We start from the raw sequence: 72089 nt of genomic DNA, 5'->3' as shown, positions 1-72089 counted from the left end.
AGGAGGGAGGGAGTTCCATAGTTTGGAAGCTTTGTAGGAGAAACACCGACCTCCTGATCGCGATCTCTTGATCTTGGGTGGCAGAGTTAGATGGGCGTTAGAAGATCGAAGAGGTCTGGAGGTGTTGTAAGGAGTCACCACGTCTCTGAAGATGGGAGGGGCTTTCCCGTTGAGGATTTTATGCGTTAGACAGAGCGCCTTAAATTGCACTCTTTCCACAACGGGCAGCCTGTGAAGCGCTTTAATGGCTGGCTTGGCCGAGCACCGGCTCTTGGTGTTAGTGAGGATCCGTGCGGCCGCGTTCTGCACCACCTGAAGTTTAGTAGTAACTTTCCGTGGGGCACCCAGAAACCGTGCGTTGCCATAATCCAGACGTGACCGGATGAGGCCTTGGATGAGGAGTTTCCTTGATGGAAAAGGGAGCAATGGTAGAATTTTCTGGGCAGATCGCAGAAGCCCATAGCAGACCCCGGCCGTTTTCCTAGCTTGGGTGTGCATGGTGAGATTTTGGTCCAGCCATAGTCCGAGGCCTTTGATCTCGGATTTAGGGGTTGGGGGCTTGGCCATGCATGGGGGCCATAGAGATTCTGGAAGAAAATGAGACTGATTCCCCATTACCAGTATCTTCGTCTTGTCGCTATTGAGCTTCAAGTGAGAACTGTCCATCCAGCTGACTATGTCTCTCAGATAGGAGTAGAGATTGGTGGTAGGGTTTTCCTGCTGAGAGAGGGAGACAACCAGCTGGGTGTCGTCAGCATATGTTAGGAGTTTGATCCCATGAGGGGTGACTATTTTTTCCAGCAGGGACATATATACGTTGAAGAGCGTGGGGCTCAAGGAGGAGCCCTGTGGCACTCCGCAACGTATAGGGGTCTCTTTGGATGTATAGCTACCCTTGATCACCTGGAATGAACGGTCATGGAGAAAGAACACAAACCGGTAGTGGGATCCAAGATGGATCACTAATGTGTTTATGAAGGAGAGGGAGTTCTCCTTGTTGGAACTAGGGCTCTCACACACCCAGCGCGCTAGGTGTCATGCTTCATAATTTAGCCTGCCCCTCTTCAGGTCGGCGCTGCAATACCTGACGGGCACCCGAAACCGGGGCTCTTTATCGGGGATCTTTTGTTGCTGCCGGTGGGTGCAGTGGGGGTGAGAGGGGGTGAGTGTAGTAAGAGGGTATTGGAAATTAAAATAGGTCAGGTAGTCCTAACCAAACTTTATTATGAAGGTAAACTGCCTAATTAAAATAATGTCGAGAGGACCCAAACCTAGTCCCATGGTGTCTAGTGGTAGGGGTTCCACTCTCCAATGATTAACATGTTTCGTGTCTCAATAGTCAATGGTGATGAGGACACTTCTTCAGGATCAATGATATTCTATCTACACTAGTGGGTAAGTGTAAAACTACCTACCCTGTCTTGTTGTGGTAGACCTGTAGGTAGGGATAAAAAGAGAGATACAAAATGTGTAAATTAGGGCACGCATTAATGAAACCAACTTCAGTAGTCAGAGGGCAATTACTATCCGGCTTATCGTGAAGATACCATGTCTAGTGCTCAGTTATATAGCCTTATAGTGGAGATGAGATATAACATGTGGGATATTTTAAAGCAACCTACTTTAATGGCAATAACTCATTACAAAGTTAAATCTCTATGTTGTAAAGTGATTCACTGAAAGAGAAATAAAATTAAAACAAAGAAAAGAAAATACAAGAGGCCCAAAATTATGGGTATGATAGGACTCACCTAAACTAACTGCACAACACGTGTGCTACATCAGTCGGCGGTTCAAGGACACCGATTGGGTCCTATTCTAGGGAGAGGGGAGAATGCAGGGACTAATTACCAATTGATAATATCACCAAGGAATAATATCTGGTGTTGATTAAAAAAGGGGGGGAGATATAGAATCCGGTGGTTAGTTAATTGCAATTGTGGCCATCCGAATAGTAATGGTCCTCCCCGGGGCACTGGGTTAGCGTTGAGGTACCAGGGTGTAAGGCCAAGTCAAGACCCACCGCCCTCAGTGCACACTCCCGGGACACCTCCAAAAGGTCAGTGTCTCGCGGAATGTAGCAACTTCGAGCAGCTTGGTCCGACAAAGTCACGACCCAGCTAACCAGTGCCGTCTTAGGTAGCGGAGCCACGTTTAGGGGGATCAGCAATCCGCACTCACCTTCACCGGGACAAAAAACTGCAGGGACTCACCACCGTGCATTGCACGTCCGTCTGCTACACCTACCCCGCCGCCGACCCCGGGATGGTAACGGGAAGAGCAGCAGCGGTGGTGGTAGTAGTAGACCAGGATTCGCTGGTTGCACTGTCACGTGTGCGTGCAGTAAGGGGAGGCGTCTAAGCCTTCTACTAATGTGGCAGACATTTTGTAGTATGTAGGTTAGTTGGTGGTGGGTGCCTAATCGCTATTTATTCCATGGATAGTGCCCACCATGGTTAAAGTTTGTCGCAATTGATGAAACAACCATGGAGATGGAATTGTAAATAGTATCGGAGTTAGGCATGTATATCTAGAGCGCATATACAGTGTATTTCTACTAAGAGTGATATTATATATAAGAGCCCAGACATATACGGATGTTGGAGGTGGCATGGGAAGTTGTATGTACAGTTTAATCCAGAATGCCACTGCGGCTCTTAGTTGGTATACATAGTGTTAATACACTTATGGGTGGATAACCAAATGTTATATGGAGGCAGATTGGCCACAGTTAATGTAATGATCCCCACGGGATGTCATCATTCAAGCCAGTGAAATGAGTAGACAATCTGTGTATTCATCTTTGTTCAATCCTGAACAATGCAGTCTGGGTGATTGTTTGCAAAGCTTCCAATATCGTCCAACAAAGATCATTAGAGCTATGTGCATTATCTTTGTAGTGAGTGTACATCCTAGTAGTTACCTTTTGGCAGGTATGTTACTTCTATGCTCACCGATTCTTGTCTTTATTGGTCGCATAGTCATGCCTATGTATTTCATTGCACAGGGACATGTGAGCATGTAGATACATTGTTTCGTATTGCAGTTAGTGTGCCTCTTCTGTGCCCACCTGAAATTAGGTTGCAGTGTTATCTCCTTAGTTGCAATCAGGAGTGTGCATATGACACATGAACCACAGGGGTAGTGTCTGGTTACCAGTGGAAGTCTCCATAGGGTCCACTGGGTGTCAGTGCTAGCTCTTTTGGGTCTAGTGTGTACAAGGGCATCTTTTAAGTTTCGAGTTCGCTTGTTTGCAAACCTGGGTCTCGGTAGTTGTAAGTCCCCTATGTTCAGAATCGGCCAATGTTTAAGAATTATCTTTTTTATCCGTGCGGAGTCAGGGGTGAAAGATGTTACCCACATGAGATTGTCAGTCAGTGGTTTGGGATGGGTTACGAGTAAAGCTTCCCTTGCGTTGTTCCTGGCCCTTTTCAAGGAGTCCCAAATTTGTTTGTCTGGGTAGCCTCTAGCTCTGAGATTGACCGCCAGAGTGTCTGCTTCAGTTTTGTAGTCCATTCTTGTGCAATTACGTCTTATCGTAAGAATTGACCCACTGGTAGATTATCTCTCAATGTTTTTGGGTGATGGCTGGTGTATAAGAGTAAACTATTTCGGTCAGTGGGCTTTTTGTACAGGGAGGTATGTCGGTGCCCTGTTATTAATGTTATGTTAATGTCCAAGAATGGAATTGGCGTATCAGAAATTGTGTGGGAAAATCTGAGGTAGTCATTGAGTCCATTAATCCAACTTACGAACGCATCACAGTCAGTTTGTGTCCCACACCAGAAAATCAAAATATCATCAATAAAGCGTTTCCATAGCAATAATTTACTGTGGTATGGGTGGTTGGTGTCAAAGATGTAGTGTTGTTCAAAATGTGCCTTGTTACACACAGGCTAGACTGGGAGCAAATTGCTACAAACTTTAACCATTGTGGGCACTATCCATGGAATAAATAGCGATTAGGCGCCCACCACCAACTAACCTACATACTACAAAATGTCCACCACATTACTATAAGGCTTAGACGCCTCGGATGAGCCGGCTTTTATTTCCCCTTTCTGCACGCACACGTGACAGTGCAACCCGCAAATCCTGGTCTACTACTACCCCCACCGCCGCTCTTCCCGTTACCATCCCCGGGTCGGCGGCGGAGTAGGTGTAGCAGAAGGACGTGCAATGCACGGTGGTGAGTCCCTGCAGTTTTTTGTCCCGATGAAGGTGAGTGCGGATTGTTGATCTCCCTAAATGTGGCTCCGCTACCTAAGACGGCACTGGTTAGCTGGGTCGTGACTTTGTCGAACCAAGCTGCTCGAAGTTGCTACATTCCGCGAGACCCTCTGACCTGTTGGAGATGTACTGGGAGTGTGCACTGAGGGCGGTGGGTCTTGACTTAGCCTTACACCCTGGTACCTCGACGCTAACCCGGTGCCCCGGGGAGGACCATTACTATTCGGATGGCCACAATTGCAATTAACTAACCACCAGATTCTATATCCCCCACCCTTTTGAATCAACACTAGATATTATTCCTTGGTGATATTATCAATTGGTAATTATTCCCTGCATTCTCCCCTCTCCCTCGAATAGGACCCAATCGGTGTCCTTGAACCGCCGACCGCTGTAGCACACCTGTTGTGCGGGTAGTTTAGGTGAGTCCTATCATACCCATAATTTTGAGCCTCTTGTATTTTCTTTTCTTTGTTTTAATTTTATTTCTCTTTCAGTGAATCACTTTACAATATAGCGATTTCACTTTTCAATGAGTTATTGCCATTACAGTAGGTGGCTTTAACCTATACCACATGGTATATCTCATCTCCACTATAAGGCTATATAACTGAGCACTAGACATGGTATCTTCACAATAAGCTGGATAGTAATTGCCCTCTGACTACTGAAGTTGGTTTCATTAATGATTGTCCTAATTTACACATTTTGCATCTCTTTTTATCCCTACTTACAGGTCTACCATGGCAAGACAGGGTTGGTAGTTTTGCACTTACTCAATAGAGTAGATAGCATATCATTAATCCTGAAGAAGTGTCCTGATCACCATTGACTATTTAAACATGAAACATATTGATCATTGGAGAGTGGAACCCCTACCACACTACCTCACGACTAGGTTTGGGTCCTCTCGACATTATTTTAATTAGGCAGTTTACCTTCATAATAAAGTTTGGTTAGGACTAACTGACCTATTTTAATTTCCAATACCCCCCTACTACACTCACTTGGCCTCTCACCCCCACTGCACCCATCGTCATGAACAAAAGATCCCAGATAAAGAGCCCCGGTTTCGGGTGCCCGTCCGGTATTGCAGCGCCGACCTGACAAGGGGCAGGCTCAAATGATGAAGCATGACACCTAGCTCTTGGGTGTGTGGGAGCCCCAGTTCCAACAAGGAGAACTCCCTCTCCTTCATACACTCATTAGTGATCCATCTTGGATCCCACTACCGGTTCGTGTTCAGTACCCCCTTGATCGCACTCAACCAGAGGAACTTTGTACTCTTGTTTTGCTAATAAGGTAAATATCATTGGCATTAATGCTGGCTGAACAGATAGAGCATCCCATATTTAAACCATGGGAACAAAGTTTCTCCCCTTGATAGAAACACGTTTCAAATAATACAGTAAGCATTTGTCATGTTTCCCCAATATTATTGGGGTCACACCTGGTAAATTCCTTTAGCCCAAAACATGAAAGTGCCCTTTGCAGAGTAGAAAAGGAGAGCTGTCAGGTGTGTGTCACCTTCCGCTAGTGAATCCTGTTATACTAGATAGGAAGCTTTGGGAGTCAAACATACCTGTCAGAGAATCTCTTACAGATGATGATGGAATCGAGCCGAGCGCCGCCCCAGAATTCCAACTCAGTAAGCACAAACAGAGATCAGTATTTCATAATTATGTGGTTATTAATTATGCAATACTTGATACCCAACAAGTGATCAGAATAATTATTATAAACAACTCATCAAATAGAATGCAGAATAGGGCAAAGGTTTTGAAGGCCCCAATCATATTTCATCACACATTCCTAACTTATTAGTCCATTTCCTAGTTCAGCCACCCAACCTAAATGGCTGAACTAGTTCCCTAAACCTAAATTATACCAAGCTGTGAGTAGTTTCCCAGTGCTGTCATCAGGTCAGCAGTCCGAACTCCATTAGCAACTGGTCTGTGTGTCTAACCCCACCCATGCACTGAAACCTTATACACCTTTATTGCTAATGCTGCCTTGTTAAATCAGGAGAGTTCATTCCTGCTTGTGCCCTGCTTTGGTACAAAAATGTTGAAACATTGTCCCATTTGCAAAACCAAATGGAAGCTAATGCTACTATTTCTTCTTCCTTCCCAGACAGATCTAAGCAAGGTTGTTTCCTTCTGTAGCTGTAATTGCAACATGTGCACCAGAGAAGTAGAATGTGTTTCTTCCGGGGCTTGTTAGTTTGAACGGTTTAGAAAAACATAGACTTTCTAAACCGAAAACATGGCGACCAAGCCCATATTTGTTAGCCTTCCTATTCAAACAGCCAGTCTTTTATGCCCTATACTATACACACGTTTTCTAAGATTATATGTAGACCTGTTTCCATGTAACATGAATTATTAGCATACAAGACCCCTGCACCGTAGAACACAATATAGCCAAAACACTAGGTGCCTCATTTGGAGGTCGGTCAGAAAGCTTCCTGCATGTTGTCGGAGGCTTTCCGACCGACATCTATGGTTTAAAATCCAACCGCCTTATTACAAAGAAGGCGGTCGTAGTTTAAACCGGCCAGTTAATCCAACTGTCTTCCAATGGGCTCAAGGAGCCCGTCGGCCAGTCTGAAACCAATCATAATCCCTAACGGAGGGCGTTTCCGCCGTTTGAACTATGATGTCGGTTTTCCTCTGGCTTTTTCCTGTCTGGCTTTTCTACATGGAAACGTGACTTTGGAGGCCTCTAGCAGGGCCAGCTTCTCTTTGCGGCCTATGGTTCTGGGCCGGGGAGGTATCTATGATGCCCCCCTGTAAATCCCTGCACTGTGAGGTGCCTGCCACACTGCAGGGATTTACAGTAGCTCCCATTTTTCTATGGGAGCTTGTGCTGTAGCCAGTTTCTGACCGCCACACAAGCTCTCATAGGGAAATTGGAGTTTGCGACCACACTATGTGCCGCCGCATCGTAATTGCAGTTTTGGACCGCCTACCCGAGGTTGGCCGGTTCCGAAACTGCAGAGATGTGGGTCGGAGGCAACAAGTAAACAAGTAATCTACTATCCACACCAAGTATTTTTAAGGGCAGGCGTGAGCCCCATAACTCCCATCTTTATCTCCCCTTTGTGATAGTATATCAGTCGGAAAATAAACATTTGAGAAGATGATAGATTGTCCATGGTGAATTATTTATACGCTTATTTGTGAAAGCAATCCATCTGAATTTGGAACATCCAGAAGTACTTTTCTCTGGTTTCAATGATTTCTATGGCATCCAAAGCTTGTGAGTAGATGGTGACTAGCAATGTGTGGTGACTTTAAGTATTGGCACACCCAGCAGCTCTTATTCTTCTTGGTACTGGCCACTTCTGAGATATAGTGTTATTTGTGTCGCATCTCCACCCTGCCAACAGGCCCTGGTGACCAGCATTGGTGTAACTAATGTATCTGGCTTGCAACTCAGAGCACAATATTCTCTTTTCCACTGCTTGTTTCTCAAATTGGGGTGTTGGACATACAAGGTTTTTTCAAGATTGTACATTGAAAGCAAACGCGTCAGCCATTGATGACATATCAGGGGATGTGAGTCCAACCAGATCTGTTAAATACAGATACGAACCAATGCCATGGCTACAAATACAAAGAGCTGGCCAAACCTAGAAACCACCTTTGTAGTGGAAACCCAAAAACATTTCATGAGGGAGGGGGGTGTCAAGGTAACATTAAGTTTTAGCATAGTTTCCATGAACTAAGTAATCTCACGCTTAAGTACTTCTAAAGCAGGGCACGTACTAAACATATGAACTGACTTTGACAGAAAGGGCACCAGACACCCACCGACAACCCCCCTCTCTCCCCTGGCAATTTTTGCTGGCATATAATCTAGATTGAAGATTGTTTTGTAATGTAGCACCTGCAGACGGGCCGAGCACTGCAGGGTACGGCCTAGCTCAAAGGATTCGTAAAAATAACAGTGTGAAGAACCCAGCTTCTTCTGCCTGTAGCACTATACTTATTAAGATCATCCTTTATTTAAGAGCTCAGACCCCCATGAATTTGACTAATTGTGCACCCTTCACTGCTCCCTAGTAACTCCATTAGCATAACTGTGGCGAAACCTCTTGGGCCCCCAGTTATCTTGAGAAGATATCTGTAGGTATTGAAAAAATTCCTTCTGGTTGATCCCAAAATCCGTTCATAGCTGCCTGCTTCCCCTGACCCTGTGCTGCACGCTCCCCCTGACCCTGCACTGCACTGCCTGCTCCTCCTGACCCTGCCATTCTCGCCACCCACTGATCTTGCCTGCTCTTCCAGCACCGGCGCATCCTGCTCCCCCAGTACTGCCCTCTTCGCTTTCCCCCACTGTCCCTGAGCTACCCGCACCCCTGACCCTGCGCTGCCCGCTTCCACTGACCCTGCCTGCTTCCACTGACCGTGCGCTGCTCGCTTCCCCTGACCCTGTGCTGCCCACTCCCCTGCGCTGCCCGCTCCCCCTGCCTCGCCTGCTACCCAATCCCCTGTGCTGCCTGCTCCGTCTGCCCCTGTGCTGCCTGCTTCCCCTGACCCTGCCCGCTTCCCCTGACCCTGCGCTGCCCGCTTCCCCTGACCCTGCGCTGCCCGCTTCCCCTGACCCTGCGCTGCCCACTTCCCCTTACCCTGCGCTGCCCACTTCCCCTTACCCTGCGCTGCCCCTGTGCTGCCCGCTTCCCCTGACCCCATGCTGCCCGCTTCCCCTGACCCCATGCTGCCCGCTTCCCCTGACCCCATGCTGCCCGCTTCCCCTGACCCCATGCTGCCCGCTTCCCCTGACCCCATGCTGCCCGCTTCCCCTGACCCTGCGCTGCCTGCTTCCCCTGACCCTGCACTGCCCGCTTCCTCTGACCCAGTGCTGCCCGTTTCCCCTGACCCTGTGCTGTCCGCTTCCCCTGACCCTGCACTGCCTGCTCCTCCTGACCCTGCCATGTCTGCTCTTACAGCACCGGCGCATCCTGCTCCCCCATTACTGCCCTCTTCACTTCTCCCCTCTATCCCTGCGCTGCCCGCACCGCCAGCCCCTGCGCTGCCCGCTTCCCCTGACCCTGCGCTGCCCGCTTCCCCTGACCCTGTGCTGCCCACTTCCCCTGACCCTGCCCGCTTCCCCTGACCCTGCCCTGCCCACTTCCCCTGACCCTGCGCTACCCGCTTCCCGACCCTGTGCTGCCCACTCCCCTGCCCACTCCCCCTGCCTCGCCTGCTACCCCATCCCCTGCGCTGCCTGCTTCCCTTGCCCCTATACCTGCTTCACTTGCCCCTATGCTGCCTGCTTCCCCTGACCCTGCGCTGCCTGCTTCCCCTGACCCTGCGCTGCCTGCTTCCCCTGACCCTGCGCTGCCTGCTTCCCCTGACCCTGCGCTGCCTGCTTCCCCTGACCCTGCGCTGCCTGCTTCCCCTGACCCTGCGCTGCCTGCTTGCCCTGACCCTGCGCTGCCTGCTTGCCCTGACCCTGCGCTGCCTGCTTGCCCTGACCCTGCGCTGCCTGCTTGCCCTGACCCTGCGCTGCCTGCTTCCACTGACCCTGCGCTGCCTTCTTCCCTTGACCCTGCGCTGCCTTCTTCCCTTGACCCTGCGCTGCCTGCTTCCCCATACCCTGCGCTGCCTACTTCCCCATACCCTGTACTGCCTGCTTCCCCTGGCCCTGCCCGCTTCCCCTGACCCTGCGCTGCCCGCTTCCCCTGACCCTGCGCTGCCCGCTTCCCCTGACCCAGCGCTGCCCGCTTCCCCTGACCCGCCCGCTTCCCCTGACCCTGCACTGCCCGCTTCCCCTGACCCTGCGCTGCCCGCTTCCCCTGACCCTGCGCTGCCCGCTTCCCCTGACCCTGCTCTGCCCGCTTCCCCTGACCCTCCGCTGCCCGCTTCCCCTGACCCTGCGCTGCCCGCTTCCCCAGACCCTGCGCTGCCCGCTTCCCCAGACCCTGCGCTGCCCACTTCCCCTGACCCTGCGCTGCCCACTTCCCCTTACCCTGCGCTGCCCACTTCCCCTTACCCTGCGCTGCCCCTGTGCTGCCCGCTTCCCCTGACCCCATGCTGCCCGCTTCCCCTGACCCCATGCTGCCCGCTTCCCCTGACCCCATGCTGCCCGCTTCCCCTGACCCCATGCTGCCCGCTTCCCCTGACCCTGCGCTGCCTGCTTCCCCTGACCCTGCACTGCCCGCTTCCTCTGACCCAGTGCTGCCCGTTTCCCCTGACCCTGTGCTGTCCGCTTCCCCTGACCCTGCACTGCCTGCTCCTCCTGACCCTGCCGTGTCTGCTCTTACAGCATCGGCGCATCCTGCTCCCCCATTACTGCCCTCTTCACTTCTCCCCTCTATCCCTGCGCTGCCCGCACCGCCAGCCCCTGCGCTGCCCGCTTCCCCTGACCCTGCGCTGCCCGCTTCCCCTGACCCTGTGCTGCCCACTTCCCCTGACCCTGCCCGCTTCCCCTGACCCTGCCCTGCCCACTTCCCCTGACCCTGCGCTACCCGCTTCCCGACCCTGTGCTGCCCACTCCCCTGCCCACTCCCCCTGCCTCGCCTGCTACCCCATTCCCTGCGCTGCCTGCTTCACTTGCCCCTATGCTGCCTGCTTCCCCTGACCCTGCGCTGCCTGCTTCCCCTGACCCTGCGCTGCCTGCTTCCCCTGACCCTGCGCTGCCTGCTTCCCCTGACCCTGCGCTGCCTGCTTCCCCTGACCCTGCGCTGCCTGCTTCCCCTGACCCTGCGCTGCCTGCTTGCCCTGACCCTGCGCTGCCTGCTTGCCCTGACCCTGCGCTGCCTGCTTGCCCTGACCCTGCGCTGCCTGCTTGCCCTGACCCTGCGCTGCCTGCTTGCCCTGACCCTGCGCTGCCTGCTTGCCCTGACCCTGCGCTGCCTGCTTGCCCTGACCCTGCGCTGCCTGCTTGCCCTGACCCTGCGCTGCCTGCTTGCCCTGACCCTGCGCTGCCTGCTTCCACTGACCCTGCGCTGCCTTCTTCCCCTGACCCTGCGCTGCCTTCTTCCCTTGACCCTGCGCTGCCTGCTTCCCCATACCCTGCGCTGCCTACTTCCCCATACCCTGTACTGCCTGCTTCCCCTGGCCCTGCCCGCTTCCCCTGACCCTGCGCTGCCCGCTTCCCCTGACCCTGCGCTGCCCGCTTCCCCTGACCCTGCGCTGCCCGCTTCCCCTGACCCAGCGCTGCCCGCTTCCCCTGACCCTGCGCTGCCCGCTTCCCCTGACCCTGCGCTGCCCGCTTCCCCAGACCCTGCGCTGCCCGCTTCCCCTGACCCTGCGCTGCCCGCTTCCCCTGACCCTGCGCTGCCCGCTTCCCCTGACCCTGCGCTGCCCGCTTCCCCTGACCCTGCGCTGCCCGCTTCCCCTGACCCTGCGCTGCCCGCTTCCCCTGACCCTGCGCTGCCCGCTTCCCCTGACCCTGTGCTGCCCGCTCCCCCCTGACCCTGCCATGCCCGCCACCCACCTGACCTTGTCTGCTCTTCCAGCACCGGCGCATCCTGCTACCCCAGTACTGCACTCTTTGCTCCCCCCCCCTCTGTCCCTGCGCTGCCCGCACCCCGGCCCCTGCGCTGCATGATCCTCTGACCCTGCGCTGCCTTCTCCCCCTGACCGCTCCCCCCTGACCCTGCCCGCTACCCCACCTGCTGTGCCCGCTCCCCTCGACCCGGTCTACTCTTCTAGCACCTGTGCTGCCTGATCCCCCTGTGCTGTCCTTTTCACTTCCCCCCTCTGCCACTGCGCTGCCCGCTCCCCTGGGCCCTGCCCGCTCCCCCTGCCCCTGCGCTGCCCGCTCCCCCGACCCCTGCGCTGCCCGCTCCCCCGGCCCCTGCGCTGCCCGCTCCCCCGGCCCCTGCGCTGCCCGCTCCCTCGGCCCCTGCGCTGCCTGCTTCCCCTGACCCTGCGCTGCCTGCTTCCCCTGACCATGCGCTGCCTGCTTCCCCTGACGATGCGCTGCCTGCTTCCCCTGACCATGCGCTGCCTGCTTCCCCTGACCCTGCGCTGCCTGCTTCCCCATACCCTGCGCTGCCTGCTTCCCCTGACCCTGCGCTGCCTGCTTCCCCTGACCCTGCGCTGCCTGCTTCCCCTGACCCTGCGCTGCCTGCTTGCCCTAACCCTGCGCTGCCTGCTTGCCCTGACCCTGCGCTGCCTGCTTGCCCTGACCCTGCGCTGCCTGCTTGCCCTGACCCTGCGCTGCCTGCTTACCCTGACCCTGCGCTGCCTGCTTACCCTGACCCTGCGCTGCCTGCTTACCCTGACCCTGCGCTGCCTGCTTACCCTGACCCTGCGCTGCCTGCTTCCCCATACCCTGCGCTGCCTGCTTCCCCATACCCTGTGCTGCCTGCTTCCCCTGACCCTGCCCGCTTCCCCTGCCCTGCCCGCTTCCCCTGACCCTGCGCTGCCCGCTTCCCCTGACCCTGCGCTGCCCGCTTCCCCTGACCCTGCGCTGTCCGCTTCCCCTGACCCAGCGCTGTCCGCTTCCCCTGACCCTGCGCTGCCCGCTTCCCCTGACCCTGCGCTGCCCGCTTCCCCTGACCCTGCGCTGCCTGCTTCCCCTGACCCTGCGCTGCCCGCTTCCCCTGACCCTGCGCTGCCCGCTTCCCCTGACCCTGCGCTGCCCGCTTCCCCTGGCCCTGCGCTGCCCGCTTCCCCTGACCCTGCGCTGCCCGCTTCCCCTGACCCTGCGCTGCCGGCTTCCCCTGACCCTGCGCTGCCCGCTTCCCCTGACCCTGTGCTGCCCGCTCCCCCCTGACCCTGCCATGCCCGCCACCCACCTGACCTTGTCTGCTCTTCCTGCACCGGCGCATCCTGCTACCCCAGTACTGCACTCTTTGCCCCCCTCCCTCTGTCCCTGCGCTGCCCGCACCCCGGCCCCTGCGCTGCATGATCCTCTGGCCCTGCGCTGCCTTCTCCCCCTGACCGCTCCCCCTCTGACCCTGCCCGCTACCCCACCTGCTGTGCCCGCTCCCCTCGACCCTGTCTACTCTTCTAGCACCTGTGCTGCCTGATCCCCCTGTGCTGTCCTTTTTACTTCCCCCCTCTGCCACTGCGCTGCCCGCTCCCCTGGGCCCTGCCCGCTCCCCCGGCCCCTGCGCTGCCCGCTCCCCCGGCCCCTGCGCTGCCCGCTCCCCCGGCCCCTGCGCTCCCCGCTCCCCCGGCCCCTGCGCTCCCCGCTCGCCGGGCCCCTGCGCTCCCCCGGCCCCTGCGCTGCCCGCTCCCCCGGCCCCTGCGCTGCCCGCTCCCCCGCTCCCCCGGTCCCTGCGCTGCCCGCTCCCCCGGTCCCTGCGCTGCCCGCTCCCCCGGCCCCTGCGCTGCCCGCTCCCCCGGCCCCTGCGCTGCCCGCTCCACCGGCCCCTGCGCTGCCCGCTCCACCGGCCCCTGCGCTGCCCGCTCCACCGGCCCCTGCGCTGCCCGCTCCACCGGCCCCTGCGCTGCCCGCTCCACCGGCCCCTGCGCTGCCCGCTCCACCGGCCCCTGCGCTGCCCGCTCCACCGGCCCCTGCGCTGCCCGCTCCACAGGCCCCTGCGCTGCCTGCTTCCCGAGCCCTGCGCTTCCCTGGCCCCTGTGCTTCACGCTCCCCCGACCCCTGCTCTGGCTGCTCCACCGACCCCTGCTCTGGCTGCTCCACCGACCCCTGCTCTGGCTGCTCCCCCGGCCCCTGCGCTGGCTGCTCCCCCGGCCCCTGCGCTGGCTGCTCCCCCGGCCCCTGCGCTGCCCGCTTCCCCTGACCCTGCGCTGCCCGCTTCCCCTGACCTTGCGCTGCCCGCTTCCCCTGACCCTGCGCTGCCCGCTTCCCCTGACCCTGTGCTGCCCGCTCCCCCCTGACCCTGCCATGCCCGCCACCCACCTGACCTTGTCTGCTCTTCCAGCACCGGCGCATCCTGCTACCCCAGTACTGCACTCTTTGCTCCCCCCCCCTCTGTCCCTGCGCTGCCCGCACCCCGGCCCCTGCGCTGCATGATCCTCTGGCCCTGCGCTGCCTTCTCCCCCTGACCGCTCCCCCTCTGACCCTGCCCGCTACCCCACCTGCTGTGCCCGCTCCCCTCGACCCTGTCTACTCTTCTAGCACCTGTGCTGCCTGATCCCTCTGTGCTGTCCTTTTTACTTCCCCCCTCTGCCACTGCGCTGCCCGCTCCCCTGGGCCCTGCCCGCTCCCCCGGCCCCTGCGCTGCCCGCTCCCCCGGCCCCTGCGCTGCCCGCTCCCTCGGCCCCTGCGCTGCCCGCTCCCCCGGCCCCTGCGCTCCCCGCTCGCCGGGCCCCTGCGCTCCCCGCTCCCCCGGCCCCTGCGCTGCCCGCTCCCCCGGCCCCTGCGCTGCCCGCTCCCCCGCTCCCCCGGTCCCTGCGCTGCCCGCTCCCCCGGTCCCTGCGCTGCCCGCTCCCCCGGTCCCTGCGCTGCCCGCTCCCCCGCCCCCTGCGCTGCCCGCTCCCCCGGCCCCTGCGCTGCCCGCTCCACCGGCCCCTGCGCTGCCCGCTCCACCGGCCCCTGCGCTGCCCGCTCCACCGGCCCCTGCGCTGCCCGCTCCACCGGCCCCTGCGCTGCCCGCTCCACAGGCCCCTGCGCTGCCTGCTTCCCGAGCCCTGCGCTTCCCTGGCCCCTGTGCTTCACGCTCCCCCGACCCCTGCTCTGGCTGCTCCACCGACCCCTGCTCTGGCTGCTCCACCGACCCCTGCTCTGGCTGCTCCACCGACCCCTGCTCTGGCTGCTCCCCCGGCCCCTGCGCTGGCTGCTCCCCCGGCCCCTGCGCTGGCTGCTCCCCCGGCCCCTGCGCTGCCCGCTTCCCCTGACCCTGCGCTGCCCGCTTCCCCTGACCTTGCGCTGCCCGCTTCCCCTGACCCTGCGCTGCCCGCTTCCCCTGACCCTGTGCTGCCCGCTCCCCCCTGACCCTGCCATGCCCGCCACCCACCTGACCTTGTCTGCTCTTCCAGCACCGGCGCATCCTGCTACCCCAGTACTGCACTCTTTGCTCCCCCCCCCTCTGTCCCTGCGCTGCCCGCACCCCGGCCCCTGCGCTGCATGATCCTCTGACCCTGCGCTACCTTCTCCCCCTGACCGCTCCCCCCTGACCCTGCCCGCTACCCCACCTGCTGTGCCCGCTCCCCTCGACCCTGTCTACTCTTCTAGCACCTGTGCTGCCTGATCCCCCTGTGCTGTCCTTTTCACTTCCCCCCTCTGCCACTGCGCTGCCCGCTCCCCTGGGCCCTGCCCGCTCCCCCGGCCCCTGCGCTGCCCGCTCCCCCGGCCCCTGCGCTGCCCGCTCCCTCGGCCCCTGCGCTGCCTGCTTCCCCTGACCCTGCGCTGCCTGCTTCCCCTGACCCTGCGCTGCCTGCTTCCCCTGACCCTGCGCTGCCTGCTTCCCCTGACCATGCGCTGCCTGCTTCCCCTGACCCTGCGCTGCCTGCTTCCCCTGACCCTGCGCTGCCTGCTTCCCCATACCCTGCGCTGCCTGCTTCCCCATACCCTGCGCTGCCTGCTTCCCCTGACCCTGCGCTGCCTGCTTGCCCTGACCCTGCGCTGCCTGCTTGCCCTGACCCTGCGCTGCCTGCTTGCCCTGACCCTGCGCTGCCTGCTTGCCCTGACCCTGCGCTGCCTGCTTGCCCTGACCCTGACCCTGCGCTGCCTGCTTGCCCTGACCCTGACCCTGCGCTGCCTTCTTCCCCATACCCTGCGCTGCCTGCTTCCCCATACCCTGCGCTGCCTGCTTCCCCATACCCTGTGCTGCCTGCTTCCCCTGACCCTGCCCGCTTCCCCTGACCCTGCGCTGCCCGCTTCCCCTGACCCTGCCCGCTTCCCCTGACCCTGCGCTGCCCGCTTCCCCTGACCCTGCGCTGCCCGCTTCCCCTGACCCTGCGCTGTCGCTTCCCCTGACCCTGCGCTGCCCGCTTCCCCTGACCCTGCGCTGCCCGCTTCCCCTGACCCTGCGCTGCCCGCTTCCCCTGACCCTGCGCTGCCCGCTTCCCCTGACTCTGCCCGCTTCCCCTGACCCTGCGCTGCCCGCTTCCCTTGGCCCTGCGCTGCCCGCTTCCCCTGACCCTGCGCTGCCCGCTTCCCCTGACCCTGCGCTGCCGGCTTCTCCTGACCCTGCGCTGCCCGCTTCCCCTGACCCTGTGCTGCCCGCTCCCCCCTGACCCTGCCATGCCCGCCACCCACCTGACCTTGTCTGCTCTTCCAGCACCGGCGCATCCTGCTACCCCAGTACTGCACTCTTTGCCCCCCTCCCTCTGTCCCTGCGCTGCCCGCACCCCGGCCCCTGCGCTGCATGATCCGCTGCCTTCTCCCCCTGACCGCTCCCCCTCTGACCCTGCCCGCTACCCCACCTGCTGTGCCCGCTCCCCTCGACCCTGTCTACTCTTCTAGCACCTGTGCTGCCTGATCCCCCTGTGCTGTCCTTTTTACTTCCCCCCCTCTGCCACTGCGCTGCCCGCTCCCCTGGGCCCTGCCCGCTCCCCCGGCCCCTGCGCTGCCTGCTCCCTCGGCCCCTGCGCTGCCTGCTCCCCCGGCCCCTGTGCTCCCCGCTCGCCGGGCCCCTGCGCTCCCCGCTCCCCCGGCCCCTGCGCTGCCCGCTCCCCCGGCCCCTGCGCTGCCCGCTCCCCCGGACCCTGCGCTGCCCGCTCCCCCGGTCCCTGCGCTGCCCGCTCCCCCGGTCCCTGCGCTGCCCCCTCCCCTGGCCCCTGCGCTGCCCGCTCCACCGGCCCTTGCGCTGCCCGCTCCACCGGCCCTTGCGCTGCCCGCTCCACCGGCCCCTGCGCTGCCCGCTCCACAGGCCCCTGCGCTGCCTGCTTCCCGAGCCCTGCGCTTCCCTGGCCCCTGTGCTTCACGCTCCCCCGACCCCTGCTCTGGCTGCTCCACCGACCCCTGCTCTGGCTGCTCCACCGACCCCTGCTCTGGCTGCTCCACCGACCCCTGCTCTGGCTGCTCCCCGGCCCCTGCGCTGCCTGCTCCCCCGGCCCCTGCGCTGCCTGCTCCCCCGGCCCCTGCGCTGCCTGCTCCCCCGGCCCCTGCGCTGCCTGCTCCCCCGGCCCCTGCGCGGCCTGCTCCCCCGGCCCCTGCGCGGCCTGCTCCCCCGGCCCCTGCGCGGCCTGCTCCCCCGGCCCCTGCGCGGCCTGCTCCCCCGGCCCCTGCGCGGCCTGCTCCCCCGGCCCCTGCGATGCCTGCTCCCCCGAGCCCTGCGATGCCTGCTCCGCCGAGCCCTGCGCTGCCTGCTCCCCCGGGCCCTGTGCTGCCTGCTCCCCCGGCCCCCTGCCCTTGCGCTGGCGGCTCCCCCTGCCCTTGCGCTGCCGGCACCCCCTGCCCTTGCGCTGCCGGCACCCCCTGCCCTTGCGCTGCCGGCACCCCCTGCCCTTGCGCTGCCGGCACCCCCTGCCCTTGCGCTGCCGGCACCCCCTGCCCTTGCGCTGCCGGCACCCCCTGCCCTTGCGCTGCCGGCTCCCCCTGCCCTTGCGCTGCCGGCTCCCCCTGCCCTTGCGCTGCCGGCTCCCCCTGCCCTTGCGCTGCCGGCTCCCCCTGCCCTTGCGCTGCCGGCTCCCCCTGCCCTTGCGCTGCCGGCTCCCCCTGCCCTTGCGCTGCCGGCTCCCCCTGCCCTTGCGCTGCCGGCTCCCCCGTTCCCTGCGCTGCCTGCCCCCCGTTCCCTGCGCTGCCTGCCCCCCGTTCCCTACGCTGCCTGCCCCCCGGTCCCTGTGCTGCCTGCCCACCGGTCCCTGCGCTGCCTGCCTTGTCAACCTCCAACCCTCCACCCTTAACCCCTACGACCTTAACCTGCCCGCTCCACCGGCCCCTGCGCTGCCCGCTCCACAGGCCCCTGCGCTGCCTGCTTCCCGAGCCCTGCGCTTCCCTGGCCCCTGTGCTTCACGCTCCCCCGACCCCTGCTCTGGCTGCTCCACCGACCCCTGCTCTGGCTGCTCCACCGACCCCTGCTCTGGCTGCTCCACCGACCCCTGCTCTGGCTGCTCCCCGGCCCCTGCGCTGCCTGCTCCCCCGGCCCCTGCGCTGCCTGCTCCCCCGGCCCCTGCGCTGCCTGCTCCCCCGGCCCCTGCGCTGCCTGCTCCCCCGGCCCCTGCGCGGCCTGCTCCCCCGGCCCCTGCGCGGCCTGCTCCCCCGGCCCCTGCGCGGCCTGCTCCCCCGGCCCCTGCGCGGCCTGCTCCCCCGGCCCCTGCGATGCCTGCTCCCCCGAGCCCTGCGATGCCTGCTCCGCCGAGCCCTGCGCTGCCTGCTCCCCCGGGCCCTGCGCTGCCTGCTCCCCCGGCCCCCTGCCCTTGCGCTGGCGGCTCCCCCTGCCCTTGCGCTGCCGGCACCCCCTGCCCTTGCGCTGCCGGCACCCCCTGCCCTTGCGCTGCCGGCACCCCCTGCCCTTGCGCTGCCGGCACCCCCTGCCCTTGCGCTGCCGGCACCCCCTGCCCTTGCGCTGCCGGCACCCCCTGCCCTTGCGCTGCCGGCTCCCCCTGCCCTTGCGCTGCCGGCTCCCCCTGCCCTTGCGCTGCCGGCTCCCCCTGCCCTTGCGCTGCCGGCTCCCCCTGCCCTTGCGCTGCCGGCTCCCCCTGCCCTTGCGCTGCCGGCTCCCCCTGCCCTTGCGCTGCCGGCTCCCCCTGCCCTTGCGCTGCCGGCTCCCCCTGCCCTTGCGCTGCCGGCTCCCCCTGCCCTTGCGCTGCCGGCTCCCCCTGCCCTTGCGCTGCCGGCTCCCCCTGCCCTTGCGCTGCCGGCTCCCCCGTTCCCTGCGCTGCCTGCCCCCCGTTCCCTGCGCTGCCTGCCCCCCGTTCCCTACGCTGCCTGCCCCCCGGTCCCTGTGCTGCCTGCCCACCGGTCCCTGCGCTGCCTGCCTTGTCAACCTCCAACCCTCCACCCTTAACCCCTACGACCTTAACCAGCCAGCGAACAACAGCCAAACCATCGGTCTCGCTCACCACCCAGACCATCTCAGCCATGTCCTCAATCCACACCAGGGTGCCCACTGACTCCTGCCCCCAACACCTCTTCAACCTGAGAATAAACCCTATGAGCACTCAACTCACCAACCTCCTCAACACCTCCATCTCCTCAGCAACCATCTCAGACAGATGGAAACAAGCAGATATTAGAATCCTCCTAAAGAAACCCAAGGCCAAATCCAGCAATCTCAAAAATTACTGCCTGATCTCCTTGCTCCAATACCCTGCCAAAGTACTGGGTAAAACCATAAATCAGCAGCTCACTGAATTCCTGGAACAAAACCACTTACTGGTTGCCTCACAATCGGGTTTTAGAGCCAACCACAGCAAGACTGCGCTGATTGGTGCCACTGATGACATCAGGACACTCCTCAACTGTGGAGAAACTGCGCCCCTCATCCTCTCTGTGGCATTCAACAGCGTCTTCTACAACAGCCTCATCAACAGACTTCCAACCATGGGCATACAGCAGGAGACCATCAAGTGGGTCACCTCCTTCCTCACAGGACACACACAAAGCATCAGGCTGCCCCCTTCATGTCCGCACCCAAAGACATAATTTGCAGTATACCCCAAGGATCATCCCTCAGCCCCACCCTATTCAACACCTACATGACCCCTCTCGCACACGTCACCAGATCCCACGGCCTCACCATAATTCCCAACGCAGATGACACTCAACTTCTCCTCTCGCTCACCAAGGACCCAGCCAATGCCAAGACCAACTTCTCCAACGCCATGACCGGCATAGCGAGCTGAATGAGAGACAGCTGCCTCAAAATTAACCCCAACAAAACAGAACTACTGATCCTCTGGAACAACACCTCCGCCTGGGTTCACAGTTCAACCTGGATCAAACCCCACACATGCAGACCATGTAAGCAACTTAGGGGTAATTCTCGACAGTCAACTGACCATGAAACGACAAGTCAATTTAGTTGCCTTCTCCTGCTTCCACACACTTCACATGCTCCGCAGAATCTTCAGATGAATCCCAACCAACACCAGAAAGATCGTCACTCAGGTCCTAGTCATCAGCTGTCTCGACTATGGCAACGCTCTGTAAGCCAGCATCTCCCCCCAGCTTGTCGGAGAGCTCCAGACCATACAGAACTTTGCAGTCAGACTCATCCTAGACCGCCCAATTGGACACACATTGCCCCTCACCTGAGAAACCTCTACTGGCTTCCCATCCAGATGAGATGCCAGTTCAAGATCCCCATGCACGCCTACAAAGCCCTCCACGACTTAAGACCTTCCTACATCAACCATCGACTCAGCTTCAACCAACCCTCCAGACACCTGCGCACCGCCACCTTCGCTCTAGCACCCCCCCCCCCCCCCCCCCTTCATTCTTGGCAGTGGTAGTGGTGGCCAGGATCTGGAACAATCTGCTCCTCCATATCCGTACAGCTCCCTCGCTATCAGACTGCAGAAAGTGACTGAGGACATGGCTCTTCGACGGAGACACATCGCCCAGATACCCCAAGGGGTGACAGTGTTGCGCTTTACAAATGCCGATTGATTGATATATTGCAGCTCAACCGCCCACTTATAAAATTCCAAATTTGGGAAAGCCCACTCCTCTGTCCCTAGGGAGTGTCATATATCTAAGTGCCCTTCTGGTTTTTGTGTTTGACCAAATTAATCTGCATATCATATCATCCATTATTTTCAACCAATGTTTCTCAAACTCGAGAAGTATTGCCCTAAAAAAATCTGAACTTTGGGTAAAAATAACATTTTTACAACATTGCAGTGACCAACAATTCACAAATGCAAATTGTCTAGCTTCCACAGATCACTTTTCGCTTTCAGAATGACTGGAGCCAGATTGGATTCCACAGTCCAATCCACTTCTGCTGCTGTATTCACATCCAAATAAATACCTTTCTCAACAACTCATGCATCAGCCAATTGTATCTGGCATTTGGCAATCAGTTGAGTTTTATTCCGATTTAGAAAATAACCAGAAAGTTTCCCAAACGCCAGGGCTTTTTTTCTATCTCCTTCAATGTCAAACCAGGATTGGCCGTCACAACTGCTATATAGTCTTTGTAAGCAAGGGTCTTAATATTCATTCTATGATAATGCATAGGTCTAATTATTATTTTAGCTTCCAGCTGCCCAATCATAGGGTCTACATATATACAAAGCAAATAAGAGAAAGGAACAGGGACATCCCTGCCTGATATCTCTCCCGATTTTTATTTGCCCAGACTGTTCCCCCGTGAGCTGAAGCCTATCAGTGGGGTTGCAATAGACTGCTTGTATGACCTTGATGTAACCTATCCCGGTTACAGACTATTTCATGACTGTCCATAGATAGCCCCCAAGAAACCCTATCAAAGCTTCTTCTGCATCCAATAGGGCTAATGCTGTGAGATCCCCAGAAATAGCAGATGTCTTATGTGTTATGACCCAACGGTTATACTCCCTAGTCCCCCTTCCTGGAACAAAACAATGCTTTCTGAGAGAGACCACCTTAGCTAAAATCTGATTTAGCTGCCAGGCTAAAACTTTAGTATATAGCTTTGTGTTGCTATTGATTAATGTAATTAGTCTGTTAGACCCAGGATATTGCAGGTGCTTTCCTTTTTTTCAAAAATACTACTATATTAGCCGAGGACCAAGAGGCTGGTGCCAGTTGCACCTTTTTCACCTGTTAGAATGTCTCAACTAAATCAGACTTAAGGAAAGTGAAAAAACCATATAAAATTCTGGGGGGATCCTTTAGGCTCCCTCAGCTTTCCTAGATGGTAGATCTTTAAGGGCCACCTGGACTTCCTTTCCAAAGATAGGAGCATCTAACTAAAAACATCTTTATCTTTAGGGCTTATCTTGTCTACTAAGATTGAATCTAGATAATACATTATATTTTCCTCCTCCTGTGCCTCCTCAGCTCGATAAAGCCCCTCATAATACTATTGAAACACCTCCCTGATCCCTTCTGTATCAGCGTCTTAATTGACCAAGCAGTCTATAACTTTAATCTCCCCTCGAGACAGTTTTTGTCTAGTGCATACTGTCAGGAGGTGGCCAACCCGTTTGCTGTACTCCTAGCACTCCCTCCTTCGTGCCAGATATTGTTCTGCTGCTCTTTTTGCAGAAATGCCATTTGTGGCTGCTTAAGCTAATGCAAGTTTATACTGCACTCTCTAAGATCTGTACCATGTGAGACTGCCACAATAAACTGCGCCTCAACTTTCCCAAGCTTTCCAGATAGCTCTCTCATGTTCTGATTCTGTTTGTTCCTACAGTTCAGGCTAAGGGTGAGCGTTTTTCCCCTTACACCAGCCTTGAAAGTGTCCCATATTTCTCTGATTAAGGCACTCCCTCTATTGTCTTTCAAGAATTCAGGTATCCAGTTGTTCATATAAGAGATACAATCCTCATATGTGAGCAGACCTCCCTCAAATGACCAATTCTGTGCAGCTCTATCTTGACCAACAAGCGGAACGTCAGTAACCAGCGGATTATTATCCTACATAACCCGGGGAAATTTTTATTTTCAACAATTTGGCAACAAGCTGTGAGATTTAAATAAAAATAGTCCAGTTGAGCAGGAGTCCTATGGGGGGGGGTCAAAAAAAAGTATCGCTGGGGTCCGGCGCATTGATCTTGTGCCATGCATCAACTAGCCCATGGTCAGCCTTCAGGTGACGCAAAGTATTTCAAACTTTGGGCTTGCGAGCGGTATATCTTTTGGTCCCGGCATTAAAAAGCTCTCCGGCTACATTAATATTCAGATCCCCACATATATAATCTGGACTGGCCATAATGCTGACTCGGTATCCAGAAAATCAATTTTGTAGGGTCGTCTGCAATCTACCCATATACAGAACATAGTGTAAAGACGCCCATAGCATGGTGACACTCCTTAATAGCTCATCTACCAAATGTATCCGCTGAGCAGTGCTTGAAGCTGTATATAGTCTTACACACAAGTATTACCACCCTGCGAGTTCTGATCCCCTGTGTAGACTATGTTATAAGTGTGAAGTCGAGAGATTCCAACAAGAAGTTCCGCGACCCCTCAACATGTGTCTTTTGCAAACAGCGAATATCGGCTCACAGCATTTTTAAATCCTCAGACACCTTTTGCCTTTTAGCATTATCATTTAGGCCACAGATGTTCACTGTCGCAACCCGAAGCTGCGTTATATTGGCCATATTAAAAATGTAGTTGTGCCAACCACTGAATTGCCAAGACCTCCTTCAGTCCCCTCCTCTCTGGTGTTACCCTGAAGACTTGCTCGCTCTGTCAGATTTATTCTACTCTTCTCTTGCATTGTGCACCCCTCACCCAGACCCTATAGTGACCCCTCTCTCCCCCACACCACAACATTGAAGCAATCACACCTCCCAAGGTCTGAACGATGGTTCTCATGTTCACCCTCTGCCACCTCCCCTCCCAGCTCTGCCCAACCTACTTGTGACTGAAGGGGTAAAAACAAAAGGAAATAAGCTGATATTATCATAAGTGGATAGGCTGATCCAAGTACACTTCAAATCAAATACCTCCAATACATCAAAAAAGGAACCGCCTCCTACCATTGCAGTTAGTATAACCCAGAGATGCTACCAAAAGGTCAATAATCAACAGCCACAGTAGAATAAACAATCCTCTCCGTTCCTGGCTGACAGCTCATTCAGATATTCTTTAGCCCTAACCTCCGATAAGAATGTACGTGTCTTGCCTTTAAAGTTAATCTTCAGATGAGTAGGATTAATCAAAAAAGCTTCTCCCCAAAGAGCATGAAATGGTTTAATAGTATGACTAAAGTCTGGCCGTCCAAAAAAAGTCAGATTATTGAAATTGCGCTTGGCATCGGGACGGGCCTTTTCCTTGATTACTCTCCTGAGCAGATAGATAGTCCCCAAAGTACACAATGACTGCTCTGGGTCTGTTGATACTTTCTTCTGAAGTCTGACCTTGCTTCTTGAGCATCAGCGGAAAACGGTGCTCTCTCTGAATCTTCGTATCCCAGTTCCATGAGGCCAGATCAGAAAAAGCCCCTTTAATGAGCCTCCGTATGAAGGATGTGATATCATTAGCTTACACGCCTTCCGCTAGACCCAGAAACCTCTGCTTATTATGCCTTTGTCAATTCTCAAAGTCCTCTATTTTCCATAACTTTTCAGATAGCGGAGACTCATGAGAATTGGCTTTGCCTTGAGTGCTCCCATATCAGTTTCCAACATTGCGGCACGTTCTTCCACTGAGGATATCCTCTCTCCAATCGATACAGGCTTTATTAACTTTTCTGATCGCCCTTTGCTATTTTTTTGTGGCAAGTCGAGCCCTGTGACTATCATTATGAGTTTCCTCTTGATGCTGCTTTATAGAGCTATATAGAAGCTGCAGTGTGGCTTCTTCGGTAACCTCTGTGGGGGTCTGTGGTGTTCTCTCCATAGGAGACAATGCATGCTGTTGAAGCCCTATACGAACTTGGACCTGATTGTCTCAACACGTGCCTTTCCTTTTACACCCCCACCCGCCAGCTGCGTTCGTCCAACCAAGCCCTCGCCGCTGTGCCGCGCATCCACAAAGCCACCATGGGGGGGGAAGATCCTTCTCATACTTAGCGGCCAAAACCTGGAATTCCCTTCCCACTCACCTACGCCTTACTCAAAACCACCTAGCCTTCAGAAAACAGCTTAAAACCTGGATATTCGATAAGTAAACCTCCCCCCCCTTCCTCAAGCGCCTTGAGACCCTCTGGGTATGTAGTGCGCTATATAAATCTCGACTTGACTTGACTTGAGGGGCTTAGGATATATCTGTTGAGTAGCATAATAATCTCATTTCAAAGTTGTAGCTGCCTGACACTTATCTTCTTCCTCAAGCTCACAGTTTTTACTTCTGCCCTTGGATTTTCTCTGTCATTTTGCCTGCTTAATTGCACCACTCTGGCTCTCTGATGGATTGCTTGCAGTGGCACCCTTAATAGACAGGCTAGAGTCATTCTCTAAATCACTCGCGCAGGAACTGAAGGGGTTGGAGCAGTCAGTTAGTGAACAGAATTTATCTTCTGCATCAAGGAATACCTCAAGGCTAGTTTGCGCAACAGCACATTCCACAAGCGACCTGTTACTGTTGTTGTGAGAATCAGACAGCTTGAGGTCTCAAGATCCCTCTCTAACTTCAGCGGCCCCTGCCACATTATCCATCTTATAGGTGCAAGCATTAAGATCACCCAATGCCCCCAGCAGGTCCACCTGTAGAAAAAGGTAGGGCTAGGACCTTTCTCAAGATTTGCCCGGCGCTAACCGCCCTTGTACCATTCAAGTTTACCAAGCAATGAGGCAGGCGCCGGAGACCAGAAGGCAGGAAACAGAAGTTTATTCCGACGGAGCAGAACACATCAGATCAGACAACAAGGTATCATGTCGAGGTGCTCTAACAGCCTCTCGGAGGCCTGGCCTCTTATACACTGGTTTATGGCATGTGACCTTCCTTTAATACAATCAAGTCTTTGTAAGGCAAGAGAAAAAGACATCCCCGTAATCCTAGCGTCAATCCCACCCCCATATACCTTCACAATAGAGGTTTTCAACCTGCTGATAAGAGGAGGGGACCATCACGCAGCTGAGTGTTCCGTCGAGTCTTAGGATGTGTGCGCCTGATCATATCACAGGGGGTGGGGAGGCCTGGATCAATAGAGGGCCCTTTGAAGGAGAGCGACCTCATACAATATAGGGCAGTAAATGATATCTCCCGGCTTAGGCAATGGCCTCGGACCTGTGTGGACAGTCGGACACGGGGTGAGGGGCTATCAATGGAGTGGTATTCATGCCGCGTGGACAATCCAGCGCAGGAGGGAGGTTTGTCAACAGAGGGGCATTCATGGGAGGAGAGGAGGTGTTGGTCAGGCGCTAGCGTGACTCCCAAGGACAGGGTCATGCAGAAGGGTCCTGCTCGTAAGGAGGAGGAGGGAGGGGGAGCCAGGGTGCGCGGAGGATGCTTGCTGGGTCAGAGGGACGTGCTGGCGATCGATCGTGGACAGGGAGACCATGATACCTAAAATGGCTGCCGTGCACGTAATACATAGGTGACCTAGAATAGCTGCCGTGCATGTAGTACATAGGTGACCAGCTGGCGCAGATGATGTTCAGATCGCAAGTCAAAATTCCACAGTCCTCCCTTTTAACATATCTCGCCAACTTGTCAGTTTGGATTTATCCCCATAAGGCCACGTATTTCTACTTCGTAGAGGGGGCTCATGTGCTCATTTCGGAAGTCCAAAGTCTTTGGGCACATACAGTTAGAAACAAGGCCGCACAAAGGTGGCAGACATTGGATACCTAAACAACACCCACATAAGATCACAACAGGTATCAACATAAAGGAAAACAACTTCCAACCCCAATTCTTCAAAGTGTCCCAAAACCAGTTCCCAAGCGACCATCCTTCTTGTTCTTGGTGAACCTCTGAGGAAAGTCTGTGGAGGTGTTCAATGGCTTTGTAGACTGAAGGCGAGTTGTCAGGCACGTATGTGCAGCAGCTGGATCCGATGATGCGGCATGCTCCTCCTCGGTCGGCTAGGACCACGTCTAGGACAAGTCTATTTTGGAGGGTCACGAGGCGGACCGCCTGAAGTTCTGCAGTGTTGTTGGCGAGGATACCGGCAGTGATGTTGATCGTTGTTTCTACTGCCTGGGTCAGGTGCCGGATAGCACGGCTGTTTGCCATTGGGCCCCACAGAGGAACAAGTCCCTTTGCTGCATCTAGGAACTGTGCTCCGGTGGAGTCGGCTTGCCCAAGGTCGTCTGCACGCCTCTGCCTGTGATGGTTGGCAGGGGCTACATATGTGGGTGGGAGAACGAAGGCAATGTAACAGGTACCCTTCCAACCCTTCGGGAGCCAGGTGTAGGCCTTGGTGCCACACACAAAGTACATGTTTGGAGAAGCAACAAAGGAAGGAGGGTCAGCTGAGTCCAATGTTCTGGTGGTCTGGCAGGCGCTGTGACCCACCAGCTGCGTTCCATGGCCTTCGAGACACACAAGACCTGTGACATTGATGACAGACAGAGCCACAGTCAGTGTTGCGGTAGTTTGTTTTTGTAGATGAGAAAAGGTGGTCCTGGCTGGATTGTGGAGCACCTGTACTTCGACTCGTTCTTTGGCTGGAATGTTTTTGATGAAGGTGGCGCCTGTGAGCGCAGGACACAGGGCAGCAGGAGTCTTTCCGGTTTTGTTCAGCCAGAACCCAGAGTAGAAGTGTGACACTGTCCGGCCAGAGGTGGCGTTATTCTTGTGGTTCTCTTGCATGAGGATCAGCCAGGCGAGGCAAGAGCCGTGAACTGAGAAGGGTGAAGGGATGAAGGGAATAGAGTGTCCGGTGGCATGCGGGAGCAACCCGCAGATCCAACAGTTCGTAGCATCGGCAGCAATGTTGTGTTGGTGCAACAGTTGCACAAAGGAATTGTTCCAGAATTCCCTGCGCCTTTCTCGGAGCTGAGGCGACAGAGAGATTAGGTGATGCTCTTTCAGGGGGGTCGGCTGCACAGTAGGTAGCAATGCCTCATGAGCCGGTGTGCTTTCTTCCAGAATCCAGAAGGAGGTCATGAGGAGGAGGCAGAAGAGGAAGACAATGAAGAGTGCGATTGTCTTTGATTTGTGCAAGTTGTCAGTCTTTGGATTTCTATACTGGGTATTTCCTGTTGCTTCCATCATCTTCTTATCTGGCGCTTCCATCATCTTCTTATCTGGCGCTTCCATCACCTTCAAGGGAGCTCGGTAGCGGGCAGAACCACAGACTTCGTTTAGCTTCTCTCCCGGCAACCTTTGATTGTGTTTAGGTCACCGTTCTGAGATTTAACTTAGTCCGTGGCCTACTTAGCCGAAACTCCCCCCTTTCGACGCAGGAAATACCCTTCTCTGGACGGCACGGTGGGATCGGAGAATTTTGCAAGTTCGAGTGCCCCAGTATCGGGATAACAGTCCAATATCGGTCGGTCTTTGCTCAGGAGCTCTTCTTGGGTGCTGACGTTTTCTGTCGTGGCCAGGTTTGCAGAGACTTTTCGGCAATGATGCGCATGCAGCCAATGCCTCTTCCCCTCCACTCGGAGCGCCGTTCGGGTGGTGATCAGCACTTGCCAGGGGCCCGTCCACCGAGGTTCCAGACTCTTGGTTCGCTGGAAATTTCGTATCAGCACGAAATCTCCCGGTTGGATGTCATGGCCGGGGCCCCTGGAAGCATCGGGGATAGCCTGCTGCACCTGTTGATGGATGACAGACAACGTTTTAGTTAACTTGCACAAATAATCAGATAGTAGGACGTCCAAGACGTCATGAATGGAGGTCGGTTTGGGAGCAGTCCAGAGATTCATCGGACGCCCAAACACGACCTCGTAGGGGGTCAAATGGTGCTTGGTGGGAGTGGAGCGCATTGATAACAAGGCCAGTGGGAGGGCATCCGGCCAGTTAAGTCCAGTGGTGGCCACTATTTTTGCCAGTTTCAGCTTCAGGGTGGCATTATGGCGTTCCACTAGACCAGCGGATTGGGGGTGGAAGACCGCATGAAATCGTTGCTTCACCCCCAACCCTTTTAGGATTAATTGGATAACCTCAGCTATGAAATGGGGGCCATTGTCGCTCCATAAAATCCGACAAAGGCCATAGCGAGGGAAGAATTCCTTCAGTAGTACTTTGGCAGTAGTCATGGCAGTGTTGTCACGGGTTGGATAGGCTTCCACCCATTTGCTGAAGGCACACACAATGACTAGTACATACTTCAGGTTTTGGCATCTCTCTAGTTGGATGTAATCCATCTGAAGGACCTCAAAGGGGTGATTGGGGGTCCCGAACCCTCCCCGGGGTACTACAGTCCCTTTCCCGGGGTTGTGTTGCAGACAGATGAGGCACTGCTGAACTAGGCGTCTGGCTGAGTCGGGGATTTTGTCGTTATGCCAGACTTTGGAAATGAGTTCGATCATGGGTGCAGATCCTATGTGTGCGGGGGAGTGAGCCATTGTCAGTATGGGAATCAGATATGAGTCGGGCAGCAACCATTTGTTTGCATCTTTTGTTCGCCAGCAACCCTCTTCGTCCTTCAAACCCACCCTTGCCCATTTAGTCAATTCGTGAAGGGTGCTGGCCGACTGTATGTCTCTGATCATTTCCCTTGTGTCACTCCATTTTTCTGCTTGTGACCTAGTCACATATATGCGTGTCACTGTCCTATTCTCAGCTGTGGTTCGTGCAGTGATGTCGGCTAATGCATTCCCTTGTCCGACTAAGTCTGTCACTCTTTTGTGTGCCTGACATTTGATCACCGCTAATCGTTTGGGGAGGAGAACTGCCTCAATCAGAGCGGACACTAAATCTCCGTGGAGGATTGGGGTGCCGTGGGACGTCAGGGATCCCCTCTCCCTCCACAGGAGCCCAAAATGGTGGACCACCCCGAAGGCATACTGGCTGTCCGTATATACGTTCGCGGTGGTCCCTGCGGCTATGATGCATGCTCGGGTGAGGGCTATCAGCTCCGCTGCCTGGGCAGATCGTTGTGTGATGCAGGCTGTCTCAACTACTGTTTGGGCTGTCGTCACTGCATAGGCAGCTGAAGTGGTGCCATCTGGGAGTTTGATGCATGAGCCGTCTACCCATAGCTCTCCATCGGGGTCAGGAAAAGCAGTGTCTCGGAGGTCAACCCTACTCCTAGTCTGTTCGTCTGTGAGAGTCACACAGTCGTGTATGGGAGGAACGTCGGGGTCGTTTTCAGGCAAGGGTAACAATGTGGCAGGATTCAAAGTCGTGCATCTCTTAAGTGTGATGTGGGGTGCAAGCAGAGTCAACTCGTACCCTGTCAGTCGTGCGCTAGTCAGGTGTTGGGTCTTTGTCTGGTTCAAAAGGGTGTCAACTGCATGGGGCACTAATACAGTGAGGGAGTTGGAAAGTACGATTCCCTCGCTCTGACGGATGGAGACAGCAGCGGCAGCTACTGCTCGAAGGCAGGCAGGTAAGGCTCTGGCTACAGGATCAAGAGTGGCGGAGAAGTAGGCACAAGGGCGCTGCTTAGGGCCAATCGATTGAGTAACAATAGGTAGGATTGGGCTGTTGCAGACGTTGCTAACCACTTCTTCAACCACTCCTGCATCTACCAGAGACTGAATGATCGCTACCAGTGCCTTCTCACCCTCTGGGGATATCCGATATTGCGGGAGTTTCGGGAGCATAGCGTCCTGTCTTACAGTTATATGAATAGGGTCAATCATCATTCGCCCCACATCAGAGTCATTTTTGGCCCACAGGTACGGAGGCAGGGTGTCAAGCAGGGACAGGTCAGCGTTAGTTATGCAGCACATGTGTCGTGGGGGACGGGATCTGGCCATGTCTGGGTTGTCGTACAGGATGACTCGTATTCCATCTGGGGAACACCTAATGGTAGCTCGAAAATGCTTCAGTAAGTCAATGCCCATAATGGCGTCAGGGGAGTTGGAGGAGAGTAGAAATGTCGCGTCAGCAGTGTTGCTTTCTAGGTCAAAGGTAATAGGTACGGACAGGGGGTTAGTGGAGGGCGTCCCATCGAAACCTATCGACGTTATGTGTGAGCCAGACAAGGGTGCCCTTGGAATCAGTCGTTTTGATAACACACTACGTGTCGCCCCAGTGTCTACCAAGAATGGAGACTCTGTACCCAAGACCTTAGCGGTGACATAAGGACCTTGCTGGTCAACACAGAGCTCGACTGGATCCCTCCCTTGCCCCTGGCAGTCCTATGCAAAATCGGGGGCATTTTCACCTTCGGATAGCTGATATTGATTCTGTCGGGGACGGTCAAATGTATTCAGTCTTCCTGATCTGTCATTGTTAGTGTCGTTGGAGTTCCCTCGTCCCTGTACTCTATTCCGCGGACCACCTGCCACATCCCTGGAATCCCTATTTCTATTCATCTCTAGCAAAACCGGACACTGGAATTTCCAATGGCCGAGCCCTTTGCAGAAAGCGCATTGGTCATTGCTAACGTCTCTCCGTCCAGTGTGAGATGTCGGGGTGTGATCCTTAGGAGGTAGATCTCTGGGGGCGTTTGATTGGTAGTTCCCCCTTTGATGTTCCCGTCCTAGCGCTATACCCTGTATCTGGGCTATCATTACCCTTTCCTTCAAATCTTTCTTCTTTTTCTCGGACGCCCTATCATTCTCATTCTTTTGGTGCTCGTAATACTGAGCCATCTGAAGGATAGCTGCGGGTTTGGAGGCCCCCCAACTGCTCTCACTTGTCTGTAGTTTTTGGGAGACTTCTTGAGTTAGTCCTTTTACATAATTTTGCACAAACAGGTGCTGTCCGGTTGCGGTGGTCATGTCCTGGCCACTGTAGTCGGAGAACACTGTCTCAAATCGGGAGAAGTATTCTGACACATCTTCCTGGGGTTTCTGTCGACAGGCCGTGACTATCGACCAGTCTACTTTTCTTTCCGGGACCAGTGTTTTTAATTTCTGAACTATTTTATCTGGGAGTTCCAGTATGTCCTTCACTGGTTTACTCCCTGGCTCTCGCTGTCTGTCTAGTTTACCGAGTTGGTCCCAGGTATGTCCAAACAGATCCGTGTGGTCAGCCTTCCGGATTTGCTTCCACACGTCAGCTGGCAGACATAGCCCAAAGAACAAGTCAATATCTGCTATAGTCATTATTGTTGAACCCAAGGCTGTACCCAATTCGGTATAAAATGCTGTCGGGTTCTTTCTTAAGTCGGGCAGGGTTTGCTTAAAGGTTAGGATATCTTGTCGGTCCCATGGTTGATATACCCAATTGTACACAACCCTTCCCTTTGCATTTTCATTATTAATATCATCGCTCGTTCCCTGGCCCCGTGGCGGGATCCAGTAAGGAGCCGCTTCTCTGATAGGCATCATAGTATTGGCTACTTCTACCGAGGTCGTTTCAGGGACCGTAACCTTGGCTTCTGGTTTCTGTTCCGTGAGGTGGCGGAGGACCTCAAGCATTTGCATGAAGAGCTCCGTCGCCTCACGTTCAGTCCCATCTCCAACATCAATTTTCCTATACAGCGTTGTTAATTTAGCGGGACCCTTGCTCTGATACCTATCTTCATACGCGTTCAGGGTGTGGTAGCTGAATCGCAAGATGAAATGCCGTCTGTGGCTGTCGGCATGTGAATTATATATGTTCATTGTGTACTCTTCGCTCTCCCTTCGTTCTACTAAGGTCTTTGCTATTTTGTCGATCCCATCCCGCTCATCTTTGCTTAATCCATTTAATCTGGCCGATGATTGTTTGCTAGACTCGGGGTCGCCTGATGAGGTTGTTAATGTGGCCGGTGCAAAGGCCGTGAGGGCTGGTGCACTAGCGCTGAGATCGCTTTCGCTCACACTCGGAGCGTGGAAGCTTTGTCGGCAGGGGGCATATGGAGGGGGCATGTAGATGGTTGGGGGACCTAGTAGTAGCTCGTCGTTCGCTCGTTGTTTGGAGGGCAATTCAGGGTAGAGCGCAGAGGGGGTCCTAACAGGACATTGGCCTGTCGACCCTGATTCTTGGTTTTGCATAGTTTCCTTTCTTTCTTTTATTTCTTCTTCTAGTTGCTTTGCGGCTAGGTGGGCTGCCTTTCGTAATTCTTTCCCTATTTTTGCTTCTTCTCTTTTCTTTCGTTGTTCCGTTTCTTTGCGCCACATGCCGATACTGTCGAGCATAGTGGGCGTGGTCTTATTCTTCTGGAGCGCTATTTCTAATGTTTTTATTTTATTTTCGTCAAAGGAACCTATCAGTGGCCACTGACTTTCAAGGTTCTTTTTCGTATATTTATGCCATAGTTTAGTGTAAGCTATAGCGACTAGTCCATACTTAGTGAACATGTCCTTATTAGGGGTGCCCTCCAGTGGAGCTGGATGGTTCATCTCTAATAAGCGGTCCGGGCTAAACAGGCTACCAACCAGTGGGGAGAAGACAGGCATGACGGATTACAACGGGGACAAAAGTCTGCACTACCTATCTTATCACGGCGGACAAAGACTAGACAGAATATTTCTATTCTACGTTGTTTGGAGGCCGTGAATACCTCAAAAGAACCAATACCGAATAATCGGCCAATCAAACAATCCAGTGGGGAGAATAAGTGGGCACGAAAAATTATCGCTACCCACTCTTTCTCTACCTGCAAAGAGAGGCCTTGTTCTTCCCTGTTTGCAGACAAAGAATCTCCAGACAATAATCCACGAACGATAGTTCGGGAAACAGTGGGGGAGGAAGATAGGTACGACGGATTACAATGGGGACAAAAGTCTGCGTTACCTATCCTTCACTGCTTGCAAAGAGAGAGCCTGTTTGTTTTTCCCCGTTTGCAGACAGTGAATCTCCAGAGGGTTTCAACAAAGCGTAATACTAGTATTATCCAAAAACAATTTCCTCAATTCGTCGTGTTTACACGACCTTACCCGGACCGCATGGACGGTTTCCTGTCCTCTGGATCCAGCGCCCGATCGTCCTCTCTCCTTCGTGTTGTTCGCGGCACTCCTGATGGTTCCCAGTCAGGACCGTAGATCACTCGAGAGAGGTCTGTTCAGAACTAGTGAAGGTCGGATGATCGGCTGTCAGACGAGGGTCTATCGGACACGAGCTCTTCCCGATCGTTGCAGTCGTTCACTCTGTCATCGGGACCTCTCCCACTGGATCCACGTGTCGCTGATGGGCCCCACGCTTTGGGACGCCAATTGTAGAAAAAGGTAGGGCTAGGACCTTTCTCAAGATTTGCCCGGCGCTAACCGCCCTTGTACCATTCAAGTTTACCAAGCAATGAGGCAGGCGCCGGAGACCAGAAGGCAGGAAACAGAAGTTTATTCCGACGGAGCAGAACACATCAGATCAGACAACAAGGTATCATGTCGAGGTGCTCTAACAGCCTCTCGGAGGCCTGGCCTCTTATACACTGGTTTATGGCATGTGACCTTCCTTTAATACAATCAAGTCTTTGTAAGGCAAGAGAAAAAGACATCCCCGTAATCCTAGCGTCAATCCCACCCCCATATACCTTCACAATAGAGGTTTTCAACCTGCTGATAAGAGGAGGGGACCATCACGCAGCTGAGTGTTCCGTCGAGTCTTAGGATGTGTGCGCCTGATCATATCACAGGGGGTGGGGAGGCCTGGATCAATAGAGGGCCCTTTGAAGGAGAGCGACCTCATACAATATAGGGCAGTAAATGATATCTCCCGGCTTAGGCAATGGCCTCGGACCTGTGTGGACAGTCGGACACGGGGTGAGGGGCTATCAATGGAGTGGTATTCATGCCGCGTGGACAATCCAGCGCAGGAGGGAGGTTTGTCAACAGAGGGGCATTCATGGGAGGAGAGGAGGTGTTGGTCAGGCGCTAGCGTGACTCCCAAGGACAGGGTCATGCAGAAGGGTCCTGCTCGTAAGGAGGAGGAGGGAGGGGGAGCCAGGGTGCGCGGAGGATGCTTGCTGGGTCAGAGGGACGTGCTGGCGATCGATCGTGGACAGGGAGACCATGATACCTAAAATGGCTGCCGTGCACGTAATACATAGGTGACCTAGAATAGCTGCCGTGCATGTAGTACATAGGTGACAAGCTGGCGCAGATGATGTTCAGATCGCAAGTCAAAATTCCACACACCCCCTAGAGGCCTCTGTGCATTGGAGCTCCCACGGCGAGTTTGTTTAACTGCGCCTTCATGACTTTCTTCAGGTCCCATCTCATTGGTATCCCTAGAACTTGCCTCAAGCACAGCATTCCCCTCACAGGCCACACTAACCTGGGGAGTGTCCAGCAGTTTACGGCTACTGGGGTCCTGGGGTCCTTCAGCAGTCTGAAATCCACATAGTCTGCAGTCTGGGGAACATGCGGAAGAATCTCTTGCATGGGCCACGTCAGTGCTCTAATCACTTGTAAACATGTCCACATTGAAAAGATCAGCATTCGGCCCCCTTAGATTGCTGCCAGACAACTCCCGAGCAGATGAGCTGCCCCAGGGGCTTGGGCAATGACAAAAGAAATCCTTAATCAAAGGCCGAGACTGCTGTGCTGCACCTTGTAGCCCATATTGTTCATGCTCCTGACAGGAGCCTTTCTTTTCCATGGGTGCCTGAACGTCTAGGCCCTTCGCGATCTTAGTTCAGTTTTCTTCACCCCCAAGCCAGCGCTGCTCCGATACTTTTTGGGCTATAAGTAGGGGGGGTTATACCCAGATAAAGTTACGGGGACCTGGGTTATCAAATGAAGTATGGGAAGGGGTCCCAGTAAGCATGAAATAATAACAAGGAATGTGTGAACAATCAAAGAGACAAATCTTCGAGACACATTGTTTTATTCACATTGTGCTTGTATCTTGCATATACTTCATTATTCAACGTTCATTAGTCAGTGACTATTTTACAGTGCCCCAAAAGTTGGGAAAAGGGGAAGGAGGTGTGATACGTGTGGGTAATAGGTGAAGGAAAAGGGTTTGCAGTAACAGTAAAATCGGCGAATAAGACAAATTCAATGGAGTTACATGTTCATGTACCCAGAACCAGACCAAAAGGTTCATACAAATTGTTTTACAAAAATCATACTCCAAATGTACAGCAAATGAGAACAATGGGGTGTGGAGTTGACAGCAAAAAACAGTGTGTTGTCGACGTTTCGACCCTCGTTCGCAGATATGTGTATTGATCTTGCCGTGGGGTCTTCCTCAGGACTGGGGAGTTGGGGAAACGTGACCACAAGGTGGTGTGCACCGGACCCGTTTGGTGGAGGGATTGATATAGACAATAGATCGAGGTCTCACTCGGAAGCGCCGTGTGAATTAATGGTCAGGGGTCCGACAGGGCATCAATGAGGCAGTGGCTCCGACAGCCGTATTTCGTCAACATTCGGCGTGGGGTGGCAAACACTCGCGCTGTGGCATCGAGTCAGTTGCAGGACGGTATATGGAATGAATCCGAAGCCGTTCACTGCTCGCAGGAGGAATGGCGAAACACCACCTTGTGGTCACGTGTCCCCAACTCCCCAGTCCTGAGGAAGACCCCACGGCAATACACATATCTGCGAACGAGGGTCGAAACGTCGACAACACACTGTTTTTTGCTGTCAACTCCACACCCCATTGTTCTCATTTGCTGTACATTTGGAGTATGATTTTTGTAAAACAATTTGTATGAACCTTTTGGTCTGGTTCTGGGTACATGAACATGTAACTCCATTGAATTTGTCTTATTCGCCGATTTTACTGTTACTGCAAACCCTTTTCCTTCACCTATTACCCACACGTATCACACCTCCTTCCCCTTTTCCCAACTTTTGGGGCACTGTAAAATAGTCACTGACTAATGAACGTTGAATAATGAAGTATATGCAAGATACAAGCACATTGTGAATAAAACAATGTGTCTCGAAGATTTGTCTCTTTGATTGTTCACACATTCCTTGTTATTATTTCATGCTTACTGGGACCCCTTCCCATACTTCATCCGATACTTTTTGGAGCGAGGCTGCCTGACGGGGCGTGATCCCTGCACCAGATTTTGAGACCAACTCCGCAACTTGCCGTTTCTGCTTCCAACTGGGCAACGAGGATAACTACTGACACCACTAGCACTGGAACCTCAATCCAGCAGGTCTGCAGTTTTTCTCAGAGCCAAACCAAGGTAATCCCACATGCTGCATTGATTAAAGCTGCTCTCCTTTCACATGTTGCAGAGCAAGGAGGAAGCAGATAGCAATGGTGCTATGTGGTCGCCGTCTTGCTTCTCCCTCAGCAACCACCCCAGTGGTGGATTTTTGATGTTTCTCATTCTCTTTGCTCTCGTCCTAAATTAGGAACATCCCACATGTCTTTCTTTTCTTACAAGTAGTCAGTTTACCTGTACTAGGAGCCTGGCTCTTTTCTGGACTAGCTATGCTTCCTTGATGAGCACCAATGAAAGCCAAACACTCATGGGGAGTTGCTCAATTCCAGATAGGTATGGATGATCTTTTACAATTTTATCTGCTGAAAATATTTTTTCTTTGAATGATGTTTGCTTAAGTCACTTTCTTACTTGGTGTGTAGAGTAGTTTACTAATTCATATCTATGGTTCAGTCAGAAAACAAACATTTGAGAAAATTATTGTGTGTCTTTGATGCATTATTTATGTGCTTATTTGGGAATGCAAACCATCTGAATTTGGAACCTCCAGAAGTACTTTTCTTTGGTTTTAATGATTTCTATGGCATCCAAAGTTTGTGTGGGTGACCTTGAAGTAGGGCTGTCCGATGTTTTAACACTGTGTGGTGACTTAAAGTATTGGCACACCTAGCAGTTCCTATTCCTATAGGCACTGGCCACTTTTGCTATTCAGTGTGATCTGTGGCGCATCCGTACCTTGTCCCCAGGCCCTGGTGACCACCATTGGTGAAACTAATGAATCTGGCTTGCACCTCAGAGTGCAATATTGACTTTTCCACTGTTCTAAGGATACATTTTTGCGCCTAGTGCGCTGCAACCTCCTGGGGTTGTGAGTATATCTGCTGGTTACTTTGGAGTTTCAAATCATAGACCGTTATAGTTCAGAAGGAGCTGCATCCCTTCTTCTCCTTCCAGAATACAAAATGTTTTACAAAACGATAGGAAAGTATTTTGTTTCCAGCACAAAGGCGTGGTCGCATCATTCAATATATCGACAGCGAGTTCTTGGATTATTCACACCTCTAGGGTTTTGTTTTGCAGTTGGTAAAAAAAATATCGATGGACCACCTAAGATACTGACGGTGTCGCTGTCCTGCTTTTATTTACAACTCTTCGATCACAGTTTTCAGAATAGAATTGCATTCTGCACCAAGGGGAGCCATGCCGCTCGAATTTTGAGCTCACGCGCCTCTCCTAATGAGAAATTGAGATTCGCAGGCAGAAGCCGGCCAAGCGTGATCTGTAATTTAATTAGAATATTGTGTCCCCAATATATTATAAACACATTGATTTTACCATTCAATTATAGATCAGTTGACGACCTCTGTAAAAATAAATGAATGTTTGGCTGACGCAGCCGTTGGCCTCCCATCCCCCACTTTGCCCCGCCTGGCCTCCAGTGGCGGTTTCTGTATTAGGGCGCCGGGGCTCCGCCCCCTTTACATTAATAGTAAAAATGTTCCAACCGGAACAATGCTAAATCTTTTTATTTTTTTAAATGCACACATTTACATTTGGACGTTGCTGGAATTGGTGGAACACACACACACATGACTCGGTGATTACGTTCTCCCCCTGGGCGGGCTCGAAGTCTTCGTTTTTGCCGGGCTGATAGTCTCTCAGCCCTGAGGCCTGTGAGGTCATCAACTCGGCAAAAACTGAGGGTTAAGGCACAGTCTCCACCCCCTGATGCCGTGGAGGTAAAGTTAGCCCTGGGCGTATCGGATGCAAGCCCTGTAGAGCTAACCCTCCACGTCAATCACGGAGTGGAGAGCATTGTAACCCCACCCTTTCTTAATACGTCACAGGGTGGGGTGGGACCACTCTGTGAGGATTTGGGAAAGGGCGCGGTACTGGCTCCAGGCGGGAAGGCAAATGAATCTGCGCAGACTCGACTTGCGGTAAGAACCTGCTTCATACATAATAGTTGGAGGGCATTTTAGCACCGGTGTGTGTCTCAGTGTTTAGACACATGATTTATTGCGGTCTGCAGACTGTGCTGGCAGTGTCCTTGCACACAGCACTGCAGGTTCGTTCCGGTGACTCCAACTCGTGTACATCATATGTGTCTGTGAATGAGTCAGCAGAGCAAAGTAAAACAAATTAATAACTGCCGGGCCCAGGCCCATTTTGGTTTGTTGTAATAGGCTGTGTCAGGCCAGGGTGCACTGTATGGTCCTCTGTGAGAGCACAGAGGGAAGTTGTACTTGTGGCTCGTCGTGTAAAACAGCCCGGTCTGAGACGGTACGGGGCAAGGAGATGTGCAAAGACCAGGAGTCTAACACCTGATAAACAGTTGATACGCAGACACAGGTGAAGGGGGCAAGCCTCATCTGTGGGGTCCCTGCCTATATTTATCCTGCACATTTTGGGCAGATGGCAGTAACTGCAATGTGCGCTGTGACATTAATGCTCGAAAAAAAAGGCTTTCTACACCTAGCCCTTGTTGTTGGCTGAGCGCCTTTTCATCGAGTGAACCTCGTCACACCTGCTGACTCACTTAGCTTAGGAGCTTAGGCCAAGCATAGCTACAAGGACAGTCCTGGTATGGCCATCTCCGAATCGGAAGAATGCAGAGAGGGGCACACCACATAGAGGTTAATCCTCAGCTGTTTTTGACTGTGTCTGCACCATGACAGTGCAAAGCACCTTTACAGAGTGCTGAGGATGTGAGGCCAGTTCCAGTGCACTAGCAATGAGCAGAATACCCATGAAAATCTGTTTTACCGTGATAGAATCTTGAGGGGAAAAACTGAAAATGCATTTAGTTACTTTAATCCCTACTGAACTAGAACATGATTTAAAGTTGTCTCATTGATGGCCTTATATGAAACATTTAGGCCAGTTCCGGATTTGGGTTACGAAAAGTAAAAAAACAAAACAGTACTGACTAACAATCTTTCCTGTCACGGGAGGGGGAGTTTGCAGTCTGTCAAGTGAGGTGTAGCGAGTCCTCATCAGGCATTCTCGTGGCTGCTGCAGCTTCTGCTGAGTATCAGCGAATTCCCCGAGTTTGTAAACCTCGTTTTGTAAATTACATTCCCTGGCAACTGTTATAAATGTTTGATATTTCAATTTCAGTATTTACCTATTCAACCGCCTTTAATTATGTTCCTGGTTCCACTGATAAATACACATCAAATTATTCAATTAAAACATTAGGTAATATGCTGCTTCACATTAAATTAAATATGACAAACTAGAACACTATCATGGAGTCGGATCTTTCTGTCTGGTTGGTTAAGGTGGGTTGAGATTGTACAAATGTGATAATTGATATAACACACGGAATTCACTTCAATCGAGTTCTTAACTCTTACATACGTGGTGTTTCCACACTTGGTGGAGGGAGAATTACAACGTTCTCGTAGCTGCCAGACTTTCTTTGCATCGTCCCAGACAAATTACCTAATTCTGTTTTCTGCACCCTTCCCTTACCAGAGATAGGTATTAAAGTGTACTTGTGCCCAGGAATCAGCAAGGTTAGCACCAGATATATCAACCATGCTTAATATGGCAGGAAGTAGTTGAGTTTCCTGATTGGCAGGGCTCAACATACCATGCCACCACAGTTTGGACCCATCCAAATGGAAATCATCTTGATTCTGATCTAAAGGGAACAGTCCAGCCAGACTACCTGACCAGGTCCTTTTATAATATAATGCTAATTGGTCTGATGTTATTGTCAGAAGAAGTCAAAGGCAGCTTGGTTGCCTAAGGCAAAATGCAAAAACAAGCTCAGAGGGACATGGCTACATTGATTGGACCCCAGGATGCTCTGATGGAAGCAATTCCTGTAGTCTTTCCTACTAAATCTGATTCTATACAAATGAGTGATTGTAAGCTAAACATATTTGAAATTTCTGATGATCTCTTAGATCATTTGTAGGATCTGGCTGTGATTCTGGAATAGAGACTCCTGCCAAAGCTGTTTTAGACGTGCAGAAGCTACTTTTCTTCATGGATTACTGTTGAAGGTGCAAAGGCAACTACATACTCTATGTGTGGGATGCAAATACAATCCTTACAACAAAATGTCAAAGAGAGGGTCAGAAGAGGGTAAGAAACACAATGCAAAAACAACAAGGTGGTGGATGATATGCTTGAATTAATCTAAGCCACTGGCGATCTCTCAGGGCTCAATTTTTTTCAACCTTTTCTTGCGGTGGGAGAACCCCACCGCACCCTCTTTTTGCAGTATGCTTATTACATTCGGGGACAACATTTTTCGCCCCACCACTTTCAAAATCCACCAGCCGCCACTGCTGGCCTCTCGTGATTCTGCAAGGGTCTGCAGGCAATCACTCTTTCTCTCCTCTCCCTGAACGGCCCTCCCCTCCTCACACATATAACCCTGACTCCTCTCGCCTCCGCATCATGTCGTCCACAAACGGCCTCTGCGGACCGCTCGCGGGGACTCGCGCGCCTGAAATATTCCACAGCGTTCGCAGCGCGCGCTCTCCTCGCGTGTTCCGTCAGCATTAAAAATGACAACAGACGGGGGTGTCTTAACACGGAAGCCGTGAAAGACGTCCAAGTTCAAATGAAGAAGAGAGAAGGAAAAAAAAAACTCAACCCGTCGGCTCTTGCATCGTCTCGCGTGCTGACCTAGATGGGGCTTGTTTTACTTGCATGTAAACAGATAAAGGTTATTAATAAAAGCGCAGGCAGCCCGCGACGAGGCGCCTTCGCTCCTGAAGCCCACGCGCGCTGCTCCTCGGGAGCCGGGGAGATTTGCCGCCAATTGGTATTCCGAGGCGCTCCGCAGTGAGGGGCGCGCGGGAATTGTCCTACTTCTGCGCATTTTTTTCACTGCCTCGCCAGGCATCCTCGGCCCGCTCTCCAGAGGCCCCCCGTGAAGGATAGGTGGATGTAAATAACACTCTTCCTTTCAGGAAAGACAGCGCTTTGGGGATAATTACACCAGAACCTCGCCGCTCTGCCAGGGCCTGGATTAGCTGTGTTGAATAGTGATGTTTATTGGTGTTTTTTCCCTCCCTTCTACCAAGCCAGTGCGGCATTTTTTGTTCCTAAAATTGTTTTAAAGTGGCATGCTGGGAATTCTTAATGCCAGTAGGTTTAAGGAAACGAGACCATGGGAAGGCTACATCAGACTGAACCCGCAGTGGCCATGCAAGCGTGGAAGGGGCCTTTCTTTATTCGTGCCCTTTGGTCAAACCCAATGCATTCCTTTTCACCCGCTTTACCTGTTAAATATAGTTATCAACATTTTTATAGCTTCATTACCTATAAGTGCTGATGCATCCCAATAAAAATACAGTGGTTTAATGTTACGGTTCCTACTCAGTCTTTCATGAAAAACACTTTATTAAAACTGAGCGATTTATAGATGTGGAATGCAGTTAGATCATTTATATTCTATTTTGATTTCTTTGTAGAAATATTTTTGCAAATATAGGTTTACTTGCTTTCGTCTGTACCGTGACAAAACATCTTGGAGGTAAAAAGGATACCATTCCCAAGACACCAAAAAAATATCTTGGTGCCTTTTTTCAGGGTGTACAGAAATGCTTCTGGTATGGCCAAAACTGATTTGGCTCTAGATGCTGATGCAAAGCGGTGATTAGCCTCAGATTGTACAAGCAATTGATGGGAATTTCAAAGTTGGAGCTGTCTGTACAAAATCCCAAATTCAGAGTGTTCCTCTTGAGCCTAATGCCATATCTGGAACTAATAAGCACACCTTGTTTGCAGCAGAGTAACGGGGACCTGCTAAGTAGAGGGTTTGCTTAGGACTACATAGCCAAAAACTTATTGACTAATGCCCCCAAATGCTCACAATCGAGGTCACTGGGTCAACGACCGCTGATCACACGTTCTATCTGCCCTTCATCCATTCACAGAGATGTCAATGGCTGATGGAGCCTTCATTCTCAGCAAGTAGACTTCAAATATGACTTTTCAGGCAGAGATTATACGATTTGCAAGAAACCTGTTGGACAGATGTAAGACAAAACATTGGATGAAGTCCTTTGGGAGCTTTGTATTTATAGCAGCATGTGCTTTCTTTGCAGAGTCAGTCGGTAGCTAAGTTGAGTGATATATTTTTGATGTTTCTCTTGCAAGCTAAGACTCGTTTGTGTGCACTGTAGACCAAGCATGAAGGAACCAAATTAATTGAAGCTTTAAAGCCAGCTGCTGTGACTGTTTTTACTGTTCTGAAAGAAGAATGCATATATATATAAAATCAAACTGCCCACAAAAGAAGATTTAAAAGAAACACAGAGGAATGGTTCCATAAAAACAGCACAAACCTACCAAGAAATGCCCAAAAATGAAATCCTCAAATGTTGTATAGACCTAGAATAAAGGGAGCAAGTGAATATTTTCACTACACCATTCTTACACACAGGGTCTTTTATAAAATTAAATAATCTTACAACTTCTTTATTTGTAAATGAACCATTAAACTGTTAATCAAGAGCGCGCCACAGTGATTTTCTAACACGCTCTTCTCCCCTCCCACTAGACCAACAGCCTTTTAAGTAAAGCACTTGGCAGACCCAAGAGCATGTAAATGGTACTCTGGTATTTTGGCAAGAAATAAATACCTTGGAAAATGTGATGTGACTGAAAAGTTAAAAATGCAGCTCTGCTGACCATTTTCTGTTCCCGATGATTCTCAAAAATGAACATAAGCCCCCATCTTTATTGTTGAGAGGATAGAAGTAGAGGTGCGTCGGGGTCATACGATTGATTGCTGAATACTTCAGGATGGGGAATATGTGCATTTGACATAGAATTCATTAAGTGTCCCTATTTTTGCACTGCTGTTTAATATTTTCACTGTCTAGCTACAATATTTCCCTCAGGTGGCTAGAAAAGGAACATTCTTCACATCCACCTTTTGCAGGTACATACATATATATTCGAAATGCATGCATGTACATTTTGCCTGGGGCGTTACACCACCTTCAGCCTTTACATGATACATGTGTATATGTATGTATTTTGACTTTTGAATTTCGACGAGACACCTCAAAACACCTTTCACTTTCTATGTCTAATGCATCATTTGCCTTGCTGATCAACAGCCATACAGCATGACCCATATATACCACCAATCAGTCATCTTCTACCATAACAATGTTGTGTATGAAGATGACCATTGTTTGAAAAGCTGTTCTCTAGTGTGGAATCGTAATTTGCGTCCATCAATGAATTTACAGTTTGTTTTCTTATCATAGTATCTATCTTAACGACTTGTAACACCTTTAAAGGGCATATACTGCAAGGTAAAGTCGGGTTGGCTAGCATTGATTTGTGAGGGTCTGAGGCAACACCAGATTTTTCGAACCTCCACAAGATAAATTTGTATATAATTTATCTAAATGGGCATCATTTCTGTGATCTATGGTTCTCCTAAACATTCGTCATGGCATCGGTCCTCGTGGACTGATTTGGGACATTATGGATATAGGAGACACTTTGGCCTTAGTCTGCAAATAACACCTCTTTAAGGTTGTGCTTTTCAAAAGAAAACAACTTTCTGATGAAAATATAACTTAAAGTCCTCTCCTTTGGTAATGTCCAATACCTCGCACCTCTAACTTTGGTAAGGACAATAGCGTCTGTTTTAAAAGTGCTGCCTCCAACTAAGACTAGGAGTCCACATTTAGTTAAAATAAAATATATATTTTGAAACAAAGTAAATATTTCTCCAACAGAATGAAAATCTCAGCCTGGGATCCAGTTTAGTACCTTGACACACTAAGCGAAAGAATCAGAAGGGGCCCTTATCTTTCTGGCAATATAGCAATATAAAAAAGTCAAGTTCGTGTTTATTTTTAGGATACGGGGCTTTGGTTATAGCTTCACGAAGGAGTATTTCTTGGTTAGAAAAAAGTCAGTTAATAATGTTGGTGTTTTTACTTTAGAAAAAGTGAGCGCCAGATGGCTTCATGGGATGTGGGGGTATCATGGGAATGGAGATTATTTCCCTTTCGTTGGCCCACCCTGGGGCCTCTTTTCATGACCTATGGGCACATTTCCCTGCACTATTGACGTCCAAATTTACGGAGCTTACTTGCCCCAAATATCTGCGACTTGCGGACCCCCCCCCCCCCCCCGGACTGCCCACCGCAAATATTTCTACTACGTGGTGTGTTCCTTTGCATGGGTCTTTTCTGATTCGATTTTATTGTTACCACTACTTGGGTGCACAGCTTTTTTAATTGGAGGGAGGAGGGTAGGGGGGCGGTCGGGTGTTCTTCTTTTCTGCCATGTTTGTTTTTCCTTTGGCCAATCATGACAACACGACTGCCGAGTTGCAGCTCGATGCCCATAGAGCGAATTGGCTCGTTCGTTGTTTCTTGTGTTTTGAAACAATAAAAGAAATTCTAATAAAAAAAAAAGTGACAGCCATCATTGTAAAAATGCACGAATGACCATGCATATCCTTTTAAATATTGTCACTAATTTAAATGCTAGGTTACTCTTCTGCCCGTGTTTACTCCGGACTCTGTCTCTGTGAAGCTCTCAGCCATCCTGAACCACTCATATCCGTAGTAGCACAGTATGTTTTGCTGACCTTATCAATGACCGCCAACTCAACATCAACTTGAGCAGAAACAAAACCCTGCAGGCTCCGTCTCCCCTAGCTTTGCTATCAATTCTCCATCTAACTGCCTGCGTATTTGGAATATTTTATCTAATTTTCGAATCACTGAGTCCTGTTGAGAAAGAGAATTCATGTTGTTTCCAACACTGTCATCAACAGCTTGCCTGTGCGCTCTTTGTGGCACTTCTAGAAATAGCGTTGTTTAAAGAAATCAGAGCTAGCGAGAAAGAGAAATTGCGTTCAATTTAAATATTTATCTTGAAGCGCTTCATACTATATTTACCTACCGTTCCGCCTGTGGTAAGTGGATTTTTTTTAAAGTAGGAAGAAAAACAAGATTTTGTAGACACCAACACCTAATAAACATCACCCAGAAAAAATATCAATGTAATCCTGATTTTATTATTTTAAGATCTTGTTGAAAATGCCTGACATTTTTAGAACTATTAACTGGTGTTGTAGTTATCTGTGCAGTTTGTTCCTTAACATAGAAGAGTGGTGTAACCGAAAGAGATCCTGTGAATAATATAGGTGTTACGAAGCCTTGGCATGTGGAGTTTAGAGGAAAGAAACCAAATACGACAAATGTAAAGAGATACAAGACAAAAGCATCATTTATAATGGGAACAGGTACGATTAGAGTGTTGTCTCAAAGCTCATTGGATGATTTTAGTGGCTGTTCTTCACATTGCATGATGACTTGCCCACTCACATGGTCCCACTGTATGTCACACGATATTGACTCCCTTCACACTGTCACCCAGTGGTGAGTGGACCCACACGTTGTGAGACAAAATGAGCTGGAACCCTAACCTGAGAGTGGGTTTCTAGCTTGTGTGGGGAGGCTCTTTTATTTGAGTGGAGTCAGTTGTGACTCATGACCGGTGCTGGCATCGAGCCATACCCGCTCTCCTTAGACCTTGCACAAATGGTCATATAGTCATGGACACGAGGCCCCACTCATTCCTCTCTTACAATCAAATGTTTTCTGTTTGTCAGGTCTAATTATGCATTACATAATGAGGAACCACTCTTGGGACCGTCGCACCCACACCAGCCTCAGTGCTCATGTTCGTGGGCACAGTCACCCCTCCTGGTTCTGTTCTCTTAATACACTAAAAAGAGTCCATGTATTTAGGTTTCTGAAAGGGGCTGGCCTGCCATTGTGCATGAAAAATTAGAATCGGACATGTACAAATTCAACAGTCTTGTCCTTTCACATGATTTTAATTTTACACATCAAAGATGTGCCATGAATTATGGAAACATCTCCTCTTGCACGAGCTGTACTGGACTGGCCATTTTTCAGCTCGAGCCTAACAGATGCTGCAGCTGTATGGTATAAAATGTCATATTACCAAGAACTTACAGTGGGCTTAAAGCCTACTCATTTCTTAAAATTGGTTGTCTTTATTGATCCTCTCATTTACTTGTTTCTAGTTCGATGGCGTGCCTTTTCTGTCTTGTATTTGTCCCTTCCAAGAGCATAGCCTCTTAACTTGTGTCCTTCCACTGCTTACTTTTTGAAAACTATTTTTTTTTGTTAAGCACTCCATAAGAGTATGTGTTGTTCAGTTGTCTTCCTCGTGTGCTTCTTTCCACCCTACGCTCCACATTGTTCTCCCTTTTCCATGTGCTTCCTTCCCTCTATCTCTTGTGTTCCTCTCTCTCTCGCCCATCTGCTGCTAATCCTCCCCATGCGCTCTGGCTCATTGGCTCTAGCTTGTGTTCTTCCTCCCGTCCACAGTGCTGCCCACCAACTCTCCATAGGTTCACACTTCCACCTGCTGCCTATGTCCTTGGCAGAACTGTTTGTTTTTTAATTTAAACTGTTAATCTGAGTTTTTTTGGGGGGAGGACCAGTTGGCCCATTGCTGCTGGCCATACCACTTATTAAAAAAAAAGAGCTGTTGCTCTACTTAATTTTGATATTTTTTGTATTTACTGTTCCAACCCAGATCGATAGCTTTAAAAAAATGGCGCTTTGTGTAAAACGTATATATGCCATGACACACGTGTGTGTGCCCACAAAATGACATAATCACATTTAAAAAAAATAATTATACTTTGGTTTATCCTGTTCAACGTGAATACTTTCTGATGTGACCTTCATTTTTCCACAATACATGTAGCAGGTGACTGTGAGACGTACATGCTTTTAACTGTAGAATCATCCCATGCCTTCTAAAAATCGTGTAGCTATTCCATCATGTGTGGTATACGTTTGAAACTGTGCAGTTGAATAGCAGGGACTTGTGACCTTCAACTGAGAGCAACGCTCCCACAGAAATGTAAGTGTTTTCTTCATTTTATAGTTTGCAATGCGACTTTTTAAGACTTTTGGACCGGCTGAAAACTTTTTTCCAGTGTTTGCAGACGTGACACAGAACTCTGTGCCTGCTAAGAACTCCTACAAAAGGTCCACAACTATTTTATTTTTCTTGGAATCGGTAACTGCACCCATTCCCTATTTAAAAAAAGACAGCCATAGTATTTTTTAACTCCTCCTTCCCCAACTAGCCACCCACTTGGCAAACTATTCTGGTACATGTCAGGAGCTTATAGCCTCAGTGAACACCAGATTCGCACGCAGGCCAGAGGACGATTATTTTCAGTTATACCAACATATTTCTGTGCGGTTTAATAATTCAGAACAGTTGATTATTGATTTAAATGTTGTTCTATCCAAAGTCGGGGGTCCCTGGGCCCATGTCTTACTAACTTACATGCTCCTTGCCTTTTCCCCTATGGAGTGAAAGCCACATCCAATGTTCTTACTTGAGACCGAGTGTTTTAGATCTCACCTGAGACAGTGCATGTGCTGTCACTGTCAAGATATTTTGTTTACTTACAGGAAGCTTTGAGTCCACCCATAGCTTACAATTGGTTGGCTCTGTCACTCGTTTCTTTTTTTTTCTCGTTCGTCCATGTGTATGACTTCACTTCCTCCCTGTGTTTATCCCTCCTCTAGAGCAAGACCCAAGTACTGCTTCCTTGGCAAGTGTGATTCCACTGCTCACGCTTTTGGAGCTACATTATACCTGTAGTTGTTGCACTCCATAAGAGTATAGGTGTGCATGTATTTGCAGGCTGTTACACCCCCTGCTCCCTCCCCGTTCCACATTGTAGTTTGTTTTTCTACATAGAGGAAAATTGTCCAATTGAAGCACCATACATGTGCAAACGATTATTGCACAAGGTGATAATCTTTTTGTTGTTGTTGCTTTGTTGCTTGCCCCTTCCAACCATGCATTTTTTCTTGCCCACGTTGTGTAACTATCCCCAAACCCTTCCTCCCAAAAGCCATTGTGTTGCTTGCCCCCTCCCACACTCCCGTCGTTGCTTGCATTTCCCTCTCCCGTTGTTGCCTGCACCCTCTAGTCATTGCTTGCCTACTCCCACCCTCCTGTTCTTTCTTGCACCATTCAGTCATTACTTCCACCGCTCCCACCAGAAAAAGATAGTATTGTCAAATGTCAAAGCCAATAGGTCTCGTGCTTGTTTTTAGCCATGTTGCACAACAGCACAGTTGCTTTGAGGCATGGCTGGAGTTTTTTTTTTCACGTTTAATGGCGTGGCTAACGCTATACTCCTCTAGTCTTTTTAAAAAAAAAAAATGTTATTGCTAGCGGGAATTCTGTGCAGGAGACATCCATGTTGCATGCCCACACTCCCTCTGAGATGCCACCTGCCAGCAATTTTTAAAAAGCGATAGAACTCAGCCAATGCCGCTTGCCTCATCATTTTTTTATTTATTTTTTACTTTCAGTCATGCTTTATGGCAGCCATTCTGCTGTGCAACATGACTAACACATTGACAAAGACAATATCTTGCATAGGTGAGATCTATAAGCTTTGCCACTGCTTTTTTTTTTTTTTTTTTTTTTTTAAAGTCAGGAAAGCAACATGAAAAATTCAGTCAGCAGGTCTTCAATGTGTGGGCGCCTGGTATCCCTCCTCTACTACTTCTCACCGCTTGAGAAGATTGAAGCTTTCCTTAGTGAAGCTCTCTGAATTAGGGAACGGTTGTGCTTGATCTGCTGCCAAGAGTAAGGTGCTGCATTCACAAGGCCCCGCCCTCTTCTGCATTATCATATTTGATTGTCTAAGAAACTAAGATTCAGACCATCGATTGAAAATGCTTGACAATAACGTGGCTGAGCTCCATGCTGCAAAAGGGAGGACAACAACATTGTCTATTTTAGGGGTTGTAACTTGTATTTTTATAAAGCAACATTGCTATGTTTTGGAGAGGCACCTTTGAGTGGAACATAGATTTACATGAAGGGATGGAGCTCGATTCGGCAGTATTCAAAATACATGTCCATGTTCGATCTGTAATAAAAAAAATGTAATTGAAGATGTTGTGTATGCTATCCTAGTGAGACGATTTAGAAACATGTCATCTAGGTGACTAGTACTACTGTTTTGAGGTATTGAGAATATGTGTGTAACACTTTTGGCAATGGCTAGGCTATCCTTACCTTAATTTGTGGGTGATCTTTAATGCTAATACTCTTCAGAATGGTAAGTATACATGTGACATATATGCCACCCAGTAGCATCTTTAGTTTATCCTGCTCTGCAGTGATTCTTCAAAGTCAACTGTACTCACCCGAATGTGTCCAATTCCTCGATATCTACTTCATTTAGCATTTTTAGTATAGTGCCTCGAATATTTTAATGTGACGAGGACAAAATGTATTATTGGTTCCAAGATTTTTTCAGCTCTATCATTGAGAATAGTTTTCTTCTTGTAATACTGTTTGAAACAAAGCAGCAGCTTCAAGTGTCGTGCCATTTTCTTTTCCGGTGCAGGCTCTCTGTCGAGACTGTGCAGCAAGCGTTGGCTTTTAAATCTAAATCTCATTCCTGGAAAGAACTTCTTTGAGTTCAAATCGCTGGGCAGGGTTTCATGTCAACTCCTTTAGACAACATAATTGGCTACAGTGTAGGGCATGCCTTCTACAATTTGGAGAACACTTCAAGTTTTTTCATACATAACCTTCATACTTTGGGCACATGGGCACTCGGGCTGACAAAGGCAAACATCCTCTGTTGAGAAGCTTCCAAATCCCTTACCTCATCCACCACTGGCAACATCAAAGTACTGGAAACCCTCGGGCTTGAAATACCTGGCTCTCATTCTGGCTGGGAGACACACACTGGGTTTCTTTTTTGTTATTGCTCATGTAGAAGCAAATCAACACTTCATTCCATTCTCCACTATTCAAGTAAAGTCAGTACTAAGTTACCTGTAAGGTCAAACTGGAGATCGGAAAGGGGGCTTCAGTTTCTCGGCCTAGTCGTGTCTACCTTTACCATCCTCCGATGGCAGGACCACGGTCAGTTACACTGAACTGAACTGGAATCTTTATTCCAGGACCTTACCTTTCAGTCGTCATGTGAACGGTCAATAATGCAAAGTGTTCTATGGCACTGGGTCCACTGGTGTGAGGGACCTGCTGGACCTCCAAATATAACTGCTTTTTACCACCAAAACAAGGTATAAGGGGCCTAGTGTTTTGGCTTGTGTCCGGGCTCCTGTCATCCTTATGGTGCCAGCATGCCCTAGTCGACAAAAAAAAGTTACGGTAATATAACTCTTAATTTCGTACCGTTTTCGGTGAAATGCTACATTGAAATGATCAGTAAAAGTAGCCTGAGGCATGAACCTTGTCTAATGCGTGTTCAAAAGAATGAAACCAAGGCTATTTATGATTGACTATGAGTAAACCGTGGTTGCCTATGCTTTGCTCGTGAACGTAAGACAGGGTAGTAAATGTTTGATTACAAAAATATACATAAGTAGGCTCTTCTAGTACAGAGTGAGGTGTGTACAGTTATTTCAGCTTACTGCATGTAGGAGACAGTATTATTTAAGTTTACTAATGAAAGTGCAAATTGACACTGTATAGTACGAACATACTATAAATCGGTGTGTGCATGAAAGAAGTAACTCCATCTGGTGTCTCTACACCCAGAAATGTGATCCTAATGAGCCAGAGCCCACACTCCATCCATAAGAGACAGCGCTGCACACAGCCGTCTGTCAGATCTACCTAGGGAAGGAAATTCATCCGTCAAATTCCCAACTTTGTCATCTGCCCCAGTTTTTTGCTTGACACACGTTCACTTCAAAACCAGATGGGTGGCTTACTAAGCTCTCCTCCCAAAGAAACCCAATAAGAGGACCACCAAGCTTATCATCTCTACCAGCATCCGTGCATTCAGAGTCGCCAGGATTTATACTGTAAAGATTTTTGAGCCTTCTACTTGTATGGTCTCAAGACTGAAGAACGGCTTCCCAACACATCCTAGACTTGCTCCTCCATACTTGCATCGCAGGAGAAGTGTCAGGTCTCACCCTACCACTATCCTCCTTCCGGCCAAAGAACGGTCCATCTCAAGACTTCAGTTTGCAAGCCGTGCCTCATTCTTCTATAATCTTACCCGTGGACAACTTTCCACCATTGCTTTGCAAAGTCTCCTGCACGGTAAATAGAACTAATACATGTCAGAAAATCGTGCACAGAGTAAGGGAGAGCGGATTGGGGTCAAAGGCAGAGAGTTTGGCAAAGAGAAGTAGGAAGGGTTGAAAAAGTGTGAGCATGTGGGGAGGAATGGCCAGTTTCAGATATCGAAGTGTATTTTAGTAGACTGCAAATGAATGCATTACATCAAGTACATATGTGTTGTTTGTTGTGAGGTATTACCAGATGCAATGGTTGTGCTTTTTATTAGTACTATTTTAATTTTTTTTAATCTATGTGAATAGATTCTGTTTTGTGTGTGTAAATACAATCGTTGTACTTTTGTTAGTACTTTTAAAAAATTAAGATTTTTTTAAAGTGTCGCTCCAGCCAAAGTGGCTAAGAATTGTTGTTGTCCGAGATTGTTGAAGTGTGACGAGTTTGGCGAGAGCTGAAAAAAACCTCCCTGCCCTGCATGTGTGTGGAAGCCGCAGTGGAGTTGTGTATGCGCGTTGCAAATTGTACCCGACTCGTAAACTAGCGGATGGACTTTCTTATGCTTTATTGTGCTAAAATCTTTCTCTTGTCGGCTATTGAAGTGATTTCACACATCATCCTTTTCCTTTTGACTTTGAAGTTGACCTCCCGCCTCCTCCAGCGGGGAAGATTACAGGCAGTGGAGCAGAGGCGGTTATTTTGGTGGCAGTTTTGCTGAAAGCTAATTCTTTTATTTATGTGGTTTTTTTTGTTCCCGCGAGCTAGGTATGAAGCAAATGGGGAGGTGGTGGAGTTATTTATTTATTTTTTTTACAGATGTAGTGCCGGATTCCAAAATAATATCGTACAAAAGTAGGACTTTCGTTTAAGAGCAAATGAGCGCGCCGCCCACTGTGTGTAAACGTTCTGCCGAGATTCAAGGAGTCAGTCGTCTTCCCCAAGACTCTAATCCCCCCCCAAAATAGAAGTGGGGGGGGCTCACCAAGTTAGACAGAATGAGTGTGACCTCACCGCGCGTGGCATCACAGGAAGTGACATCATGGCGCGTAACATCACATGAAGTGACACCACAGCGCGTGACATCTCATGTGGCATCACAGGAAATGGCATCACAACCTATGACTTCACAAGAACTGACTTCAGATCTTAAGACCTCACATATGTTTGGCAGGTCTATCATGAGTACATTTGAGTACATTTAAATATTTAACAAAGAAGACTTTGCTTTGGGGTTGTGCTAAAATGTTGATGCAACCAAGACGCAAAATATGGGCTTCAACGTGTGCATTTTTTTTTCACCCAGCCACCAAGCAATTGGCAACAAGCAGAAATGTGGCAGTAAATCTGTACTGTTTAATTGGTTGCAATGCCTGTATTTTAAAATATCTTCAGGTACCTGCTGCAGAGATCTTTGTTTGCCAGCTAAATCTTAGGGAATAATAATAATTTGGTAAAATAATGCTGCAGGATATCCTATTTGCTGGAGAGATCTGTGTTTTGCCTAGTCATAGTTTTGAATCAAAGTAATATTGAGGGTTAATATGTCTCCTGCAATCGCAGTATATAACAAGCAATGACAGATTTCTATTTTATGTAAAGGGTAAGTGGCTTACTTCTGACAGAGATCCTTTTGTTACTTGCAGTTCATAATTTGCAATCCTTCTAATATAGCACAGTGAGGTATGAGGGACATGTGGCTCCTACAACTTGTAACCTTCACTGTCTTATGTAACACATCCGTACTATTGATGTACACACATATGATTTATTGTCAATGTATAATCAGTGCATGTGATGTAAATCGCTCTGACACCCTGCACAGGGATGAGTAGTGCTAAAGCGCTATAAAAGAAATAAAGCAAAATAGTGGTATTTCAATTATTTGTGTAAATACCGAAGCGACAAACACATCTGAAATTCTTACATTGTATGTATATCCCTTATATACAGTGACTGCACAAAAGCATTTCTCTCAAGTAACTGTGAAGTGATATGATGTGAGCTTTTGTTTCCCCTCCATTGCATCTAGTTGTGAGGCTCCCAGCTAGGATACACCAACAAAAAGAGGCCTAATGGCCCCTTAACTCCTGCTTTTGTTATGGGCCCAGCTTGCATCTGATAAGCTCCTTCCCTACCTTCACGTTGCTGCTCAGAACAAAAGCAGACCCGGTGCAGGTGCTGTTGAAAGTGTCCTGGTGTCAGAAAACGACACTGGGGCTAGTTCAGCATATTTCTGTGAATTCCAGGAGAAGTAGTAAGGAACGTGGCACTCCCCTGAAAGCGGCCAGCTTTGCAGCAGGGTAGTCTGTGTCTACCGTCAGAAAATCATGGGTAGACCGCTTTTACCTTCGACCTAAGCCCTGTTTTTACCTCATATGGTGCTTCAGTGTTTGAATGCGCTCTTAGCTTGCAGCTGCCTGCTTATGGTTCAGAGATCCACGCCTTTGATTCGTTAATCTACACAGTACTGTGTGTTTACCGACATTCATTATAAAAGTTTCCCCCCCCATTACAGCCATTTTGTTAACCATATAATCAAGCATATGGGCAAACACTTATGGCTTTCTGTGCTGTCCTAAAATTGTCAGTGGTCAACACAAATGTTTGTTTTAAAAAACGGAAACAACTGATTATATAGCAATGCCTCAAGCCATCCTAAAGGCTGCAGGAATAGCTACGGACATTACCATGATTGTCATCTAATATTTATTTCTCTGTTGTTGCAGTAGATGCCGTATTACGATGGGTATGTTTAGGCGTGGGACCGGCGCTCACTGTACCACAGAACTCAAACTATATCTCACTGATCACTCCCTTCTTAGGTCGCTTGTGTTGCCAGTGGCTGAGAATAATTCAAACATTCCTTCAATCATTTTGTTGCTTGTTGCTTTAGGTGCTCTCCGTGACATGGGTATGGCCAGATGTGGGTTTGTGATGACCGGGTTACAGTACTCAAGCTGTAGCTCATTGACGATGCCTAAGTAGGCTAAACCCAGTTTGGAGTTGCCTGTGTTTACTTCTGAAAAGGGTCTGGCCGAGCAGTTCAGGTGGGATTGGCATAGTGAGTGAAAAACAATGGTCTGGAATGTGGCCAGACTGGATCGCTCTTGGGTGAGATTAATTCAAAATTTCAGTACACCTTGTTGTTGGTTCCACTTATTTTGCTGAATCAATATGCTAACTTCTTAAAACGGCTCTCTAAGTTCCGGACTCAAATGAGTTAGGTTTGTTCCTCGCCACACACTGTGTGACTCCATCTTGCATGCACTTTTAGCGTGAACCCTGAATTTCAGGCATGACATTCAGAAGAAGTAGGACAGATTTAAATCATCAGCCTCTTGTTTTTGGCCAGCAGTTGTAGGGCTAATTGAGCAATATCTCAGACCTATAAATTTGCATCATTTACTTTTGGCTAAATGGCACATAGTTCTCACAGAAGCACAGTTCCTGCCAAGATGAAAATACTGCACTTGTTTGACTAACCATGCTATGAAATCCACTGAATTCTTCTGTGCAGTAATGAAGGTTGGTGCTTACTTTCATTGTGCTGTCGTGGCATTAGTAGAGGTAGTGTCTTAACTTGCAAAGTGAGCATAAGCTGTTGAGATGGCATCATAGCTCTTGATCCAAGAGACCATGCCCAAGGTGCCATAAAGGTTGCACTCTACTCCTAGATACCCTTTGGATGTAGGTGTGAAATTTGGCCTGTACTTATCTGATCTATCAGTTTGGTTTTTGTTGGGAGCTGCAGTGTATATGTTTGAGGCACAGACCGCCTTGCCAGCTGCATTATTGCAACAAAAAGTTAATCGGCGTTGCAGGAAAAAGAGGCGGGCAAACAATCGAGATAGAAGATAGGTGTCTTACTCCGCGTGCAGTAGGTAGTCCAGTGCTTCTGTTTTAACGTTTTATATATAGATGACTAACCGGCTGTTCCAAAACTTCGAATCTGAAGTTTTTCAGAAGCATCAATATCAAAACAACTAAAAGCAATGCTGAAGTTGTTTAAGGCATCTAAATAGGTGGGTGGGGTGAAGGAGCAGCGGTTGGGATTCATACTTTGTAAAATTGGTCTAACATAATTGTAATGTTTAAATAAATGATGAAGCAGGCTAGCAGAATGGCTCTGGGTCTAGATAGTTAGCAGCTGAGATGTTTCTTTAAGTGGGCAGTAAAGAATGATCCATTTTGGTCCTTAATGGATTGTGGGGCAGCACAGGTTACGGACTGCTACAAGATATGCTGGAAAAACCTCTCCGCACAATGAAATACCGCAAACCCGAGATATCCCTCGGGTCTCCCAGCTGTTTTCGTTAATGGCTATCTGTGTGATGATGACTGCCGAACTGTGGATGCTCAGAATACATTCGGACTCCAGACTAAAAGGGCAGATGTAGGAACGATTTGCCAGCGGGCAATGTTGGATCACATTTATTATCCGTAAGTGGGCAGAGCGCAGCTTTGGGCTGACAAGGAGTCTCTAGGTGCTCGTGAGGAGCGGGGCATTCCTCACCCTTGCATGCAGATGGAAAGCTTGAGAGATGTTTCCAGGCAGCAGATTGAAAGTTTTTATGTGCCAGGATGTGAATCGTCTTTTGCCCTGAGAAGTATAGCAGAACCTTTAAAAAGTGTAGATGTCATGGCCTTAAAATCTGAAACCTCGGAAGGGCTTGTAGGCGGACACCTAGAGATCGTTGAGGCATTCGATTGCAAGGGAGGAGATCTTTAAATCTATCTGACCATTGACCTGACTGAGAGTTGTCACCCGAAGCAAGGGGAGAAGCTACCTCTTATACTCGCAGTGCAAATAATGCAACCAACAACACTTTAATGAGGTCTGCGCAGCACCCCAAATACAGCATTTATTCAATAGTGTAGCTATGGACATGAATTTGTAAGATATATATATCTGGCAACATATTCTTTTTGTCTTGGGACTGGAGTCTGCGGCTCACCCTGTTGGATGGTAATGCAGGCTAGATTTTAAGAGTTCATAGCTATTGGTTGAGGTTTTACTTGAGCTTTTATGCCCATTTGGTCCATGGTCAATCTAGGATGAATGTCGGAAATTGAGGTTATTAGAGAGCGTACCCTAGGGGTTAATCATCTACAAAGCCAACATTACCAGTCTCCCTGCCGGTCTGGTTGAGAATCTCACCACTGCGGTTTGTATGTGCAGATCCTTCGCTGAATTGAGTTCTGAGGTGATCTTGTTTTTGCGGGCCTTAGAACTCTGCACACATTTATCACTGCTGACCAGTGCTAAAGTTCATGTGCTTACTCTTTAAACATGGTAACATTGGCGTATTCCCAATTGGCATATTTTATTTACTTACACGTCCCTAGTAAAAGTGTGTGTGTGTGTGTGTGTGTGTGTGTGTGTGTGTGTGTGTGTGTGTGTGTGTGTGTGTGTGTGTGTGTGTGTGTGTGTGTGTGTGTGTGTGTGTGTGTGTGTGTGTGTGTGTGTGTGTGTGTGTGTGTGTGTGTGTGTGTGTGTGTGTGTGTGTGTGTGTGTGTGTGTGTGTGTGTCTGTGTGTGTCTGTGTGTCTGTGTGTGTCTGTGTGTGTCTGTCTGTGTGTGTCTGTCAACATGGCAAAATAAACCTTTTGGCAGGCCCAAACGTTCCTTTTTCATACATATGTCACCCCTAGGGTACACCCTGGACGGGCCAAAGGAAAGGGTGCAGTATATTTAAAAAGTTAGACATATATTTGTAAGGTTTAGATGTCCTGGTAGTGAAAAACCTTCACTACTGCAAGGCTTACCTCTCCATAGGATAACATTACAGTTTCCTTGTTGCAATTAAAACGCTTTAATTTCCAAATCGGACCAAGTAACCAATTCATGTTTGATATCTTTGGAATTGGAATAAAAAATCCTAATTTATGGTGGTGTTGGATTTGAAATTACATTTTTTGAAAATTACACTTTTAGAAAGTTGGCATTTTCCTTTCCTAAATATGTATTGGCTGTAGCCTGTCTCTGGGTCACATGACAGGGTGTGGCTGACAGTTGGGCTTTGTGGATTACTCCTAGAGAGCCACACACAATAGAGGGCTTAGGTATCCCTCTATGGACCATCACTGGCTGGATGGGAGGGTGGAGCGGAGCACCGCCCTACTTACATTTGAATAAACTATGACCTGCTTCCACACAAAGGGCTGCATACCCCTTGTAGTTAGTCAGGCAGGATGCCTGGGGACTTCAAATGGAATTTCTAAAAGCTTCTCCCACGCTCTAGAGCAGAGGTCTTCAATCTGTGGGGCGCGACCCCCAGGGGGGTCGTGGAGTCCTGGGAAGGGGGTCGCAGATTCTGCCAGAGTGCAGTTCCTGGCGTCAGAATGATCGAGGGTGCTCAAGGCGGAGGCCGCCTAATTCACACCAAGGTGTGAAAAACATCAAAGCCCCGTTAACAAGTAAAGGTCTTTTAAAGACCTGTGATAGTACTCTGGTGTGCCTTTGTGTGTGTCCAAGCTGTTTCAGCCAGGCTGACATACAGGAGCTGGGAGGGGGGGGGTGTGGGGGGGGGGGGGAGGAGGCTGTAGCCCTTTGAGTTCAATGGACTTAGCTGTGGGTTTATTTTTACTTTTAACCTTTTTTTTATGCGCTAGTTTAACCCGTAGGTATCAGAGCGCTTTACAAATACACAGTAAACAGCAGAAGGACAGCAGAAGGACATTACAATCATATCATTGGTTCAAGCCCCACAAGCCCTCATACCTGGCGCCTGTGCAGGAGAAATGTGGCTGAGAGTCTGTTCTTTATGGTGAGATGTTTTCACAGCCGGCTGCCCCCCCCTCCCCAAGTAGGGAGGCACAGAGATGCCCTCCCATGAGAGAGGAAGACGAAGCAGAGAGACACTGACCCCCCATGAGAGAGGCACAGACAAGGTGGGTGAATGAATGATGGGTGGATGGATGGATGAAAGGGTGGACGGATGAAGGATGTATGGATGGATGGATGAAAGGGTGGATGGCTGTATGGATGGACGGATGGAAGGATGAAAGGGTGGACGGATGTGTGAAAAGGTGGGTGGATGAATGATGAGTGGATGGATGTAAAGATGAAAAGGTGGATGGATGGATGAAGGATGGATGGATGTGTGAAAAGGTGGGTGGATGGAGGATGGATGGATGAAAGGGTGGATGGAAGGATGAAAGGGTAAATGGATGAGGGATGGATGTATGGATGGATAAAAGGTTGCATGGATGAATGATGGATGGATTTGTGAAAAGGTGGGTGGATGAGTGATGGGTAAATGAATGGATGTAAGGGTGGATGGATGAAGGATGGATGGAAGGATGAAAGTGTGGATGGATGGATGAAGGATGGATGTATGGATGGATAAAAGGTTGCATGGATGAATGATGGATGCATGGATGGATGTGTGAAAAGGTGGGGGATGAATGATGGATGGGTGGGTGGATGGATGGATGAAAGGGTGGGTGGATGAAGGATGGATGTATAGATGAAAGGGTGGATGGATATATGGATGGAATAATGAAAGGGTGGATGGGTTAATGAAAGGTTGGATGGATGAAGGATGGATGTATGGATGGAAGGATAAAAGGGTGGATGGATGAAGGATGGATGTATGGAAGGATGGATGGATAAAGGTTGCATGGATGAATGATGGATGGATGTGTGAAAAGGTGGGTGGAAGAATGATGGGTGGATGGATGGATGGACGGGTGGATAGGTAAAGGATGGATGTATGGATGGAAGGATGAAAAGGTGGATGGATGAAGGATGTATGAATGGATAAAAGGTTGCATGGATGAATGATGGATGGATGGATGTGTGAAAAGGTGGGGGATGAATGATGGATGGGTGGATGGATGGATGAAAGGGTGGGTGGATGAAGGATGGATGTATGGATGAAAGGGTGGATGGATGAAGGATGGATATATGGATGGATGGATGGATAAAAGGTTGCATGGATGAATGATGGATGGATGTGTGAAAAGGTGGGTGGAAGAATGATGGGTGGATGGATGGGTGGATGAAAGGGTGGGTGGATGAAGGATGGATGTATAGATGAAAGGGTGGATGGATATATGGATGGAATAATGAAAGGGTGGATGGGTTAATGAAAGGTTGGATGGATGAAGGATGGATGTATGGATGGAAGGATAAAAGGGTGGATGGATGAAGGATGGATGTATGGAAGGATGGATGGATAAAGGTTGCATGGATGAATGATGGATGGATGTGTGAAAAGGTGGGTGGAAGAATGATGGGTGGATGGATGGATGGATGGACGGGTGGATAGGTAAAGGATGGATGTATGGATGGAAGGATGAAAAGGTGGATGGATGAAGGATGTATGAATGGATAAAAGGTTGCATGGATGAATGATGGATGGATGGATGTGTGAAAAGGTGGGGGATGAATGATGGATGGGTGGATGGATGGATGAAAGGGTGGGTGGATGAAGGATGGATGTATGGATGAAAGGGTGGATGGATGAAGGATGGATATATGGATGGATGGATGGATAAAAGGTTGCATGGATGAATGATGGATGGATGTGTGAAAAGGTGGGTGGAAGAATGATGGGTGGATGGATGGACGGGTGGATAGGTAAAGGATGGATGTATGGATGGAAGGATGAAAGGGTGGATGGATGATGGATGTATGGATGGATAAAAAGTTGCATAGATGAATGATGGATGGATGTGTAAAAAGGTGGGGGATGAATGATGGATTGGTGGGTGGATGGATGAAAGGGTGGGTGGATGAAGGATGGATGTATGGATGAAAGGGTGGATGGATATATGGATGGAATAATGAAAGGGAGGATGGATGGATGAAGGATGGATGTATGGATGGAAGGATGAAAGGGTGGATGGATGAAGGATGGATGGATGTGTGGAAGTGTGGGTGGATGAATGATGGATGGATGGATGTGATGAGGTCTAACAGGCGCATTTATGGTTGTCGATAGTTGTTTATGATGAGGAGTACCAGTTTCTAGAATCTTTTGTCTGAAGGGGGTCCTCACGCCTAAAAAGGTTTTACAAGGGGGTCTCGGCATCAAAAAGTTTGAAGACCTCTGCTCTAGAGGAACAGTACCAGGTGTAAATATTGGACCTCAGTCATCACATTTTCAGTACACTTCTGCACCTGTGGATACTCTGTCAGGAAGAAGGACTGCTGTGCTGTTAAAGGACTACCACTGTTGGACTACTTCCATGCTGGATTGCTGCTTTGCTGTGCTGCCGTGCTGCTTGCTGCCCTCGTGCATGGGTGAGAAGGGCTGGAGCGGCATCTGTTGAACACAGGAACCCAGAGTGTCTCCAATGGCTAGTTGGCTGGCCTCCTGACTACAGCCTCAGTGGCAGAAGGCTCCAACAACCTTGGACCCAGGACCTGGACTCTGCCATTTCTGAGTCTACCCTGCCAAATGGCGGTACCCCAGTCCTGGACCCAGGGAATTGAGTCTACGGTGATCTGCCAGCCTCTGTGGATCCAGCGGAACTGACACAGCTCCTCTGTTGCCTGCCACAACCCTGAGCAGAACCAACGCAACACCGTTGCTGCGTAGATTGGATCTGTCTCAAAGACCTGCATCGCCTCTTTGGAGCTGCTGCTGCACAACGCATCCTCTATTCGGGGCCTAGCCTCTCTCGCTGACGGTAGCCTCGACGGCGATGCTTGACTCTGCATTGCCACCTTGCAGCTCATTGGAACCAACTCTTCTCCCCGACTGCGATGCATCATCGATGCCAGACTTCGCATCGCAACCCCTTGTTGATGAGATGCTCGCTGACTCTGGACCTTTTCCCCGCCACATTTTGGAACCAGCGCATCGCTCTGGCTGTTCTATTTTTACTGAATATTTTTGGTTCTATTCATAGGATTTTTGTCGTTTAGGGCTTATATTTCTTTAAAATTACTGTATTTTTCTAAATTGGTGTGGGATCCTTTTGTGGTGTGTTTTCACTGTGTTACTGTTTGAGGTGTTGCACAGATACTTTACACATTGCATCTGTGGTAAGCCTGACTGCTCTCTGCAAAGGTACCCAAGGTTGAGCACAGGTTAATTTATCGTTTTGCGTGAGACTCCACCCTGATAAGAATTGTGGTTGCTCCGTGAACAAGGATTAACCCCCCTCAACCAACAACCCAGTTTCTTACAGGAACACTTTGTGTCCGATTTCCTTACCGGAAACTTAACAAGAATACATTCTCACCATTTTTTCCGCGCATATTTATTTTGCACTGCAGTGTTGCGGTTACATTAAATATAAAAATATGTAGTGTTTGGCGGCTTTGAAGGTAACTAGGATCGTCTGCCATGGTTGCTAATGGATAATAGTATGCAGTCTGCAAATGTAAAGACAAATATTTTTTTCAACTCAATCTCAATACTCCACCGAATGTGTTTTTTGTGGTTCTTGATTTTTGTTTTGTGGTCACGCAAAAATAGTTTCTGTTTTGAAAGTGTGTCATTTTTGATTATTTTAGGTTCAGCTGAGCCACGGAAACTGCATAAAATGTCCAACGACCTTTTGATTGTGAAGATATTTATTGTGTAGCTTGTTAGAGAATTTGGTAACATTATCTATAGCATGTTTGCCTTCCAGTTCCAAAGTTTATGTTGAGAAGCTCTCAGCCAGATGTGAGAGAAAAGGGCTTGGGAGAGGGACTGTAAGTTAGAAGTATGCGAAATTGCATTACTTTAGTTCCACAAGTTTCAGATAATTATTTTGAAAACTTTGTGAATTTCATGCGTTTTTTAAAAATCATTTTAAATTGGGAGAGAAAAGGGCAACTGTAACCGGTATTTAGAGTAAAAAATAAGTAAGTATATGTAAAAAAAAAATAGATTAGAAACCGGACGTTAGATTTTGTTCCTGTAAAAGAAAAACAAAGTTCTTATTGTGTTTTGAACGGGAATTCACCCCCCCCAAAAAATTCTATAATATTCCCATATTGATGTTCCCTAAAGAATGCTGGTGTATTTATAATTTTGCACGCACCTAGCATTTGCCTGTACTAGAATGTATTAATATCGTCCCACCCAACAGCCTTTCTGATCTGCAAGTCCTGATGCATGTAATCTTACTGCCTCGCCCCTCCATTCCATCAACGTGGTAATCCCTTAAGAGGAGCTTTCTAGTGCTGTTTGGCTGACTATGCAATCTACCTGTACAAGCAGAGGACGACTGGAATTTGCCGTAGGGGGTTGTATTAAGTGAGAACCTATATAGCACCTTTAAGCATTTCATTTGATGTGAATGATCTTCTGCCATGTTGGTATGGCACTTCTGCTTCACAAAAATTATATTGTGGATTGTAAACAGTTTTATATGTCACGGGCGTTGCCTTGCAGACAACACGAGATGCTTAAAAACAAAAAGACAAAGGTCTAGGTGATCTGGACTTTTGCTATAATTTATACAGCACAGTCTTTTTTTTAACACAGTGCTTCTATTTAAAAAAATACTTTTTGTGCTGAAGTGTTTTCTTTTCTCATTAGACATGAACCCTAACCCCTCATTTGAAACTGCTTTATGCCTTCTGTCACATTTTTTGGCATTTCCATTTGCATTCTGTCACCAATGGTGTACTATTCCACAACAGGTAATACATATAAATAAACATATTCAGATACAGGGTATTGTTGGGCCACAACATTTTATTTTGCAGTTTCACATATCTTTAAGTTTGTGATTTATTTGCCATGCACCTAAAAATAAATTAAACGTTCACAGGAAGGAATAGTCGAGCTTTAAGGACGCCTGCTTGCACTTCCAGGACCATCAAAACTATAAGATTGAGGACAAGAGTCCCTAATAACTGTTAGTGAGAAAAATTCAACCCCACCCAATACACAAGGAATTAAGGGTTCACCATTACAAATTGCCCAGCACTAATTAACCCGTTTGGCCATCCATTCCGAGCACAGTAAATATAGCTTTCAATTGTTGTTTAGCCAAGTAATGGAAGAGTTATAGGGTGAGAATTTGTTTTCTGATATGTCTGTGACTGTAATCACGTGGATTCAGGTACATTTCTTTTTTCTAAGCTGAGGGTTTAGACACAGACACTATTTTATTATATTTAAAATTATTTGCTTTAGCCATTTTTTTAAATCCAGGATATCCACATTTCACAATAAACCAACATTTCGAAATCGCATTGGGCATTGTGTGGAAAAAAGTATAATTACATTTATTCTCTAATGAAAGCATATTTCCTACAACTCACCCATTTTTGTATTTGTTTTGTCTGTAAGACACTTTTGATTGAATTACCCAAGTTATATGTTCCTACTTTCCTTTATTGGTGAATTACAATTCTTCTCTTGAAGATCTTGTCTCAACCTCCAATATGAATATGGGCTGTAAGAGCGATCAATGGGTTACCCATATTCGCTAATTATGTGAGTTGCCACTTACAGCCTGCTCTTGTACATATAAGATCCAGCAAGGCAAGTCATGTCTAACACTTGATTTCATTATTTCTGTCACAATTAATTATGTGATCATGCAAATTCATGTAGTAGGCCAACCCTCTCTTTTTTGTACTGAGTGCATTTGTATGTCTGTTCGTCCTACAGTTCCCCTGTCATTATCTTTCTGGTTCACTGTTAATTTTTGAGTCCAAAATGTTTGCTTGTGTATATATGAGAACATTCCCCTTTCTTGACAAAAGGAACAATTCTGTTTTTGTGCTGAAGCTTTCTAAGCAAAGCATTTTAGCGCTAGGTTAATGGCATCAACGCACATCACAAACAAAGAGTAAATTAAAGCTTACTAAATATAGCTCAGTACTACACATTTTAAAGACTGCTCAGACACCTACTTCAAGATTCATATTTTCCTTTTTTTTTCTTTTAGTTTCCAGGAAGATCGACCTGCACTGAACGTTGTGATATTCCCACTGTTGCACGAGGGATTGATGGATGTAATCCGAGATGTTCCCATCATGCACCTGGATGAGCTAACCTTGTTCAAGAGCCGAGTGGCGGAGGAACCACCTAGCCTTTGGTGGTGAATGTGGCTGACACTGCGACGAAAAAAGTCAACAGATGAACTAACTGCCTTGGTTTGAGCTTGTCCATTCTTAACCCTGCCGACTGAAGGGTTCAACCTCATTTCAGTAGAGATAAAGTATCGGAGTTCGAAGGTTCGCAAAAAAGAAGAGCCAAAACACTACTATTTGAATTAATTTCTGTTAAAAAAAGGCTATATTTAAAAGATCTGGTGATGCAACGCTCTGCTCTGTTGGACCATCGTTACCCTGCAAAGATGTTACACATCAGACTGCCATACAAACCAGGATTGAAATGGAAAACCATGGTGTTCCCAAAATTTAGGATTGAGTATTGTGAATGTGCTTGATCACAGTTCTATGTTTATCCTTTCTGTCTATGTGCAAGAAGTAATTGTTCCGGGTGTGTGAATCCTTACACGAACTTTATGAGCAATGGTGGTCGTGAAGATTCAGTGGAAACATCTGAGGTGCTTCGTTGTGCTCCTTGAAAGTTTTGTAAGATATTTTAAGCACTTCAGATTGAGAAGCTTTGTTGATGTATGGTCCATTATTGTAAAACCAGTAGCACATACAAAGACACTTTATAACATTAAGAAGCAAAAGCTTGAAGGTGGTTTGCTGTTTGTGCACTTTGGCTCTGCATGGAGCAAAACATCATAACCTGTATATTCTTTTTGTTAAACCTGGGAAGTCTACATTTCTCAGAACCTCTTATTTATGCACAATCCTTGTAAACTGTAGGCGGAGTTACAGTTGATAAGTGGAGACTGGCAACTCTCAAAAGAAGGTTCGATATCCGACCCTGTCCAAGTGTTAAATATGCATAAAATCTAGCCCAGGTTAAGATGAAGACATGCAGTCTCTTTTAACCGAATAAATATTTGAGATCATTGTCATTGTTGCTGGTGTTTCTTTTGTGCTGATGAAGGCAAATATATGTGTTGAACAGTAGCAAGTAGCTGAGAAGTAACACAAGCTATGAGTCAGCTAAAGAGTTGAAAATAGTCCTTAAAGCAGGGATTTTTCTTTTCATCTAAACCAGCACCTTAGATGTCGAGAGAAAAGTATTTACCGAGTTTTGCAACAGAAAATGGAGATGCTATTAGAAATGTTTAGTGAAAAATTGGAACGAAACTCTAAAACCACTGTTATGAAATTAAAAATAAGGAGGAAAAAATGTTGGCGATTTAATTGGTACTCGGGTGATAGGGAAATGCATACATTAATTCTCAAAATTAAAAGCCCTTAAACCATGAAATAACATTGTCGAGAAATTTGAATAAATATGTAGAATGAACATTTTAACACAAACAATTAACATATTAATGACCGCAAAATAAATAGTGAATATAACCTAATTAAATATGGCTATTTCAAATTAACTCAAAATATGCAAGGTGATGTCAAAAATGTAATTAATAATACGTATATTGATTTATACAAAACTATATGTTTAAAACAAAGAGAGCTATTTTTTGGGTTGCAGTTGAAAAAAGGAAGAAATAAGGGCAAAAACAATCCATTTTATAGTACAATTCTTTTTTTAAAATATTACCTCGTGGTGTATTTTATTTTGGATTTGTTATTGATTCATTATCATCACTAATGGAACAAGGTTCTCGTCTGCATGGGAATTCTCAAACACCAGATCGGAAGATACGTGTACCTCTAACAGGTCCCTGTGAGTTTGTACCAATAACTTTAACATACCGTAATGAAAATAATTTGTGGTAAGTGTTGTAGTATGTAGTATTTATTTGAGACTACTATATGTAATGTAATGTAATGTAAACAAGTATTTATAGAGCGCAAACTGTCGCTCCGGATGGAGCATCCTGGCGCTGGAAAGGTAGCTTCAATGGAATATCCGAAGGAGTGCTAGATGGCAGCAAACACATATGAGTCTGGCAGATTATATAACCAGGTTTTAAGTTTCTTTCTAAAGGCCGCTTCAGTGTGTTGCATTCTGAGGTCATTTGGCATGGTGTTCCAGGCTTTAGGGGCAAGGACGCCAAATGATTTGCCTCCTTTCATTTTAAGATGAAATTTGGGAACTTTAGCAAGATTGAGCCAGCTGATCTCAAAACTCTAGTTGGATTGTAGCGACATAGTCTTTTCGACAGATACTTAGGTCCAATATCGTTTAAGGCTCTGTAGGCAGTTACTAAGATCTTAAAGAGAATTCTTTTATGCGTCGGGAGCCAATGAAGAGTTCTAAGGGCTGCCGATGCTGAGGATCTTCTAGGAAGTTTTAAAACTAACCGTGCTGCCGCATGTTGGACGCTTTACAGCTTCTTTAATGTTTGTTTCTTAATTCCAGCCATTAGGCCATTGCAGTAATCTAGGCGGGAAAGTAGGAGTGACGCTGCCACAGACTTTCTCGCTTCGCTAGGAAGGAAGTCAAAGAACTTCTTCAGAGATTTTATCATATTAAAACAACTGCCTGCTAGATTTCTCACATGATGATCAAAGGAGAGGGAGGAGTCAAAGAGGATACCAAGGTTTCTTGCTGACTCAACCACGTCAGGGGGAGGAGTGCTGCCTTTGGGCCACCATTTAAAGGGGCAAAAACTGTTATCTTTCCCCATAGGCAGAATTTCTGTTTTATTTGAATTGCATTTAAGGTGGTGGATTGTCATCCACCGAAAGACCTCCGTTAAGCAATTTTGAAAGTTTTACTCTGCTCTGGTGGTAGTTTTATCCAGGGATAGAATGAGTTGTGTATCGTCGGCATATGAAGTAACGCATATGCCGAACGACTCGATGAGTGATAAGGGGAGCCATATAAATATTGAAGAGAAGAGGGCTCAATATCGATCCCTGGGGGACCCCTGCATTTATTTGTTTTCTTTTGAAAGGAAAGGTCCTAAAGATACCTTCTGTGTTCTATCTGTGAGGAAGGAAACAATCCAGTCAAGAACTGTGTCCGTTACACCATTCCCTCTCAGTCTATTTATGAGGATGTCGTGAGATATGTTGTCGAACGCCGCCGACATATCGAGCAATAGCAGGACGGCATTTTTTCCTTCATTCTGAATAGATTTTATGATGTCAGTTACTTCCATTAGGGAAGTTTCTGTAGAATGCTTACTACGGAAACCTGATTGTTGTTGATGCAGAAGGTCATATCTATCCATAAAATTTGAAAGTTCTTTGTGGACCATTGATTCCGTTATTTTCCCAAGAACTGGCAGAAGGGAAATAGGACGCAAGTTGGAAAGCTCCGAGGGGTCTTTATTTACTTTTTTCATTAGAGGTTTCACTGTGGCTTTTTTCCATTCTCTTGGCACGGTTCCTTTACTAAGAGAGCCAATAACTATACTGTTAATAATGGGATTAACTATATCCACTAATTGGTGGAGAATAAACGGAGGGCATGAGTCCAGAGGTGACCCTGATTTACAGGACAGACATTATGGCATCCCTAGATTGGGCTAAGGTGACCGGTGTGAAAGTGCTAAAGGCGCTAGGTACCTTGATTTTGGGGTCTTTCATTTCCATACCAGTTAGCAGCGCTGCTTGGGGAAAGTCTTCCTGAATCGATTTTATTTTATCATCGAAATAATATGCGATCCGGTCACAAAGGTCTTGGGAAGGTGAAATTTCTGGTTGCAGGGCTTTCGGATGGGTGAAAGTTTTCACTATAGAGAAGACAGTCTTTTGTCTATGTTGGGCCTCTGATATCATTTTAGTATAGTGGCTTCTCTTTGTTGTTTTTATACACGTGAGATATTCCCACCTTTTTATAATATAAAGATCTTTTGCTAGGGGGTCTTAATCCCACCTCCATTTTCGTTCACATTTCCTGCACTGGAGGTGGGCTTCCACCAAGACCTTTGTATACCATGGGGCACTTAACTTCCTAAGTATGTTTTCATCTTTTGGGGACGCTTCGGGGGGGGGGGGGGGGGGGGGCTAATTCTTGCGTGGCAGTCTGTATCCAGGAGTGGAACATTTTTGAGTCTTGCTCGACCTCTCCGGACAGGGTAGGAACCCCTGACTGGACTGATTGCCTAAGACTGCTGTTCTTAGCTATCCCTGTCCAGTTTGTTAAGGTGTTGGGGGATGTACAGCCTTTTACTTCCTTTTTCGTAGGATGGTATAGCTTTATGCTGAAAGGGATGAAGCAATGATCAGTCCAAATTTGGGGTATTGGGGTGTCGGTAGTTAGTGCAGGAAAATTGGAACAGATCCCGTCGAGTGTGTGGCCTGCTAGGTGAGTTATGCCATCTATTTTTTGAGAAAGTCCAAAAATTTCCAGAGTGTGGTGAAAGCTGTTGACCTGAGGTTCGGTTTTTGATTCCAAATGTAAATTAAAATCCCCTAGGAGCCTAAAATGGGGATAGCGAAGAGTGTAATGACTTAGAGATTCACTCAATGATTCCAGAAATCCCAAGGGGCTATCCGGGGGGCGATATATTAAGCCTCCTGAAAAGGAAGATGAGGCATGGGTGGCAAAGGAGAAACCCATGCTTTCAGTGTTTTTCATAAGGTCCAGGTTAAACGTGTGGTAGTTAAGGGAATTTCTCAAAATTAAAGCCACCCCTCCTCCCCTATCATTCGCCCTATCTACTCTGAATATCACATATTCGGGAGGTAAGGCCATCGATACATCAGGGGTGCTCCAGTCCTTGAGCCATGTCTCTGTGACAAAAAGAAAATCAAGATGGTGGTTTAAGATCAGGTCTTTGATGTCCTGATTATACCTGCACATAGAGCGGACGTTTATAAGCCCTCCTTTTAAACTGTTTTGAACAGTGGGGGAAATCTCTTGTACATCAGAGGTCAGCCCTGGCATAGTCCACGCACCGGTGCGGCATGAAATGGGGCCCCATAAACTGTCCAAAATGATGTAACAATTACACTTAGGGTTAAGATTTAACCCCATGAGTGTATTGGCCGAGTATGTAGTGAGTGGGGCATCTAGTCCCGGGTGCCCTGCGCCTGTCGCCGTCTTGGCGCGGACGGGCGCAGACGGGATTGCCTTTGGCGCGCCCGCTGCATCCTGGTTTAAATGTACAACTGGAAATAATGTGGGGGAGCCAGGCGCTAGGAAGCCTCCTGAAAAGACTAGAGCGCTAGTCTTCAGGCGGGTCGGAAAACAATTCCTGACACCGCGTTAGTGCTCTAGTTTCGGTAGAAAGCAGCAATTAGGTCTGTGCAAAAATTCTAGGGCAAATGAGCAAGATTAAACGAATGTCCCCGTTTTTATTTAATTTCTAAGAAGTTAAAAATTCAATGAGCCCAGAGGGTCAGACAATGCTAAACAGTAAAATCAAGGTGGTAACAGAAACATACCAGCACTCACGCTACGATCCGCGCGGTCCCATCCACCCGGTTTAAATGCACAACCGGAAGTAATGTGGGGGGAGCCGGGCGCTAGGAAGCCTCCTGAAAAGACTAGAGCGCTAATCTTCAGGCGGGTGGGAAAACCATTCCTGACACCGCGTTAGCGCTCTAGTTTCAGTAGAAAGCAGCAATTAGGTCTGTGCAAAAATTCTAGTGCAAATGAGCAAGATTAAAAGAATGTCCCCGTTTTTATTTAATTTCTAAGAAGTTAAAAATTCAATGAGCCCAGAGGGTCAGACAATACTAAACAGTAAAATCAAGGTGGTAACAGAAACATACCAGCACTCACGCTATATGCCTATTGCAAGTGTTTCACTCACGAGTGGAGATGGCTACATCAACTACATAAATACACTTTTTTTCAAATCAAGTCAGTCATTACCAAAAAAACTCACTTTACATTTTTGTATTTTCAGGATTTTACAACTAGACACATTTACACATTAGATAAATGGCATTCGCATAAAGGGAATGAGTAACATTCATTTTCATATTGTGCAGAAAATCACAGTTAAAAAATGAACTTCAAAATGAAAAATGTTTTTAATTTAGTAAATTATTAAAAGCAGAACTAATTGACATTGAGCACATTGATTATCAACTTAAAATTGGTGGGAATAGTTTCTATTTCACAAAGGAAAGGAGAGAAGAGGAACAAAGGAAAAATACATGGGGAATACCACTGTGTGGACTAAAAGAATTAGATTGATGGTCGTTGTAAGAAGTTAAATCCCTTAGGCCTTTTGCCACTGGGGTAGTTATGAAATTCTAGCATATGCCATTTTTCCACTACATTTCGTAAAAAGTTGCACTGGCCGCTGGGAGCTCCCATAAAGCACTTATGAATCCAAAGGCTAAATACTATTTCATTTTTAATAATATCTTTAGGCCCAGGTTCAGAAACAAGTTTCTTTAGACATTTGTCCATAAAACATTCTTAAGAAAAAAGTACACTTAACAATTAAAACACTTAAATCAGTTAAAAACATTTAAAAGGACCCCCTCCTGGCTACCCCAACCCCCCCCCCCAACTCACTACGTTTCATGATTAAAATTTTGTTTTACAGATCCTAAAAACCGAGCAATTCCAACTACCACATCAAGTTGACGCATTTCTGACAATAACTCCAAGATAGAGCATCATATTTAAAAAACAGAGGTCTTAAAAACTTGATTCTATTTGCAAAATAAAAGACAGTCCATAAGAATATGCATAAGGGTACATTTACCTTTCAGAGGGAAGGGGCAGAGATTTTTTGATTGGCTTGGCGATTTTTTTAAAAATTGTATCATAAAGGTACTTTTACTTGAAAATATCAAATCTGCCCACAGTACGGCACACCCTGGTCTAGTGTTGATGGTCATAAGATCTGAAATATTGTGTGCCTGAAACTCGGTGAATAGACATAAACTCGGTGAATAGTGCTGCCACTTCTTTTCAAAGATGAGTCTGTTCCAGATTTTCTCTCTCCACTGCTTAGTGAGTGCTCACTTGTATAATGATGATGATGTAGTACTTTGGAATTCGACTTGACTAAACTGTTTGTAGATGGGTAAGGTTGACGTGCCAAGGAGAGTTTCCTTAACTATAAGGCTGTCCTCAGTCATCATGTGCTGGGATCTTTGGAGGGTTTCGTGCTACTGGACACGGTCCAAGATCAAGAACTGCTTCACACAGTAGGAAAAGTTAAGTGTATGGAAACATATTCGGGGTGGATTTGGATCACCCACCAATGGTTTTCCTAGTTCTCTTATTACAAACCAATGCTTGAAGGGCTGGAGTCGAGTGGAGGAGAGTACGATGGACCCTCTCTTCCTGGCTCCTAATGCTAGGACCCTGGAAAGGGGGCTGGAATGCTGCGGACTTGCTAAACACAAAGGAAGATGTCTCATATCTCCGTACAACTCTAAAGAGGGAGGGGTGGCAACTTCC

The 72089-nt window shown here is 48.9% G+C and overlaps 1 long non-coding RNA gene across 1 annotated transcript; it reads left to right on the top strand.

Annotated features, from left to right (window-relative positions):
* The first annotated feature begins 38587 nt into the window (after window positions 1-38587).
* Window positions 38588-65701, top strand: LOC147659371 (uncharacterized). Its single transcript, XR_015307272.1, has 2 exons — window positions 38588-38652; window positions 64651-65701. It is a non-coding gene; the product is annotated as an uncharacterized LOC147659371 (long non-coding RNA).
* The last annotated feature ends 6388 nt before the right edge of the window (window positions 65702-72089 follow it).

Source organism: Lissotriton vulgaris, unplaced genomic scaffold, assembly GCF_964263255.1.
Source record: "Lissotriton vulgaris unplaced genomic scaffold, aLisVul1.2 SCAFFOLD_2749, whole genome shotgun sequence".
In the NCBI taxonomy this organism is placed as follows: domain Eukaryota; kingdom Metazoa; phylum Chordata; class Amphibia; order Caudata; family Salamandridae; genus Lissotriton; species Lissotriton vulgaris.
This window is presented reverse-complemented; position numbering and strand designations above follow the sequence as displayed.